Source organism: Pollicipes pollicipes, unplaced genomic scaffold (assembly GCF_011947565.3).
Source record: "Pollicipes pollicipes isolate AB1234 unplaced genomic scaffold, Ppol_2.1 Scaffold_5724;HRSCAF=6776_pilon_pilon_pilon, whole genome shotgun sequence".
Classification (NCBI taxonomy): Eukaryota; Metazoa; Arthropoda; class Thecostraca; order Pollicipedomorpha; family Pollicipedidae; genus Pollicipes; species Pollicipes pollicipes.
In genome coordinates, this window is record NW_023596746.1 from 3,302,627 (window position 1) to 3,363,731 (window position 61,105).

At 47.5% G+C, this 61,105-nt stretch overlaps 1 protein-coding gene across 1 annotated transcript; it reads left to right on the forward strand.

Moving 5' to 3' along the window:
• Positions 1 to 643: 643 nt before the first annotated feature.
• On the forward strand, positions 644 to 17,566 carry LOC119103585 (uncharacterized). The gene is made up of 3 exons (XM_037227172.1): positions 644 to 717; positions 14,415 to 14,711; positions 15,144 to 17,566. Exons 1-3 carry the CDS (start codon positions 703 to 705, stop codon positions 15,495 to 15,497), a joined length of 666 nt encoding a protein of 221 aa, XP_037083067.1. The 5' UTR covers positions 644 to 702; the 3' UTR covers positions 15,498 to 17,566.
• Positions 17,567 to 61,105: the final 43,539 nt, after the last annotated feature.

Below are 61,105 nucleotides of genomic sequence, written 5' to 3' on the forward strand. Positions count from 1 at the left end.
TGGTTAGTCGGTGTTACTGTTAACAAACCTCAGCCGCTGCTGCAACGCTGACGGTCATCGGTTGACTTCCTCCAGCCCCTGCATGGAGTTCGACGCTTCGGCTCCCCTGGCTGCCCGGCCATCAGTTCAGCAGCTGCCGGCCCAACAAGCGGACAGCTCGGCAGCTCGATCCCACTGGCTGCTCGGTCATCAGTTCACCAGTTACCGGCACACGAAGCAGGCGGTCGTTCACCAGCTCCAGTGTTTGCACATCAGCCACTAGTTCCACCGACCGACCACTGGCTCACCAGCTCCGCTGACTGAGAGTGGCTCACCAGCTGCGCCGACCGTTCTGGTCCGCCTGGCGCTAGCTGACCATCTCCAACGGCCTGTCGCCGGTTCACCGGCTCCACCAGCCGGTTCACGATTCACGAGCTCCAGTTTGCAGTGTCCAACTCCCCCCTTTGTCTGACCCGTCACCGACTGCCCAGGTTGGTCACCGGTCCGCTGGATTCGCTCTGCTGTTCACCGGTTCACCATGTTCACCGACCGGCCGCCGGTTCACCAGCTCCAGCCGCCGGTGAGCAGCGCGCGCCAGCCCCGCCCCACTTCGTAGTAGCGCGCGAGGTTATAACAGGGAGCGCAAGGCCGGCCGGCCGACACTCCGCGGCGTGTGGTTCCCGGGGCTAGGTCGGCCGGTGATCTGGGCAGCGAAGCAGCGCGATGGCAGGAATCAAGGTGAGATGTCACACACGACACAGAGCTCACACCGGCCCCGCTGCGAATGAAGGCCCCGCACAGCTGAATAAGTGCCTCTCATTTTTCGTGAGTTTGAGAACAGTTCAAACTGAAAATTTTGGTCGGCAATAAAAACCTCGCACAAATGTATTGTTGATCTAATGTGAATCACTTTTAAGGCAGGAATTGATATCATTTGAGTCTGACGAGATGCCTTCTGCATATTATGTAGGAATATTATTCGGGTCGTTGACCACTAAAAGTAAGATGGGAACACTTATTTGGATGCCGCGACTTATCCGTGGATCCTCGGCATCCTTTGATTCCCGTTGACTTAACAAATTTGCAATATTTCACGTCCGTAATGAATGGCTAAACTCTAAGGATGTGTGCGTTGAAGTAGCCTTGGTGGCCATACCGCACTTTGAGATATTGTAATTTTTATTTATTTATTAAATATTTATTATATTATATGATATATTTATTTTATTTACTTTTATTATATTATTATATTCGATATATTGTATTAGGTGTGGGGTACGCCAGCCGTTGGATCCCAGCCAGGCTCTTAGGTTCTTAACTTTCCGTCTCTAAAGGAAGTCTTTCACTCCTCCGAGAACGGCATGCAGCTGGTCCATAAGCATCCAGCTGCAATAAAGTCGCAGGAGCAATCCGCCCTCAAGGCTACAGGATTATGCGCAAGGTCCACGAATGGGCTGATACGGTGACCCCTGCCACTGCCGACGAGGACGCATCTCCAGCGCCGGACCTGCACCCTGGCTGAGAAGTTCCTTCACAAGCTGCGTCTAGGCCACACTGGTCCTTCACAAGCTGCGTCTAGGCCACACTGGTCCTTCACAAGCTGCGTCTAGGCCACACTGGTCCCTCACAAGCTGCGTCTAGGCCACACTGGTCCTTCACAAGCTGCGTCTAGGCCACACTGGTCCTTTGCAAGCTGCGCCTAGGCCACACTGGTCCTTCACAAGCTGCGTCTAGGCCACACTGGTCCTTTGCAAGCGGCGTGTCCAGTGCTTGTAGACTCGACTATCTTGGGGTCATGACCGGTCAAACCAGTTCTGTAGTGCACGAACTGACGGAGAAAGTGTTGGCGCTAAGAAGGCCAGCTTTATCTCATGGGTGAGCCGTGACATCGGAGGCCCAGCATGATATTGCTCATCCTTATGCGCCGACAGGTAACTTACGCGCAGATCCTTGGAAAGCCAGCGACGCCTAGCCGTAAGCTGTGCCGCATTTCGACTCTTATGATGTGAAGATCGGCCCTATATAGCTACCCAAGCATAGATCTGTTTGAATGCAATTGGCTCCGGCATGTTCCCCGAAATAGTGACTTGAACAAATTGTAAGTAGTTTTTGTTCACGCTGTGCTAATTTTTCAACGTTGGTCTTCATAGAAAACAAATAGAAATGAGCGCCACGTGATCGTAATGCTATCATGGCGGTGGTTTAATCAAAAACGTTATACGGAAGGCGAGTAGCTCATGTGGCAACGTTCAAGCGGACTTTGTGGAGGCGACTGACGGGAGTTTAAAAGTTGTGTTTGATTTGAAAATTTAAAGCTCATCCTGGGAAAAATTTGCAAAGCCTTATGGCAAACCAACTCTTTTTAATTCAAAGTATTCAATACCGCATCATCTTTCGGAGTTCGACGAATGTTGCTAGTTTAAGAAAATCGGCATCTACTTCAACGAAATATCAAATCATGAGTGTCACTTTTGTTCTTGAGTTGTCTGCAAAAAGAACCTAACACATATTGCTCCAAACTACGTCTGCTTGCCATAGATACGAAAAAGTATGCGCAAGCAGACGAAAAAGCATGCCTGGGGTGGCTGGGAGGCTGATGAGGTTGTGGTTCATGTCATAAGTTGATGAGCGGTCAGATTATCGCGGGGAAAAAAACTGGTTAGCATTGCGGGCGCGGCTGGCATCGCAAGCCGTCGTTACAACAGCCTGCTGTCACTGCGCGTGTTCCACTTGCGAAAAGACAGCACGTTGTCATACGCCGCTGCGGTGCCTTCTCTCGGTAACACTGCGTCGCTCCGCTACAAATGTGATCCCATTTACTACCTTTTCTGGAATTGGGCTCACAAGACTAGCCTGCATATGACGCTCCTTTACTAGGCGGCACTGCCGATGACATAAACCGAGTGGCTGACTTCTCAGTTCACACTGTTGCCGCCTGTTTTTACTACAACACAATGGCACTGACGGCCGATTCAGCATTCGCTTCCGTGTCGCTACCAACGGCTCTGAGTGCGGTGCAGCTGGGCCAAACTCCCACTGTTCCAGCTCAGTTCCTTGCTATGGCAATGACAGGTGGTCCTCAGCACGTAGCCTGCTTCTGCATCGCGTGCTGTACCGGACAGTGTTGATTCTACTGGCCCAGTTCGATGATCGCTGCTACATTCCGGCTCTCAGCTGCCGCAAACAGTCCGCTGATCCGTGCAGCCGCTCTGCCCGCCCTCTGCCGCCGCGCCTCGGTCCTGGACCATTACTCCAGAGGTCGGGTCCGGCTCCGGACCGTCGGCTTCTCGCCGGCCCGGGCTAGAGAACTGCTGAGATCGCCGATTACAAATAACTATCACTACAGCGCCCCATGATGCTTCGATTTCACTGCGGTAGAATGCGCGGTTGGAGGAAGATTATTCTACCGGCGGAGCAAGAGTCGAAATGGGACGTACAATCAGGACATGCCACCAGACTGCGGATTGAAAGGAGTGGATTTCCGAGTCGTTGTTACGTTGGCGTCGCTTACCACCGTGCCAGTGAAGAGGGTCCTGTTTCGAAGCCGGAGTGGTGTTCTTCATTCATGCAGGCGAGCGGCTCCTTCCAAAACGGCGGACCGAGGCTCGATGCCTTTTCGTGCGCAGTTCTCCAAGCATTGCTCCTGGTTCGACTAAATAAGCACAGGAAGTTAGACTAAACCTACTTGGATCTGTTCATCTTTGTAGGTTCCTTGCGGTAATGTTGCTCAAGACGCTTAAAATGCTGACTTGTTTTTATAGGAAACACGATATTTGTATTACGAAGTGGACCGACTTTTGCGTCCTATTAACTTTTTCCGGGAGAGATGACAATTCTGAAGTTTTTAAAGCATTGGAACGAACCGTTATTAAGTGAGTTCAGATAATGAGGCTCTTCTTGGGACCTGGGACCGAAAACCATGACACCGCATTCATCCGCTGGTATATTTGACGGGGAAGGTGAGGCTCGTGTTTCTCGGAAGCAGTTTCTCCTTGTGGAATGCCGTCCAAAGCTGGGCACTGCCACTTCTCCGGAACATCCGCACGGCTGGGAAGGCTATATGTGCCCCGTGGATACAGTCTCTCACGCACGGCAACCAGCTAGGGCTGCATGGTGACTCAAGACTGAAACGCGAAGTAGAAACTCAGAGCCCCTCGCGCCTTCACAGTCTGGGCACCTCTACCAAACTCAGAGCCCCTCGCTCCTTCACAGTCTGGGCACCTCTCCCAAACTCAGGGCCCCTCGCTCCTTCACAGTCTGGGCACCTCTCCCAAACTCAGAGCCCCTCGCTCCTTCACGGTCTGGGCACCTCTACCAAACTCAGAGCCCCTCGCTCCTTCACAGTCTGGGCACCTCTCCCAAATGCGTTTACACATATCACCTAATTGTCGTGCCTCTAAACCGCATCCCTGGCCAAATTTAGGGGGTTAGCGAAGTCACTGCCACAGCTACCACACTGTAAACCCGTGTGAGCAGTTCTATAACATGCAGCTAACGAGGTACGTAATATCAGGCTGTACCTCTGTGAGTACCGGTACCACCGCCGGGTCACGCGCTACCTGGCAGTCTCCGCTCCCCGCACCGCGTCCAGCAAACCGGCCGGCACGCTCGCGTGCTGGGGGAGGTTACGCGGTGTTCGGCGGCCCCGGAGCCGGTCCGGGGCAGACGACCAGATTCCAGCGGTTCGAACGCGGACCAGATTCGGCTGATTGACGCGGCTCGTGATGAGGCGGATGGCCAGACATCAGCCACGGTCGGGCGGATGTAACGGCGTAGGGAAATGCCTTACCTGGACGTAGGAATAAGACGCTGCCGCTGGTGATGAAGGGACGCTGCACTGAACGATGTTTGCCGATTGTAAATGGCAAGTTTTGGCATACTAGGCAGATATGGCGAAAGCTTTGAATGGTTCAGCTGAGAAAAAATGACGCCCATTATTCAATGATATAGCTATAGACAGGACTGACTTAAATCACTCAGCTTGACTACGATAGGCCAGTTTCATCTGCCGAACCTGTTCTGGGCTGATAATGGCCCCGTGAAATAACGAGAAGTGTCGGGTTTCCCGATTGATACAATACATGGTTGCTGTCCGACCGCACTGGACACCCCAATAATCTTTGGAAACCACAGTAAAAAGACTAGATCACAAAGCCAGACTGAGGATTTCCGCGCTGTCGTTTAGCCGCTATAATGGGGAGGGAAGAGGAGACCCCCTCCCTCTCTCTCCCCGCTGGTGACGTAGGGCGCGGAGATCCCTCTGTAGGCAGGTGGCAACGGTGCGGTCCAGGCGACCCGACCGGAATGCCACCTTTAAACATTCGTGGAAGTTACAGTGTAGACCAGCGCATTAAGATTACACGGGCCGGTGTTGGACATTCTATAATGGAAGGCCACACTTTGCTTGGATTAAAGTGTGATTAGGACACGCGTAGGAGAGATGTCAAATGAGCAGCGTAGTGTTAACCCCGCTCACTAAATTCACACGCAAAATAGGCTTTCCGAAGGATTTGTGTCGGTGCCGAACGTGTCTTTGCGCCCACTTGTTCCTGGATAATTTGATGGCTCACTAGCCTAGTTTTGCTTTTGCCATCATCTGCTTAACATTTGACAGCTCTCGCATGCTTCATCTCTTCGCTCATAACACGCTGTGCAAAGCGCCGCACTGGTCTTGTGGAATTCATTGTACTTGAATCCTGCTGCCCGGTCTTAGAATAATGACGTGCACTACCATTTTTCGTGCGAGATAATTTAGATTTTAAGACATTCAATAACGACAGCGGTGTGTCGGAATAGTCAGCATATCAATGAGAAACAGCAAACTGCCAAAACATCTTAGCCGTTTTAATCCGAACAGGCCAATCCAGCGACGCAATTGACGCGGCGAACGTGCTTGCAGCCTGGCGTGGGTGACTTTAGCTGGACGTAATTCACTAATTCATGGCTAAAGCATCTCCACAGCCAGGAGGCTACCAACTGACGCAAGCATTAAAAGCTTAGAAAAACTATCGAGCATAAACTTTGCATCACTGAAATGCAAATCAATGTTATATGGCTGGTGACTATGCTAAACGAGCACCAACGGTGCCGGCAGAAACGGACAGAAACAGGTGGGAACCAAAACCAAATGATATTGATTCGATGCCCTGAGTGCGTGGAACAGCGGCGCGCGGCCAGCGTGTTCGAATGAGCCATGAAAGGTAGACATTAACCAATGTTTACTGAGATCCACTTGATGTCGTTGCGACGCGACTGACTGTCTCGTCGTTTGCGTCGGCATTACCAGCACCGACGGCGATGTCTCTTCGCGCAGGGAAGTGAGCAGGAACGGCTTGTGCTAGGTATACCAATGGAACGCATTAGCATTTAACCGACCCGGTATAGCAACGGAAAATGACGTCACCTCAAGCCGCGAGCGTCGCTTGCTAAATGCACTTCTGTGCGCCTTTGCACATATTTTATGCCGTGCGTTGAGAAACAACGACAAGTGCGTATACTCCATAATAAGTCTTCACATGTTAACAGTAAAATCTCCTCTTAGCACCAGTCATAAATAAATACACCGACGTAAAACTTCGCCGCGATTACTCATTTAGCGATAAAAAGCACGTCACGGTTGCATGCTGCAAAATCTAAGCCGTCTAATTTCAGAACTTACAACAGTCGCACGACGACAAAGTTTTCATTGACGTGAGCCCTATCAAGTCAAATGTCAATCTAAAAGAAAATCTTCAATTCATGCTGTCGTTAAGCCATATTGATTCAACCTGAGTCAGAGAGTTGATCGAAGCTTCATGATCAACAGCTTAGATGCTTCGTGTCGGATGGGCACCAGAGCTCTTCGCACCGCTATACGTTACTGAGTTCGTAAGCTTTGGCAGATTATGCTCCAATACGCATCGTGCGCTATGGATAAAAGGCTTCGTGGGCCGGGCGAGCCACAGAAAAAGGTGACTTTTCCCAATGTATGTGACATCAGAATACCTTTGACATTAACAATGGCATGCATCCCACATCAGCTTCCGCGGGCAGTGGTCTTGAAAGGACCAAACACGCGCCGGTATGCTAAAGGGATTACGCAGCTGTCGTCATTTATGCAGATTCGCCCTCATCGCTGAGGGCATATCCAATCGTTTTTATCGTGCAGGAATGCAGTCGGTTAAGGATTCGTGCAGACGAAGAGGAGGGTACCGGAAAAACAGCCATCTGCATTCTTAAAGGAAAGTGATTTTCCATTACAAATGGGATAAAATGCATCCAACGAGTCTGCATGCTGCCGACATAAGCCTTGCTAAGTGTTTGTTTTGCCCACTTACGGTGTCATTTGATCCAGACTTTTGAACAGAAGGTATGCTGACTTTGGGTGAGATTAACATCCTTCTCCTGAGATTAATGTCACGGCGTTGCAAGCAGGTGAGAAACAACGAGATTCCACATTCTTTACCTTACGTGTCTAACATCAAATGCATTGTGTTTGCTTTTCATTTCGCAGCTCATTCGCTGCGTTCTCCCGCTCATTCTGTAAGAAAACGTTCCTGTTTTCTCCTAAAATGTCTCTGGTAGGTTATACCACAGGGACAGACAATTCCTAGAAACTTGAACAAAAAGGTGAGACGCTTCTGCCTCATGGATACCGTGCTCCGCTAATTCTCCTCCACCCGCTTAAAGCGCTTTGTCCGCAGCATAAATGATTTGATGGATAAGGTCTGGCCTCCTTGCTCATGTCTGGGATCTGTCAGTTTAAGAAACTCTGTCGTCGGTGTATCCATATGACGCAAATGATCGTCCAGAGGCATGAACTGCGTGGAGGTGGGGGTTCATGGACGGTCCTATAGCATAGGACTGGGAGTACCAGGCTTAAAATGCCTTTTCTGCTATGCCTCAGGCACATATCCGCTGTTTGGAATGTGGCGCCATCGTTGATGATCGACGCATGGTTTTTTTCTGTTACTTTGGTAACGCCTCATAGCTGGTCGCATAAGTTAGTCGCTAAATATAACGGTTAGAGTTGACCGCGATAGCTAGGAATGATATTTCGCACAAGTAAACTGGGGGGAGGGGGGGAGGGGCGAGTATGAAACATATCTAAATCTATCCGCAAAGAAAGTCATAAAGCGGATTTCTCTCGCATTAGGTCCACCTTCTTTTCAAAGTTTCGAGGCGGGAGAAGGGGCTGAAGTCCCCGCCCCAACTGACTAGCAGGCCACATCCCTGGTGATAGCCCTTATGCTTTCGTCTCCAAAGAAGGAATATCCACTGGTGTAGTCACTTTCGATGACTCCCCATACGACAGCTGCAGCACTGATGCGTTTCAAGTTGAATTCATGAGGCAGTTCTGTTCCTCACAATCACATGCCCTGTTTGATTTAGTGACCGGATATAAGGAAATGCGCTCCCTTCAAAAACATGCTCTGTCCAGGACCTACCGTTTACACTCGCATCGAAGATACTGCATCAGTCAGTTCTCCTTGTATGTTTTCTTAAGCTCTGCCGTGCAGATTAAGGCTTTTAAGTTATATCGGCTTGTCCATGACACACAAGCTGTCGGATGCCATGGACTGTCAGCAGTCGTCAAGCGGCCCCGTTCATTGGCCTATACAGCATCCACAAATTCTCCTGCATGCTGCATATGTGAGTGACAAGACAGAAACCGGTGACCGCATTCCACTCGCGTATATAAAGCCTCCGGGAATCTTTCCCCTAAACTTGGCACAGGCCTGGTGGCGTGTGTTCACTCCCGCTGACAGAAAGTCCCCCCCCCCCAATGCCATCCCTCTACCTGCTTCTCAACGCCGAGGCCAATCGTGGTCAACCATGGGCGCAAACCCCGCAAGCCCGGTGGCGGGGCGGGGAGGGGAAGGGGGCACAGAGATGACGTCCTTGCGCGCACGTCAGACGGCCAGTGGCGGCTCGAGGTACGGCCTCTCTCCGGAGCCTGATAGCCATCAGCGGCGCGAGCGGCGCGCCTGCTCGGAGAGGAGGGCGCCGGCGGCCGGCGCGAGCCCCTCCGCGGCGGCCCGGCCCACCCGTTCACCTTGGCGCCGCCGCCGCCCGCCATCGCCGGCCTTGCATGCCAACAACGGTTTCTTGTCATGAGGGTGCCAGGCGAGAGAAGCGGTGGGACCGCCCGGATTCTCCAGTCGGAATGAGGAGGAGGAGCGCTGCTGGAAGCGCGTGGGCAGATCAGGGCCAGCCGACCGGCGTATGGTGCGGGCTGGCACTTGCAAGACTGGCACCTGCTCGGGAACGGAAAACGCCGAAACGAGACTGAGCTTGCTGGTAATCGCAAGCGAATTTGGTGCTGCTGGCGGACTCACTATGAAAGGAAAGATAGGGACGCATTTTTTTTCGTAAACCTCAGCATTTCGTACGCACCTCGGATAATATCCCACCTTGGAGCTCGATTGCGCGCCATGATTTCTTGTGACGAATCCATCGACGGACTTGCAACTGAAAACGCATCAAATGCATCTCAAACAATACGAAAACATCCAGACGCTTCGATATCTAAACGCATGTAACAAAGCCAACTGAACAACTGAATAAGGAGCATGTCTGCCTGTGTCAGCTGTCTTCACCAGACGCAGAGGTGGATCTGTGGATCGACATGGAATTCGCAATTGTCACAAATTCCAGCTCGCGTGACGGAATTCATGCCCGTCCATAACCGGTGTCGGTTACAGCGTCCGTACGACTGGTAGGGTCGGGACTTTTCATGTCATATATTCTATGTATATATATATATATATATATATATATATATATATATATACATAGAAGAGTCAAGTTGTGTCAAGGCCAAGCCACTGAAAGCCTGTTGTATGCTATGAATATGGCGCCCTAACACACAAGGGACCGCCAGTTCAGACAGGCATTGAAAACTATGGCATGGTGATGTGAGCGTGTTTGCTTCGTACGTTGCACGCGCTTGCCAAACAGGTGACGTCATGGGAACATTGTGTCACTTAATACATATCCAAGGGCACTCAAATTTGGATTCAAGATAGCCTGTTTGTTGCAGTATTAGTCGTGCTCATCATTCACTTAAAACACCTTACATCTTTGGGTATTCAAGAAAGCTGCAACTGATCAGCCACCGCCAATGTAGCTGTCGAAAAGTACGACGCATTCAAGAAAGGAATGGCGGAGGTAAATGTATGGCTTATAGCCTCATTATGTACGCGCGTCCAGTGCGCGTAAAAAAAACACCCGTATCAAAAGACGAGAAAAGAAATCAAGACCTGCTATAAACCTTTCAGATGTGAATGAATGTTATGTGGCTGGAGGTGGTGCTATGTAGTTGTAAACCATTGAGATGTAAATGAATGTTATGTGGCTGGGGGTGGTGCTATACAGTTGTAAACCATTGAGATGTGAATGAGTGTTATGTGGCTGGAGGTGGTGCTATACCGCTGGGCCGCTTGTTGTTACCCATTCTCCGTCTAGTTTTCAAGCCAGCGCCATCCACCATGCATCCACACGCAGGGGATGCCGCAAAACCACGGCTCAAACTAGGAGACGTAAGCCTTCTAACCTAAAATCGCACCGTCCTCCAGGTCATGGAAAATTAATAGCATTGCCAGCAGGCTGAATGAAAAGATTAGGAGATCAGGCCACACTGTGTGCGTTTGAATGTTTGCATGCAGTGTTACTTGCAGCTGATGTGTGTTTATTTACCAAGGATAGACGGTAAGCAATCGTGACACCATAGGCGTTGGAAGGATGTCCTCTTTATTTCACACTACGTTTAGCCGTGCACGTGCACTGGGAATCAATCAGCCGAGACTAAGCATGATGCGACTAATGTTTGAATTCAAGTCTATAAGAACACTGAAGCGCACCTTACATGGGCGGCCTCCGTCGATCAACTCAGGAAATCCCTCGCGTGAAGTGCGGGTGTCTAAGATTTGAGCGTTTTTTCCACGCAAACTTCCCCGACGGGTACCAGCTGACCCGTCACAGCTGAAGCTCAACCCCAACAGCCAGTCATTACGTCCAGGCAGCATCTACCGAGACGTCCCTCCGGACTGACCGCTCGCCTGCCTGCTCGGCGCGGTGCCCCGCCGGCGCCTCCGAACCGACGCACTCCTCCACCCCGCCCGGCGGGCGGCCGGTCCAGCACGTGGGCCGGGCGGCCGCCCCAGGGCGTCAAGGCCGGCTTCAGGCCCCATCAGCTCACGCACGAGCCACTGGCGGGCAGCCATCAGCGCGCTGTGGAGACATCGCCGGCCCGTCGTCTGAGGCTGGCGGACAGCAGTCGCCGGCTTCGTGCGTGGTCGTATGAGGTCCTCGGTTCTCACGTGCTCCCACAGTAGGTGCAGTCGTACCGACCGCGCCCCGGCCGTCGCCAAGGTCGCGCGGAAGGTCACGGCCATTGAACTCATTCGCCGAGTTCCGGACACGAGGCCAGGTCAGACAGCGCTGGCGACTGAGATGGGGGGGGGGGGGTGGGGGGGGGGGGGGGGGAGAACGGGTGCTGCAGGAAAGACGAGTGGAAGCCTCCAGAGGACAGCGGTTTCCGCCTCGGTTTGATTCGGATTAGAGTCCTTTCGGCTAGTAATGAACATTTAGGGCAATGGGATGACGGAGAGTGGATAGTGATGGGACAAAACTACAAGTACCTGGAGGTCCTCCGCCGGCAGTAAGCCCTTTGGTAACTCCTTTACGGGGTATGCGCTCAGCGCTCGGATGAGGCCGCTACCAGGAGGCACTCCAGGGCCCGCGTATGGCTGACGCATGGCAGCGTAGTTTCACAAAATGAGTTGGGGAGGGGGCCTGGACAGTGAAAAATATCCCGATCTACCCAAAATTTGCCAACCAATAGGTTTATTCTCAGTTTTGGTCACCTGTCTTCTCAAAGTTGGGGGCTGGAGCCCGAGTGTGGCGGGGAGGGGGGGCTGAAGGTCCCCCTACTCAGCTGAATAGGAAACTACACCCGTGCTGACGCGTGCTGCCTGTTTCCACTTTTTTGCTTCATGTATTCGCCGATGCCAAAATTTCCGAGTCCCGATTTTACAGGCACGTAGTCCGCAACGCTAGCAATCAAACGTGGTTTTCCGCGAGGGAATCGATCGAGTAGCCCTTGCCATACGAAAAGGGGCCGATTCAACTTGTCCATAACAATTCGCTTCTTTTTCGTGGTTACAGAAATACGGTTATTTCAGTCTGTATTTGTGTGTGTACCTGGAACAAGGTCCGACACTTACAACCTTTGGATAGCTGCAACACTCCAATGCTGTAAATTTGTCAGGAGCCGTCAATTTCCGGCACAACAGTCAGAGGTTCAGCTCATCTTTAACACCAGCGAGAACGGCGAAGCTTCATTATAAGCTGCAACGTCCGTATTACAGTGAAGGATTCTATGCGTTCGATCTTGCGCACGCATCAGAGGAACAACATTTCGAATTCCTCCCCTCCCTTCTTCACACGTGGCGAAGTCATTGATTCGAACTGATGCTTGCTGACTGACTGACTGACAATAGCACAACGGAAAAGGCAAAGGAAGGTAGCATCCTCTGCTTGTACAGGAAGTTTGCATCTCTACTGATTTGACCAGCCCTCTCATATTTGGTTATGCGCTCGGGGATGGCAGACCACAACTGGTGACTAACGCAGAATCATGCTTTCTCTGAGCACCAGCCTGTATGTAATTATAAAAATGAAATACTTAGCACGAAATTGATGAAAGGGTGGCTTAGTGATGTATGGTGCGTGAGGAGTGAAATTCCGTCCTAAACCACGCATCCGTATACGTTGGAGTTGCTCGCGTTTAGCATATGTGCGTGTAGAATTAAGAAAGTTGCGGTCCCATCATGACCTGCACCAACTCTACCTGCCCGGACTTGGGATTATGGACCCTGGAGCTGGTGCCACGCATAAACAGCCGTACCGGGAAAGGTGGATCTGGTTTGTGCTACAACGCCGCTACAGTTTACGGAGGTGGATAAAGACGCGAATGTCTGGGGATAGATCATGTAGTGCCAGTTTCATTCAGGTCATAACGGTAATGCCGCGGGACTTAAAATGTACGTAGTTTTGGGTGCTGCAGGAGCGTAGTTATCCGGGAGATTGGAGGTCAAGAAAGTACGCGGTATTCATCATCCTACCCGAATTATTTATCGCAAAGGACAAGGCTGGAATTGGTAGTGACGTGGCAAACTCACACTTATCTATGTTTTTCCACCCGTTTCTCCCAAAGCTGTACATTTGCGAAGGTGATCCCTTTGATTGACAGACAGACCCAGATGAGATGCTCATTTTTTGTGTGTTTGTTTACTTCATTTTAAATCATGACCGATAAGAACACATGACGAAAAATCGATGCATAAGTCTCCGGACTTCATTAGGTCACCTGCCCTGAAAACGATAAAATAGGACAGAGGATGGCCGCCGGAAGAAACAAGTAATTATGGAGCTTCCGTCGCTGCGCCAGCCGCCACCACCACCGCCGCCTCGCTAGCTCATCACGCCGCGTTTGAAGCCTTTCATGGTGTAGTCCTGGAAGAACAGCGCGAGCATGCCGTCATCATTGCTGATGTCTGTGTTGCACATTAGTGCGTGCATGACGTCAGTTTTTGAAAGATTATTGAAATTTGGGCCTTTTATTCGTGTTACATGCTAAAAGACATTACACCTGAGATTTTGAAACATTGGGCAAAAAAGGGTGCAATGATCACTATCTCAGACCAGTGACCGCGTATGCGGTGAACAACGGAAGACTTCTGAGCTGGTACGGATATGCACTAAATGAAAAGCTGACCGTCTGCGTGCGTGTGAAGAATGCTTTCTAATGTTCAGCCGGCAGAGACGTATCCCGTATGAGAGGGCGTTAAGCGATGCCGATCAGATGTGCACCAGGCATTTAAAGCATTTTTTGCGTGATGTCTGTGCGCAGACTGTGCCTGATAGCTGGTTTCATGTGCAGTAGTCTTCGGTAGAAGTGATCGTTGGAAAGACGTTTTTCTGCTCTCTGGTATTGTTGATGTTCTTAATTTTTATCGCTCCGCCAGTCATTGTTATGGGTGATTGATAAAGTATCTATCTGATGTAGTGAATTCGTCACTCTATGGTGATCAGCGTGTGGAAGAGCGCCAGTTTGTGCAACATTTGCCGGGCCTTCAGTGTATCCTATAACAATCATTATGTGAACGGACAAGAGTATCCATATAGCATTGGTACAAACCGCGTGCCTAACACAGCACCAGCAGAACGGCACATATCACTCGCCACGCAAAAGAACGACTAATTCCCATTCCATACCGCAGTGCATATCGGTTTCACCAGGCCATGCTTGGTATGCATTAGCGCAGCTTGTCGGTAATCAGCTGTTGGCAAACATCACGCGCTATTCATGACGGATTCACCGGCCGACAGCTGTGCGAACGGCAGACCACGAACAGTCCCACCAGTCCTGACGCCTGCACTGCACACCGCAGGTGCTGTTGTTGCTGGCCAGCTTGCTAGCCGCGGTCCGGGCACGACCGCAGGACGTCCAGTCTCTCTTCAGCGTCGGACCGTCGCCCGTCTACAGCTACCGCTTTGAGGGGCCGGAGCAGAGCAAGGAGGAATCGCGCGACGTGCTCGGCAACATCCAGGGCTCGTACAGCGTCAAGTATCCGAACAACGGCGGCACCCTGGTCTACAGCTATGCCCACCCAGCGCGCCAGCCCGTGTTCCGCACCACGGCCGAAGGTCCGCTCGGCCCGGCCGGCACCATCATCGCCTTCGGGAAGGTACGTCACGGGGGTTGCAGACGGAACTCAGTCCGGAAGGGACAGCTTCAGAAAGGGCTGCAGCGGTTGAGGGCAGACCTTGACGCGTGACATTGAGCATTGACACATTCCCCTCTTACCCAGTACATTGTATTCAGCCTTCGAAACAATGCCTTCAGCCCGAACCATTTGGGTCACTTCACCGGTAATGCTCGCGCTATTTCAGACATAATATTTCGATCGTGACTCTAAAGACCCTTGCTCCCAGAATAATCCACTGAAGCGATCGTCGGGCGTTGCACGCGAACAAGGAAAGGCTGATCAACAGCAACACCTGTTGATAAAAGCCAGTCTTTTAGTTTTTAACGTCCAGTTTATTGTTCCACGCTGCGGTGCACTTATAGTCCAGCTCTTGCAGTTATGCTGTCATGACACGCGCTCATCCACCCGTAGAACTCAAAAGACAACGCCTTCCTGATCGAGATGCTGGAACAGCGGCTCGACTCGCGCGAGCCGCCGGTCGTCACCAAGACAGAGGCGGTCCTGATCGAGGCGCTTCCCGAGGGCGACATTTCGAAGCCCTCGACGTCGGTTGAGTTTCGCCCAGGGGGAGGTGACACCGGCAACAAGATCGACGAGAACCAGCCGTCGGACGTCACGCGCCAAGAGGGGCCGTTCGTCAACAGCAAGGAGTCAACTTTGCTGCCGGTCATTCGAAAGGAGAGCCTACTGAATGAACCGCTGGGCGCCCGTAACCCTCCCATCATCGGCGTTGAGGAGATCATAGTGGAGGCGAGCGATGTGTAGGCGGCCAAGCTCGCGCCGCGGCGGGCGCCCCAGCCGGGGACCGATCGGCAGTGAAGTGTCCTGCACGGAACGCTCCTGCGGTGAAGGCTCTTGAAGTGGAATTTCGAGCAGTGAGTCCCGTGCAGTGGACACTCCCACCGTCGGCGCTTCTTCAGTGGCTGGCACCGCCTTGAGAGCTCCCGGTGTGGGTCGAACTAGTCGAGCAGTTGTGCTCCGGGCCAGTTACCATCCCGTGCAGTGCCCAGGTCTGTGGCCTGAATGCTCACCAGTGCGTCATAAACCAGCACGCTTGTGCTTTCACGCTCTCTCGCGCACGGACATCAAGGAACGAACAGACATATTTCGCGAGAGATATATCGCACTTCGATCATACACTGTGGCATAACCTAAGCTGAAAGACCATAATGACCGAACTGTCATCTTGCGGCATTCCGACATCTATCCTGTATATACATGACGTGCACATAGGTGTCTGCAGCGATAAAGACGTAAATATAGACGTGTTTTGGCCACAGCCAAAACAAAAGGAATTTTGTCCAAATTGATTGCCACATTTTAACAAGGTTGATAAGATAACTACTCGGAGATTTTGACATGGTTTGAACTGCGATCAGCGGCCGTTGAATGTTCAACTGTTGAAATCTCCGCCTAAAATCATCCTCACTCAATTCCTGACTGCACCTTATTAATCTAACCCACGCCATCAACAAGCATATGTGATTTCGGAGACATAGATAAAAGAAAACAGCCCTACATTACACACATTCAGCACAAATATTCGCAGTCCCACGCGCTCGCTCCTTCCTTCGATCTGGGCGTTTCAGTTTGACGCCATAGCTTATCCCGAAATAGTGCCTTCCTATTTTACACGCAACTGAGTTACCATCTTTGACAGTACAATGTCAAATGAGTTACCACCGACATTCCTGAACGGCTCTAATTCGCCAAATTATCTCGCTCCGTTGAAAATTTCTATGTCACGCTCTGACTATTGCGTTTACGTTAATGTACAAACGCTTCGCATTTTTGCACACGCACCAAATTTCTTTGTTTGTTTCTTTCTTGCAAGCGTTCGGTACTATTCAGTCATTAAACAACTGTAGACGTGTTCTTCTGGCAGACATCCAGAGGCAGTGGAAACGCCACCGCTTCGCGAGTGTGCTAGAGGGTGATGCACGTTATGTAAGAATGTAATGCGAGTGTGTCTGATATCAGGCCTGATTCTGAATCGTACCCGTGCAAAATAAACGGAGACGTTTGCGAAGGTGTTACACGGCTCTGCTTCACAGTCCGAGCGATATTTTTTGTTTACGTGTTTAAGTGTTGAGGCGCTGTGGGGTTTGGCGTATGGAGAGCTTTTAGAATTACGATGGAAAGCCGCAATTAGCTGCAAATGTTCTGGGGTCAGGATAACTTTGTTTTGCCAGCGGTTCTCGGCAAAAGAAGATGGTCTTCGGTCGAAACCGCAGTGTTAACATATAATTATTCAGTGCCAATCAGACCTGTGATTGTTGCGAGGCTTATCGCCAACTAGCCTCAGTTTAGAGTAAGTCTTTCTCAAGCCAATCATTTAAGAATACGAAGGGCAAAACCAGGTTAGCAAAGATGCAGATTTCCCTACAGGCAGGGCAGACTGCTTACGTTTGTTTTTAGTGTCAAAATTATTGTCTTCAATGACCTGGGCTAGTGGCTAGCACAGGTCATAGAAGTGCATAGTGGCTAGCCTAGATCCTCACGTCCCCTCTCCCGGCCCGAAGAATGCTAATACATCCACGATGGGACGAAGACGAGATCATTACATCACTGAGCACAAAACTAATACCAGCGGCGGTATTATAAGGAATGCTTCAACAAAACGCATTGCAATCAAGATATCTGGTCCCCACAGCAGCACAGAAATTTCCTTGTGGGTATGTGCCAGTCCAGTGAATTGAGACAGTACAGTCATAGATCACCCGTGTGGAAAAACAAACATGTGCTCTTCATCCTGTAACACACTGGTGTGTGTATGTTATGCTATCATCTACCATTCCATGGAGCCTTTCAATAAATGTGGTCCATACCAGGCGTCTATGTTTTTTTCTTCTTCTAGCAAATGTACCGAAATACGCCATGTGAAGGCGATGTGAAGCAACATCGCTGTTCTGCCAACAACGCTTACAAGACCCAACATTCTAAAGCACTTTCGAAGGTGCCCACAAATCCACGCACCCCCCCCCTTCAGGCCCACGTTTGCACGCCCACACGTCCACACTCACGCTACCCGCCCCCGCACGCACGCGCGCCTGCCTGCCTGCCTGCATGCCCGCCCACAAGCACGCACGCACGCACGCATGCACACCCCCCACGCACGCACAAAATTCAAATCAAAGTCCCTCTCTCTTCTCTCTCTCTCTCTCTCTCTCTCTCTCCTCTCTCTCTCTCTCTCTCTCTCTCTCTCTCTCTCTCTCTCTCTCTCTCTCTCTCTCTCTCTCTCTCTCTCTCTCTCTCTCTCTCTCTCTCGCTCTCTTTCTGTCTCTCTCTGCAAACGCTAGCGCGTTGCATAGTTTGGCCACAGCAGACACATTGCAACGCAGGCGTACCTAACAGTGGAATTTTTGAAAAGGTGGAGAATGAAATCATGGAATGTGGTTTCACGACACTCACGATATTTCGCGCGACTGTTGCTTTGAGTTGTGATACACCCTATTGTGAAATTCTGCATGTGCCCCTGAGAGCGTTGGTTCGAATTACGTTAAATATGTGAGTTTTGTGGGCACCTATACTGTCTTCGTGGAATGTGACGACTTAAAACACAATTAACAGTTACTTCGAATTACGAGTGCGGTGTCGCGGTCTCAGCGTTCTCATCCATGGCGATGTAACCTTGGATCTCAGCCTTGCGCGGGGTGTCGAAGGTGAGGTTGGCGGGCGAGGGACGACGCGAATGTTGCGTTTCTGGGAATAAGACGAACAGGGGTTCGAAGCTGTGGACCGATATCTGCAAACCACATGAGTGCAGAGGAAAACTCGAAATAGATGTCTGCAAAGCAAGGCAACAAAGTGGGGCGCGGGAACAATGTTCAAGTTGGGGGCGAACTAAACAGCTTCCCAAATGGGCCCAGTTAGATTAGATGTGGGCCCCTCTACAAGCCCCAATGGGCACTTTAAGTCAATAATTGTCTTGTACAGGTCAGAATGCGTCACATACTGGTAAGAATGGACCCTCTAGAGGACAAAATAGGCTCTCAAAAGTCAATAATGGGCCCTCTGAAGGTAAGAATGAACCATTTACAGTTCAAAATGGAGTTCTAGGTCAATTAAGGGCCTCTACAAGCCTGCATGGACCCCGTGCTTGCCAGAATGAATCAACCGCAGTTGGTAATAGGCCATTCACGGGTCAAAATGGGCACTCTGCAGGCCAAACTTGGCCTTCCACAGTCAATAGTTGTCCCTCTTTAGACCACAATGGTAAAAACCCCAGTCAATAGTGTTCTCTCTACAAGCCGGTATGGACCATTCTACAGATAACGAACAACTAGCAGCTTATAACGGACCCTTTACAGCTCATAAAGGGCTACGTATAATAATGGCCTCTACAGACCGTAATGGGCCCTGCACAATTAATGCTGAGCCTTCTACAGGTCAGAATGGGCCTTCTTCACAAGCGTCCTTTCTTGGTCAGAGTAGATCTTAGATAGGCCAGAATGAGCCCTCGACAGACCAGAATGGACTTTTAAACGCTGACCCCAATGCTCCCCATCCCCAGTTCCCGCGTCCTTGGCAACAGATACATTTGCAGGCTTTTGGCAGTCGGGACAAGATAAGCGGCGAGAAATGTGAAAACCTGGTGGGGCATGTGGCATCCCGAAACAATGTGTGATAAACAAATATGTAAGTCGTTTTAAAAGGATCACATATGCAATGTATGGGGCTACAACAAAGGCACATACGCAAAAGCCATGATCAGTATGTGTCCTAATGCCTTTCACGGCCTGGATAAAACTGAGGGGCACGAACTTATTTGCAGATTGGATTGGACTGGACCAGAGAACTGTCAGTAATGTGGAGTAGAACTGGACAAGATTTAAAACCTATGAGCACTCTGGATCTAGATGAATTGGAAACTACTAATGGTATACTCTATATGAGTATGGCAAAAACGTTCCAGGTCATCACTTTAAAGGAGCTTTATTAACGAAAAACTTGTGATTTGAAGAGTATAGCATACAACTTTTGTACATGGACGCAGCTACACTTCCGCGAGAGAATGTTTTAGCCTTACGTTTTATTGTACCACTGCTGGCTGGACACATGAAACGGGAGCTCATAGCAATTAACAAGCCATCCATCAGTCCGCCTGTCAGTCAGTCTGTGCTCGCAAAACGTATGGAAAGGTATAGAATGACAAAACTGACATAATGCATTAATTTACGGATTATTTGCATACTTATTTCCCAAAACATGCCAATCTAAGACATTTCCTTATACTTTCAATAGGGTTTTGAATGGAGCATTCCTTCTTTGGAGCACATTTAGAAACATGCTCTGATGAAACCTCGGAACCCCTCGTCTCATTGTATTATTAAACGCAACTGGTAGTATTATGGCGTCTAACACTGCTGTTTTTTTCATTAATAAAGCGGCTTGGCTCAGGACTTGATCTGACTTCTATACCTCATCCAAAGTCCATAGAACTAGTCGTAATCCTAATTTTAGAAGTGTAATGGTCTAAGAAACTATCTCAAAGTGTTGCAATTTAGTCTAACACTACGCTACCGCATCATGTTGAGCAATTTCTTAAGAATTGATTTTGCTTGAGTCATGGCATGGCTTGATTTTGATGTGCCATAGGTCAGTGGCCTCAAAGGCAATACCGATTTTTTAAACCAAATTCTTGGTTTTTCAATTGCTCGCAGCTATACTAAGTTTGACACGGCTGCGCGGCGCCGTTCCAAGGCCATTTGGAAAGCCCTTTTGGAAGCATCAAATTAATCCTCACCCGAGCCCGTGTTGAAGGATGATTTGGCCCTCTTCGGACCTTCTACTGGTCCTTCCAAAAACGGCTAGAGCAGGTTGCTAGAAGGGCGCTTGACCTGCGTTGAAATTTGAGGTAATGCTAACATGATAACGGCTAAGGGCTCTTAATGGCTCTGCTGCTAAGTTCTTGCCGTGTTTAGAGAAATTAATTTTTCGATGAGCCGCCATTTTTTCTTTTTAATTTATTTTTAGATTTAGTCTTAACATCTCGATTGGATGGATTTCAGGGATCAGAGCGAACACTAAGCATGGGGGCTGTTATGTGAGCGCTGACCGCTCCAACCGATCATGAGCCTTGACTCCACTCAAACGCAATGCATTCAACCGGCGAGCGACCCAGGTGCGTTTTAAGGGAGGTTTATGCAGATGTTTGGCAGGAGGAAGATAAGCGATTTGTTTGTTTGTTTTTTTTTTGCTCAGAGGCACCTCCAGGGATGAGAGCAAGGGGATCATATCGGTGTGAATGTGAAGAACTAATACGGTATGCTTTATCTTATCTCTTAATTTTGCCAGAAGTACCATTTTGGAGATATGTACCCAGTAAAGGCGAGTCCAGGAACGACAAACGAGGACGGGAACTGCGGTAGTCATGGACCTGGTCCTACTGGACCTACTGCAGTACTCAGACAACCTGGTCGCGAACAAGGGGACGACGTTGGACGGAGGCATCCACAACAGGGCGCGCTGAAATCACCTTCTCTACTCCTCCATGTATGCACATATATGTCTTATAAACGTCATAATTAATTTAAATCGCAAACCAGGATTTTGGCCGACAAGTAATATCTGCTTCTTACTTAGCCTCCCCATTTCACTTCACTATCACCACCAATGACGATGTTTTGGGGCCAGAGGCGCAGGCAGAGGACACAGGGAGCATGAGAGCATTCCCAAACTAATTCGCGAGGGCCCTGTCAGGCCCCGTCGGGACAAACAATCAACGACCTGATTGAAGAGCATGAAGGGCCCGCAGACCTGGCTGGAGGCCTCAGACCTCTACATGCAATCACCTCTAAGCTAGATACGTCTCCCAAACAAGAAGTCAAAGGCGTTCATTTCAGTTTTATGGCCTTTTTTGACCTTCAGAAAGTCAGGTGACCAAAAACCTGCAAGATTGTTTTGTTTTTTGTATTTAAATTAACGTCGCGGATTACGAAAAGCCGTATGCTCATAGAAGCCAACGGTTGATAGGGTTTGTGCAGGGTCATTAAAACATTCTTACCGCTGTGAACCCAAATCAGGTGTCTGTTGACACCCCTGCGATCAACAAAGTTGAAACAGCCGTCAGAAGCTGTCCCATAAACACTTTCTCCATTGAAAGATCAGCCTATTTTTGACATCTGTCCGACCTTCATACCTAATCAAAGGTCGATGATATTAACCATTACCTCACATTCGGTTCTATAATTGTTTAAGGAACCATCCAAGCACTGTGACATCCAACACTCCATTTCTGCATCAGATTGAACAGTTCTCTAAAGTTGCCTTCGCTGAAAGCAATAATCCGACTTTGAGCTGTCATATGCCAGCGATAGGTAAGACAAGGTTAACAATCTTACACTTTTATACCAAAGGGTCGGCCTTTCAACTGCCTACAGCTATTAAACCTCTGTCCAGCTACGCCGCGCCGTTCAGAAGTTATCGTGGAAAAGTTTGAGGGGATCTGCTCGTCTCCCAAAAGCATAATACAAAATTATGATCTCGTTTGACCCAATGCATCTCATTTATGCGGCTTCCAAATCATAGTCATCTGAAACAGTTCGTCGTATTGGGCCAAATGTCGCTTATGGAGTCGAGACATAGATGGTCACCGTATGACCTACAGAGTAATTTGCGTCATAAGAAAGTATGACCTACAGGGGTCCATGCATGTCATCCCAATTACTGGTGATGGAAATAATCTAAAAACGAACTTACATCTATCCATCATCGTAATACGAACGTCTGTATTATGAAACAAGATAAAGCATGCGTGACCTCGAGAACCTAGCATGATCACAAAGCGCGCACATCGACCCACAAAGAAGTGAAGTTCATTCATACAGCTTAAACGGTACCATTGTGTAACAAAATTACTATTTGTTGTCTTTCAGGAACGAAACAGTTGTGCAGCCGTCAACTGATGTCGCTGGTTAAGAATCTGCTTTCGAATTAGGATTTTCTGCATCGCGTCTAGATTTTCGTAAATTGACGATTTCAACTTAGCGACAATGATGCGAAGTGTACCAATCGAAGTATAGTGAATGATGCGACAATGATGCAAAGTGTACCAACCCGCTTGTGTATCAGACATTGATCTGTCCAGATATTCTTTCAATTTCTGGCAATTAGCCACGGTAAAAACCATGTTTCACATCTGTAGTATATTTCATATTAACACACAGACGAGCTTACACATAGAGCGTTGTTTACTTGAACAGCACCTCCAGCTGGAAGCACATTTATCAAATGTGTGAATTTAGCGCACCTACGGCTGGAACGTATGGGTGCATTATGCAAAGCATACTATATGGGCTTATGTATATAGATGGCGTGTTTTGTTCGGAAAACTGAGCCTGATAGAGAAAAGCTGAGGCGATGTTCGGGATCAGCACTATGCGGTGGTCCCGGAACGCCTAACAAAATCTCCGAATAATAACCGCTGTTGCCCAGAGTGCTTGCTAATGCTTCGGTCTGTTCTCCGTGGATGTTCGGTTTGACAGCTTCCGGTTGTGAGGCTATCTGCTGTGCATTCAAGTGGTTATCAAAGTTGATGTAGCATTTCCTTGCCTTGAGAGGTCATCCTGAGAAGTTGTGTGCATGCCACGCTTTCGCAAAGCTTCGCAACAGCTGTCAGTACTTATATAGGCCTGCAATTGTAAGAACCACTAACATCACCTTCCTTGTGAAGGTGTGAAGGGACACCACAGCCGCAGCTTGCCAGGCTGGAGGCAGCCCATTCTTCGTGTTGCAAATTTCCACAACGTGCGGAATGTATAGCAAGTGGCGAAGAAGTCAAGGTTCAAGTTCACTGTCAGCAAACCAATCAATACAACATACATGAAGACGCTTGAGGAAGGAATGTCATTACGATATTACGACAGCTTGTGTTAGCTAGATATGATAGCCGGATGTGATAGATTACATTTTATTTCACAAAATATTAAGAAGACAGCGAAATAAGCATGATTACGACGAGAGAAAGCCAAATGTTGTTATTAGGCTTGTGGGAGGATCGACAGCCGTGACCATCTTACGCCCAAAAGACAAAGACGAAGGACACAAAAAAGGTGTCAGGGGTGCAGATATCTCCAGCCCGTAGAGGAGTTTCATGATGTGTTTTATTATTGAAAACCACCTGTACTTGTCAAAAATTTTCAGATTCAATTGAGAGCATGGTCTGGTAGAGTATAATGAATTTACGGACATAAAGTCAACCAAAAAAAATCGAGTCGAAAATTCAAGCGAAATAAGTCGAACGGCAAAAAACCGAGTGGGGTAGTCGTGTCGTGCAATGCCATTTTGACAGACACAAAAATTGAATCGGAAAAAATCGAAAGGAGTTAAAGTCAACATGGGCAAAAACTAATCGGACGAAAGTAAAAAGACAAAAAGTCGGAGTGGCTTACACTCAACATAAATAAAAGTAGAATCGCAAAAATGAAGGAACAAAAAGTCCAAAGAGATAAACAATAAAAGCCGAACCGGGAAAAGCTCAAAAGATTAACAAAAGAACATGGATAGAAGACGACAGGAACACAATTTGAAACGAAATAAATCGAAAGATACGATACCAACAGGGTTAACAAAGTAAACTCGTGTATCAGATTTTCGTCACTCACTCCTGCTTATGTTCCGGGCTGCCTTTGGCCGTTCTACGTGACACTGGCATTATGTTTGCAGTGGACGACATCTCATTAGCAGTACGCATACTAGTTTAAGCAATTAAAGGGATAGTTGCTATTGCATGGTTATTTCTGAGCTATAGATAACGGGTTACATTATGATAGCCAATGTATACACTTTCATGTCGCACGAAGCACTTTATGTGGATAAAATTCGTCATCATGGGGTGCAGTGAACGCTTAACTACCCGATCTGCTTCAGGATTAAGATAACAATCAATTCGCTTTTTTTCAATTACCGCCTAAACGCGCAATTCTGGAGCAATGCCCGCTAAAAACTTAGCGGTTATCCTGCGGTTTACACGCCAAATGGCTGAGATAAGACGTCGCCTCATTTATGCAGAACCGCATGCATATTTTTACAACAAAGTTCTTCCATTTCAAGGTGTTCCAGCTTGTGCAATAACTTGTACAGGTTGAATTCCAAAAGCAGGGCAGAGTTCAGCACAACGCCCCGCACGTGGATCTGGGCGGACGGCAAAACCTACTCAGCACAGCAGTGGCTGGCTTGCGCCTGTGCCGAGGCTGATGCGCGGTGGCTCTCTTGGGGGGCCAGTTCGGCGCCAGGCCTTGACGTGAAGGTGAACAGGGCAACCTACCGACGGTCGGCGCGCCAACCCGTCGCCAGCACTGCTGGAAACACCATCTCTTCCCCGCTACATGATGATAACGTAGAGTTGAATCTGAAAAGAGCCCAGTATTCGGTGTGAAGGTGAACAAATACAATCTGGTAGCATTAACCTGTCTATTTCTCTCTCTCTCTCTGCTCGAGTCTTGTATTCGTTCTTATAGTCTGATTCTCAAAGCACGACTATATTCTGAACTCGTCTTCTCTCTCTCTAGCATAAATATCTCTATCTCTCTCTCTCATCTTTCTTCTTACTCGAGATCTGATCGCTTGCGATCTCTCATCTTATCTCTCTCTCTCTCTCTCTCTCTCTCTCTCATCTATCGCTCTCTCTCTCTATCTCCTTCTCTCTCTCTCTCTCTCTCTCTCTCTCTCTCTCTCTCTCTCTCTCTCTCTCTCTCTCTCTCTCTCTCTCTCTCTCTCTCTCTCTCTCTCTCTCTCTCTCGATATATTTATCTCATAGTTGTTCAGTACATTAGCGAGGAATATTATTGACATAGATAACACAGTAGTGTTAGCCTTATTCCTCGGAAAATAAGGCTAATGTTGCTGTAATAGGCCCATACTATTGTCTGTCTTCTTCTCCGAATAATAAGGCTAACACTACTTTATATCAGCTATTCAATTATATACGTATCACGGATCTGAATCGCCAAAATATTTGAAGAATCGAACGAAATGGTGCGACGATGTCTTTGGGGTGCAACATTTTGTACTTCGAAGTTGGGGATTCGCAGAGTTCACATCTAAGGGTCCTCTGAGAACCGGCTTGCGAGATACGCAAACATCTTGAGCTCGTCATTTGAACATTACACCTGTGCCATTTTTACGACGTCATCTCGCTCGGTTCAGACGCCAGCATGTTGCACACGAAATCGGCGTGAAAAAACATAACATTGGCCGTTTCTCGACTGATCGCTAGCATAGCTTGGTTTGGACCAAGCTTGAGTTGCATGTGTTACTTGTAGACAGTACATGCGTGTACATCATGCAGCTGGTTGCATGAAGTCACCTGTCCGGACTGCTGAGATCGAACATCAGTCCGGAAAACGCCACAAAGCCGCCGGATTAGTGGTTTTGCACGAGCGCTTGTGCGGTACCGTAGGCATTGAGCTCTGTGTCCAGTCTTTTCCTAGTCGAAATATGCTTACTTCTTTTTGCTGTGATACTTAGTTACCAATCGAGTCTGTCGGTTTCCTCTCGTCCCTTTCGCAGTTTTTTGGCCAGGTGCGAATTTCGCGTGTCCTATGTTGAGCCAACAGGGCACGTCCGCAGGTGACGTGCGCGACTCGTTACCGTAAGCAGCACTACATTTCACCATGAGACGTTGTGCCACCAGACCTACTACGTCAATGATTTTTCGGAACACAATCACACAAAGCTTCACTTAAAGCTTTAGAAACTGTCACTGTCAGCGAACATCTTAGAACTTGTAACGTAGACACACATACACAAGATATGCACACATATAAAAAGTGAATTAAAGATATGACCGAATGTGCAAGGATAAACACGCCTATATGTATTCACCCTCAGCTATGCATATATCTACACCTGAGCGAGGAGCGTAGGGGATGATCGCACCGAGACGGTAAGCAGCTTAGCCAGTGCGTTGAACTGAACACTCGCGGCTAAAATAGGGAGTCTGAAGGTGAAGTATTCCACTGACTTATGGAAAGTGGTAACGTTTCGCAAGAAGCCGTCATGTTCCGCTTTGATTTCCTTGTAGCGGAATGTAGATGTCCATGTCAATGTACAGGTACGGGCTCGTAGGTATCGGATTTCGGCTAAATTCAGATTGTCACCACACTTACGCTCTGTTTCTAACATACCTAAGCCGCAGATAAATGAATGTCTCACAAAAAGTGTGCCAGCGGGCACTTTTCATTACATCTTAATCTGTTTCCTGTTTAGATGTAATCGTCATTGAGGCACAGCTGGACTGAACAATGACAAGAACGTGTCAGTGTCACACCTTTCGTTGTGATTCGGCGGGATGAACGGTGTGGTATGTGCGTATCGAAGCGATCGGCGCATTCTAAGCCAATGCAGCGAGCGGCAACTTTGAGAGACAAGCCTCATCAATTGGCAGATATGTTGGATGCCACGAGCGGCGCCGGTTTATCGGGAGCGGAGCAGCGGAGCGAGCGAAACTAAAACGTCAATTAACCGGGCATTGCGCAGCTTTAGCGGCCAGCCGGCCTGCCTGGCCAGTCACAGGAGATCAGCCCGGCGAACCCCCTCCTCGAAGACCTGCGCAAAAAATTACCTGTGCTTGAATCACCTACGCTCGGAAGACCACTTCCGGAATACCTGTTCTTGAGAGAACTACGCTCGAAAGATCCACCTGTACTCTTGCTCATGCTCGGGCAGGAGTACACGTGGTTTTTTCACTTAAATATGTGATGGGAATTCGGGAGCGGGGCAGCGGAGCGAAAGATACAATATCGACAGGGCGTAAAGCAAACTCGGGTATCACATTTTCGTCACTCACTCCTGCTTGTGTTCTAGGCTAACTTGTAACCTACATGTGCCAATAGTTACGCTCGGAAGAAATGCGTCCGTAACGCGTATGCTCGAAATACCTACTTTTCGAAAAAAACTACTGCAGTGAACATCTACTCTGGAAAGCACTATGCCCGGAAGACCTACGCTCGAAAGAGCTACGTAGAGCTACGTCTGAACGCCCAGAACGACTTCGTTGAAAGCTACGTGTAATCATGCTTTTATGCTCAGTTGTTTGCTTGGAATTCTAGGGAGGCCAATCACCTGGATATGTGATAAGAATGAGGACCTCTGGGCCGATGTTACCCTTCTAAGCTGATATTGTCAGCGCTCTGCTACAATCAACGTGTAGCACCAACATCGATTTCAACTAACCCTGTAAACAGACATGTCCCTGGTTTCGAGCTTTAGTTCCTGGTTCTCACTGGTTCCTTCGACCTAAAAATACTGGATTCTGGATTCTGCTGGTTCTCTCGACAAATGTAAGAGCCTGGATATTGATTCTCACTGGTTCTTTTGATAAAATCCGGTTTCCAACAGTGCTTTTCACAAAACCAACCCTGAATCCGGATTCCCACTGGTTCCTTCGAAAAACCAAAGCCTGGAATCCCCGTTCCCTGTGGTTCCTTACCAGACTGTGGGCCCGGGTCCTGGAATTTTTTTTAAAATTCTTAACCTTGAATGCTGGTAGTCATTTATTTCCTTATAACCTCAGTGCTCTGGCTCATGGTTCTCGGACAAAAGAGCACAGGACAACCCACATATATTTACTCAAACAGTTATTAAAATCGGACTCCGCAGGTAAGCTAGGCAGTCAGCATGTCCTGATACCACCAATGAAACTAACAAAGCGTAACTGCTTTATGCAAACTGCTTAAGGCCTGTAAGCCACATACAAATTATGTTACATGTACATAATTTGCATGTAGCTTGAAAGTGAACGTCTGCCAGCTAAAACTATTGCACAGGATGGCCCTCATTTCACTGCTCCCACACCGCATAAAACTCCCACACCACACATACGTAAAAAGACCAGCATCCCCGATGCCACCACTCCAACCAGCAGAGTTCAACTGCTAGGCGAATATTATTGCCTGTAGCTGAGAAGTGAGTGTCTGACTGCTGACAATAGCACACAGGATAACTTAAATATGCCTGCTTCCACATCACATGATAGTCTTGTACCGTAAGCAAGTCAAATAGCACGCCTCCATATCCCCATCACAACCAATAAAGGTTTACTGTTAGTTGAGGATCACTGACAGCAACTAAGAGGCGAGCGCCTGAAGCTGAAACTGTGACCGGAATGATCCACTCATTGGCAATAGAAAACAATTAAAAGTCACGCACCACAGACATGTCAAATCGTCAGCATGTCCTGATTCTACCGCTTCAACTGATCCAGCTCTGCTGTTAGTTGGAGATGGTTGCCTAACATTTACAAATTGCGGCCTGGCAACTAAAACCATACGTTCATCATTGAAAAGATTTCAAAGTAGAAGATACGCTTAGAATTCCAACTATCCAACAATCAGGGCCTCCCTGAAATGATGTCCGGGTTGCATCTGCCAGATTTGCAATAATTTTTTGTTTGTTAACACTTGCAATTTTCCTCTGACAGGGGTGCAGCCAATGGGGACCAGAAGGCGCTGAGACCCATGACTTTTGAACAATTATAAAAAGAGCTCTGTGTAATCTGTCTATGTTTGGTTCAAGTCCATCTTGCTTGCCAAACCTGTAAATTCCTATCAAGTGGTGCACTTCCTGTTAACATCAAAACAGGATCTAGTAAGCAACCATTGTCGTATCACAGATGATAGGCTGAGATCATAAATGAGATGGGCTAGGCCAGATATAAACTACTAGCATAACCGGAGTGGCAGGGGTGATAAGACTGCATTTTCCTCTGTCACCGAGCGAAATTATGCGAGGAAAATTGTCGCCAGCACTGTAACGTGATACCATATGACATAATACGGTAATGAAGTCCATGTCCGGTAGCGCCATCAGGAATCAGCGCATCACCGAAAGCCTCTTTCATCACCGCAAATTTAAATATCTTGCACGCAGCCAAAACTCTCATTTACACAACGTCCTTCAATTAATGTCAGCATAACTGCTGCTGCTAAGAATGCACGCCAACCGGCCTTAGACTGTGGGATAGCTCTATCACGAAAACAGTCTTCTTATACCATCGGGACTTGCCGGGGCCTCACTTTTAAACTTAATGTACGGCTGGATTTGCTTTTCTCGACCGCGAAAACAAATAACGAAGGACCTCGATAGCCAGGGCAGCTGGATACATGGCAAAATTCAAACCAGTGGCAGGTACCACTGGAGGATGATGTCCAATATGTGCGCCTCTTCGAGGCATGTCCCGTTAGGAAAACCACGTGTTCACTTCGAGCCCACCGCAACGGTCATCAAGTTCTTTGCCATATCTTAGACATGCTTGAAACTTGGCGCGACATGTGTTGACTGGTGGGCGCTTTTCGTCGCGCACCATAATTTTTTACATGCAGTTTTAAACTGAATTCGTTTACACTCCCTAGAAAGAAAGAAGCAATGCATTAGGCTCCGGGTTGGGCTTGGATTGAGGTGAAGGCGTCTGCGTAAATGCTGGGCGAAAGGTAATGGGGGTGTGCTGAAGGATGGGTGCGTCGGAATCACGGAAAGGTGTGATCACAGGACTGTTTGGGGGAAAATGCCAGTTATTTCTTATTCTTGTTACGCTTAGAAAACAAAACAACAATAACAACAATAATTTTCGACTACAGCCCAACATTAGAATACTGTTCGTGTTTTGACAAACCAAAGGTACCAGAAATTCCAGATTTACGATTTCTTGCCGCTTGAACAATGAAGTGAAATGTTTTTCCACCAACTTATCACAAACCATTTATTACCGATCCTAATCGTCCCTATTGACCTTCATATACGGAAGCTCAACAGCTGGTTCGTTGATTTGAAGGCACCGAAGGCTCGAAATGGTTAGCTTTTTTGAGCTCCTGAGTCTGACGTTTTTTGAACCATAGCCTAACGTTATTTTTCAATATTACGCACATCAAGCTGCCTGCAAGTTTTTGCTTGTACAATGGCATGCACTACCCTTTTAGGCAGCATTCCAACATCTTTCCGCACAGAACGTGTGTGGAGGGCTCTTTACACGTATGCCATGGAGGGCATACGTGATTATCAGTCGCAGCACCATTTTGAACAGCAACATTCTATCCAATATTTTCAGAATAACATCTGACCGTCAACGGGCATCATTCACCTTTATAATAGTCTATAGCAATAGCCTATTTGACCGCACTCGGATTTTAGTGACCGATTTAGGTCTCCAGCCTTTTCACATCTTTCTCACAGGGTCTTCTTAACACGTCGGTAGAGCATAAGATAGTCACAGTCAAGTATAAGACTGAACCGCTTTTGAAAACAACTGAGATGCCGATTGGTAAACAAGTGGCCTTTGAGCGAAGAAATGGACCCCGCGATTAAAAAGACCACAAGTGAGGATTTATATAGCTCTGAGCGCTCTAAAAAATTGCTGAGCGCACCGTGGGTCGCTGAAAACACAGAGATCATCTCAGTTGTCAGATGGCTTTTCAGTGGCTTGGACAGCCCCACAATAGCCTGGCAAGCCCCTCAACAGCTGAATCGGGCAGTCGGAGAGGCCGCCGACCAGCCATAAAGGCTTTTAAGTGATGGAATTGGCCTCTCAATGCCCCACAAAACGATGCTCTAGTGGTCTTGCAGAATATATAAATGTATATGCACATATATATATATATATATATATATATATATATATATATATATATATATATATATATATATGTGTGTGTGTGTGTGTGTGTGTGTGTGTGTGTGTGTGTGTGTGTGTGTGTGTGGTGTGTGTGTGTGTGTGTGTGTGTGTGTGTGTGTGTGTGCGCGTGCGTGTGCATGTGTGTGTGTGTGTGCCTAGCGAATAATATAGCGAATAATAATATAATGTATAAAATAAATAAATATATAAATAAAATAATAAATATAGAAAAATGATATATAAAAATAATATAGAAATAAAATAGCGAATAAATGGGTCGCTGATCAGCCCGTGGGTCATCAGCAACCAAACGAATACCTGGGGCAGAATGGCCCACGAGCGATCGAGGTTCCCTTTCGTGACCAGGGGGTCTGAGAGACCAGTTAAGTCTCTGGGCGGTCAGAGAGGGACTCCCACCAACCACAGGCTTCTCTTTTTTGAGGTCTCAGTCAACAGGATCTTGCACTAAACCATACGATATTGATATCAGCTGGTGCACAACACATTTTTGAACACCTCCAGCACCTTTATTTACCTCGTTCTACAATGTGATGGCAAAAAGTGTTTTATCTCAAGCCTGTCAACTGGCCAGTTTGCCACATCTGAGTTGCGGCGGGTAGTCTGCAAGGCCGACACCGGCGAAACTCCGCCTCTCGCCCGAAAGCCGCTGTTCCCCAGCAGGAAGCTCTGGATGAATTCTTGACATGTGTTGCTCCAACGTCCTCCGTTGACCTCTGAAGGTACAGTTCGAGTATCCACTAACAACAAGCTTTCTAGATCGGCAGGGTCTCTAACGCTGCTACCAGAGACGCCCTACATGGTAGATTCTTGGAAGAGCGGCACAGCGCCTTAAAGGGAATGTTCCATGTCTAAGGATGTTGAAATAAGCATCATACCTAATGAAATAAGCTCACTTTTAACTACCAATATACTTGTAAGTAGAAAATACAGCTCTAGACGACGAAATTTTCCTATTGTAAATATGTTCATCAATGCGTCCTCGTGTCATGGGACATTTGCATGGCGTTAGAGATGCTGCCAAACTGGCCTTGCAAAGTTACCACCCTTTCACTCACTTGTAGCACTTTGACTGGCCAAGATGTAGCAATGGTGTTACTAGACGTGTTTACTAAAGAAAGTGTCGTTATCGGCTCGTGTTTTGGCCCTTTCTAGGAGTGTTCTTAAATGTTTGTCTGTGCGTTTAAGCTGCTTGCATGTATTCACATGCTCTGTTATGTTACTGTTCTTAAGTGATTTGATTACAACGCCTTCTTCCAAAATAGCTAATACCCATGACAAATTTCTTGCGTTGTGTAGCACAAAAACCGGGATTCGCGTCTAAAACCTGCACTGCCTGCACAGCATTGATTAATCGTCACTGGAGTCCGTTATGTCCGGCAGCCGTGACCACGAGCGCCAGACGTAAACGACTCAACAAATATATTCTTCTCGGCTTTGAACGTCACATGGCCAAAGGGATGGCAGTGTCTGAATGACGTTTCTGTGGAAGCATGCATGCCCCAGTGACCTTGAAATGGTCTGCACGAAATAGTCTGCACTTCTTTGCGGGCGTGTAGCTCAGAAACTAGATTGGCCCTTGAGAAGAGCAGGCTGTGGATTGCACCGAGTGATCTGCAAGATATTTTTTTAGTTCAAAATCCCATACAAATATGTGACACTCCCTTTACAGAAACTCGCGATGAGCTACGCCCTTCAAGCCGGCGAGCTTTTTGCGACACGAACGTAGGCAACGGCAGCTGCAGCCTTGCACTGCACCCAATGCACTGCCGCATAACAAGTGTTCGAGACTCGTTCTGTCGTTCTGTCGGAGCGTTCAGTCTCAAATAGCACAACGATGTCAAACGCCGCGAAGCATGCTGATCACGTCCGTCGCAAGACGCTGAGGCAGGCGCGGTTCTTGCAACTAGTAAGAAACCTAAGTATTTCTTATGCTATTATGTTTAGTGTGTTAAGCAAATCCTTGCTTGCAAAATCTGTGAAAAGCTCTCATTTGAAGGACATTGGAACAATATGTGTCACCACTGATCTGTGACATCAGCTCTGGTATCGCATGGGTAATTGGATATTTTTCTCATCTGTGGAAATTTTCCCTGATTAAAGCCGCTGTCTTAACAACCGTTTGGTGTCTCATCTTGCTCATACAGCGAAACGCTAACATTTCCAGATATGCTCTATCCAATCTTATGCTGCTGGGTGCCCAGAGTGTGGTGGTTAACAACCACTGCTCGTCTGGGGAGCCAGAGGTACGGGGTTTGATTCCCCGCGGTGCGTACTCTTCCTGTCAGGTTGAGGGACGTGTGACAACATATACCCCCAGCGTCGTTAACTCCCAAGGACAAGCTTTGCTGTAAGCGTTAGTGAGTGCGACTACAAAACAAAACTAAGCTTTGAGTTTGATCTGACTGTGATGGTTTGTTGCAAGTTGCTTCAGTTTCAGCAACTTTGCCACACAAAATTAGCAAAAGTTTTTTATATATTTTACCGACCATATGCAGGAAATCGGAAGGGTTTCGTAATCTCGTTGCTGGAAGCGCAATGCGTTAACCTACCGGGGTCTCCTCGACTGCTCAAGGGTCTTTCACGCTGGTCCCGGGTTTTTTATTTCTCAAAAGTCGATAGAATGGAACAATATTGCTGGGCTTATTGCTACCGAAGGCTGGGAAGGCTGGGTTATTGTTACCGAAGCACTTGATTATCAGGGGCACGCCACATCGTTCTAGAACACTTTCCATTTGATCTCCTTTGCGGAAGACCGTACACTCTTGTCGCTGTCTTTTCCGTCAAAGAACACGGACACTCTTGATCGCGCTGGGGCCCGCCTTAACGGTCTTGGGCACTTTACATTTGCTCGAAGGGCCCTACGCTGTTGTCAGAGGCGTTATGTGTCTATCTGCCCAGGCACTCTTGATCGGCCAAGGGCATCAGTTCACTTACATTGATCTCAGGTTGTTTCCGTTCGCTTCGCGGACCCTGCGCTCTCGTCGGGGCCTACATGCATACCCGCCGGGGCACTCCTGATCTTGAGGGCCTGATAACATTGACCTTGGGTTTTACTGCTTTGCTCGGAGAACCATACAGTGTTGACGTGAGGCTCTTTATTGACCTGCTGCGGAACTCTCGATGGTGCGGTCTATCAGATGCCGTCCCTTTTTGTTTTGGCTTTTCCATGTTATCGCAGGGCTTACGTTATTGATGGAGACCTAAATTGTAGTCAGCCAAGGCACTGTGGATCGCCCCGTGGCCATGCACATTGGTCGTGGGCTCTTCAATGAACGGGCTTCATGTAGGCGCTTTGTGCTTTGTACATATATACCACGCCTAGCTTTCTAGAGCTGCGCAAAGGGAGATGGTTGGTGTCATACGAATATTATGCATCGGCATATTCAAGATTATTGGCGAAATCAGTACATTTTGTTGGAAGTGCCCCAAACTCCAGGAGTGGCATACCATGCTGGGTGACCCGTTCGACGGAATCCTAGACCGACAACTGCCGCTGGTGTAAGTGTGAAAATAAACGTTTCTGTGTTTGAGTTATGCTCGTGTGACCGCAGAGTGCTAACAAACTGCGCTTAAACTTCGAGGATAAAGTATTTCTGGCACAGGCTCATGTCATACGATGCAACGTGACTCCTCGAAATGGACCACTTGTACGAGGGATGACGTCACTGCTCAATCCATATATATATATATATATATAAATATATATATATATATATATATATATATATATATATATATATATATATATATATATATATGTGTGTGTGTGTGTGTGTGTGTGTGTGTGTATGTGTGTGTGTGTGTGTGTGTGTGTGTGTGTGTGTGTGTGTGTGTGTGTGTGTGTGTGTGTGTGTGTGTGTGTGTGTGTGTGTGTGTGTGTGTGTGTGTGTGTGTGTGTGTGTGTGTGTGTGTGTGTGTGTGTGTGTGTGTGTGTGTGTGTGTGTGTGTGTGTGTGTGTGTATGTGTGTGTGTGTGTGGGGGGGGGGGGTTAAACAACATTAAAAGTAGGAACTGTAAGTAATTAAACAAGATTAAAAACAAACATCGGCACTGCAAATCTGACAAAACTGACATGAGTAGACATGGACAAAATAGCATTGAAATGTGTACACTACATGTTTCGAACTCACTGAATGTGATATACTTTCCTCTGATGCGGCTGTCCGTTAGGGCCATTTCGGGTGATCGGCACGATTTCTAGCAATGCAGCGATTACGTTCGATTTGGCACCTCGAGATCGCCTGAATCGCTGCAATTTGCACAGATTGATTCTAGCCCAAAGATGCGCTGAACAGCATGAAAAAAGGACAGTCAAGACGACCGTGAAGCTTAAAAAATGTAGGTTTGGACGCAAAGATTTGATATTGCTGCTTTAGCTTATATTTGTATCATTCTGAGCGTTTATTTATATGAATGTCATTGTTCTGTTACTTACATTTAGCCTTATTTTTGTACCCAAATTTAGCTCATTTTTATAAGTATAGTGATATCTATTTTGGCTTATATTTGGCTTAGACGCAAAACAAAATTAATCGGAGGAAAAACTGCGTAAAATTTTACAGGACCATGTCTCACCACATCGTAGCAGATTAAGATCTAATTACAAGCGATGGTTAAACGCTGTGGCGTGCACCGCGGTCTCCGTGTGTTCGCAAGCATATGCGACATGGTTTAAACTATGTGTTTTCGTAATGCAATGGTCTGTCACAGCATGGATGACGTGCGCGTATCACCGTACGTGGCTCTCGTCCTATTTATATACGCGATCTATGTGTTCTGGCTCTATATATCAGGTCTATAGCGACCATAGCGTTTGGGAATGTTACACCTCTGTTTAGAATCCATTAGTGAAAACACAACCTAACAGTTTTGACCATCCGGTCTCACAAGTCTTCACACAAAAACCCGACGTCCGGTGTTGCAGTTTCCGCATGCCGTGCGCCGTTAGCCCGCGGCTAGCACTAACAAGCCCGCCACTGTGTAACACTAGCCCGCGGCTAACAAAAATGTATTTCGTTTTGCTGTCACTGCTTATGTGTTCAGACGACAGTACCGAAATTATGGAGACGGAGGCCGGAAATTTCCAGTCTTCTTCCCAGCGTAGACGGCCAATAACTTGGTCACGTTTTTGGGTACCAATATTCGACCGCTTGTTTTCAATATCTGATAAAACGTCGTGGCGTAATGATGTGGCTTGCTGCGGTCTGTAGAGACTGGAGCATTGCTGAGTAATGCCAAAACACTGGGAATGGCACAAGGCTGGGCCAGAGTCAACAAAATAGAATAATCGGGTATTTGAAAGCATGCGGCTTGTTGAAACATCAGAGGATACCCATGTAAACAGAGTAAGAAAGTGGAGCTTTAAAGGTGTGATTAGCTCATTCACCGATACTGAACTAAACATGAAATCACAAACTGCAATCTCTTTGTTTCTCCTACCTGCGAAACAATTAGTTTAATCTTTCTTAATTTACAAACCCTTCTGAAATGTTGAGATCATTCTTAGTTACCATTTCTTATGTCCTCCTTGTGCTTAATCTCCAGAAGATATGCTGGCTAAACTCACCATGGCGGGGGGGGGGGGGCAGATTGGACATCAAGTATGGGGGGGGGGGGCGGCAGTGGCCCACCAAAACAATACCAATCGATACCCGCAGTTTAGTCGAATATAGCTGGGATACACCACATAAATTGCCGTGATGCCTAAACATGCAGCAGATGTAGGTCACTTAGTGCATACGGCGTGAGCCTGGTATGGTACGTTAGAGCCCCAGACATCGATTTTCTGCCATCCATTATCATTGCATTGTTCATCCATGCTTGGCGTAAGCAAGCCGCGCCAAGGGGTGTCTCGGCTGAATAGCCTAAATAACACCTTGGGAGCGCACGTGTTGGACAAATTATTTCCGTCATACCTGCTACGGCCTGAGACACTCTTGTTCTGCCATACATTAGCGTCACATAATCTATGGTTTAGATACGAATATGCGAATAAATAAAGTTCCGAACTGATTGCAAATTTACGCTGAAAGCTCATTGCGTGGGCAGAGCTAACCATACCTGGACTTTGGCGGTCTCAAGCATCACACGTTTTTTATTTATCATCACAGCTTACTTAATCATGAACAGCAGCAGAGTAATGAAGCCGATAAGCGTTAGCATCATCTCGGGCACGGCGCTACGCCGCCAGACTACGTAGAATAGCCCCAACATTCCGGGGCGCTGTTGCTGCAGCCACGCGGCTGGCACCGGCCCCAGTGGGAGCTGTGGAACGCAAACTCGAGGCGCCGGTGCCTCCAAGGACACCGAGAAGAAACAGGTCAGGGGTCGAAGCCCCTGTCGATGGCACCGAAACTTTTCACCAGGGAACTCCGACGCAAGTTTGCCAGTCTTCCCTGTCGACGAGGCGGCGAGTTTATCCTCATTTACGTCGAGCTTCGCATGAGATGACGAAGCTACTTTTCTCCTGTCACTGAGCCGCTGCAGCCTCCGCCCGCGCTTGGTACCGCCAGCTGGGCTGGAGATGTAGCTGATCAACAGGTTGCGGGTATAATCCTTCTGGCTGATCTCCCGCCTGATCCACTCACACGGTAAGGCCAAGCGTTGCTCGGGATCATCTGATTTGTAGGAGCCTTGGGCTGAAGTTTCACTGTTAAGGGTGTAGTTTCCTATTCGGTCGGTGGGGCTTCACCCTCCCCCCCTCACCCCCCACCCCCACCCCAACTTGGGCTCCAGCCTCCGCCAACTGTGAGAGGTGGGCGAGAGCCGGTGAGCAATCTGTTTCTTGACGTAGTTTTGGGGTAAGGCCGTGTCATTTTGTGCCGTTCGCCCCCCTCCCCTCCCCCACTTACCCGTTTACGAAACAGCGCGACTGGGAACTGGTTGGGCTCGGGTGGGTTGCTGGGTCTTGTTCAAATTTCGGCGCAGCATACGCCAGCGGCCGCACCACAGTCACCTGCTCACGAGCGGCGGTGTGAGCATTGTGGGTGTTGTGAGCGGCTTGCCTGTTGCGTGAGCTAGGAAATCAGACGTGTGCGTTGAGCCACAGTCATCTAGGCAGGCTGACTGAATGCCTGTGAGGACACTCGTTGGCAGCATGTAGCAAGGCCAGGTGAGTTCAGATATCATATTCGAACCGTGGATGCAAAAACATTTGGCTTACCATTTAGCTCCACAACAAATTCTAGACTAGGAGTTGTAAACCTGCATTAACTACACCATGTAATAGTGTTGTTCAGGAATCAAAAGGCCAGTTGGTTTATGCGTCCCGGTCTTTTCCATACCCCACTTAGTTAACGGAGCAGCCTAATTTTAATGTGGTCACTGGGGCTGTCGTACATGGTGCCATTCCAGCGATAATCGAGTCCGGTTTTAAACCACTCAGCTGCCGATTACTATAATATTGCCGATGGAAGAGTGTTCTAATCATTAACGATCCAGGGGCGGAATGAGTTCCGACGGACGAAGGTCCTGGCCGGGAAGTCTCTCAGCTTAGATTGGTGACGTTTGTTACTTCCAACTTATGTCTTGTCAGGGACTCGCCCGCCGGCAAAGACACACCTACGTGAAACATCTGGAACACTGCAGCCATATATCTTGCGACGTCGGTAGTACGACGAAGGCAGATGGAAGAGTCTGAGCCTCTCATGGCATAGCCAGTGCCTCTCTACTTGGACAAAACACGTATTTCGTCATCGAACCGGTTGCAGCCACTCCTGATCCAGCGTGCCGTACGGACCCAGGTGGGGATGCCGTACCCTTGAATAGTTGGGCCAAAACGGGAATACCGTGGTCTTGACAACGGCTCACGATCAATGTTGGCGAAAAATGTCTCACAACGGCCAGCCTCTGGTTGGACTTAAAATGGAAACCACCTCTGTCTGAGCGTGGAGCATGAGCCTGCATTAGTCTCCACGAAAATTCCAGGATCCTTTTTGGTGGCACGGCTGGGATTTCGGAGCCGTTCGGGAAGTAGCCCAGTCGCGGGTTGCAAGTGCTAATGTGTATTTCTTTACACATGGATGCGTTGAATGGGAGTAATCGCACTGCTCGGACCACTTAACCTGGCCGTCGAGGTCAACATGGAGAGAAAAAGCGGTCGGGGCCTCGGAACACGACATCACACTTATGTATAATCTGTAAACATCTTGACCGCACCTCGAACTTCTAGTAAATAAAATGAAATGAAGAGGATTGGTCCCAGCAACAATCCTTGAGGGTGCCGCTGGTGGCGTCGGTCCAGCCAGATTCCAAGTCATGGACCCGCTCTTTCTGCTGTTGGGTGAAAGCGGGTCTTAACTGTACAACTCTGTCTACAACGTTAGAAAGGTGCGGGATGTTGCGGTTGATTTGCTGTCTAGATTCAAGTGTTATGCTTTGAAGGGTTTCCCAGCACCCACAAACTGACATAGGATATTACCGAGTTGGAATGACAAAGACAGATAAGCCCTTTCTACACTGCCATCATTAGACAGAGGTCTAATTTGGTACCAAATCTTAAATGCATGAAAACCGGTTTAGACAGGAGCAAAACCCATCGTTCGTCGTCAGCTCAATAAAATAGGCTGGAGATGTTACCCTGAAAGCCATGCGGGAGTTGCATTTAATGTTATCAACAGCGAGGACCCCCGCTGCAATGCTGCATTACTGGATGCTATCCATAAGCGGTCTGCGGGCAAAACCAGGTCATGCGCCCTCCCCCCCCCCCCTCACACGACCGGGGCAGTCTCAGGGGTGACATGCCCGGTGACGAGGCGCCGGTCGGAAACTTATTAATCATGTGTCGCCAGTTGGGATTGCCCCTGTGGTGGCATTATATTCGGCTGAGCGTCGATGTTGCAGCAGCGGCGGTCAAAGCCAAGCAACAACGGCAGCGGTTGTTGGTCTCATGGTGTATGTCGTGCATTATGGCGAGCTGCTTCAATTTTGCAAGTGTTCGCTTACCCCCGTCATTCACTTTTCGTGAATACGATGTGCACTTTTTCAATGCGGTAATCCGCAGTTATACATGGCCAAGCAGACTATTATCACGTCTAATCAGCCAAACATTCCGACCAAAAAACATCTGCTCCCTGGCATTCAAAATGTGCCTGACGTAGCATTGACGGCTTTACGGCGAGTAACATTCTTTTCGTCCGTGACCGATGGTTCGGGGTATGCCTCTCAAAAGTACCAGAATTCATATCATAGCCGTTTTTACAACGGATTGTGGTGGAAAGCTTTTTGAAAACTTTTAGAGATTTCAGCTTTTTTGCACTAGTGAAACACTTTTTATCAGCAATTTTAGTCTCAAGATGTTTCGCGGATATTTTTAAGACCATGTTGGCAAAACGCATAGTATGATAAAGTTGCGGTTTGCTCGTTATAAGCAATGTCATGGTTTCAAAGACAGGTATGCCAGATCTCTTCCTACTGAGACTTTCTAAAAAAATTTCAAAAGCATTCGTTGGCATTTGCGACGCAGACGCGTTGTAGCGTCCCTGTTCATAGGCATACGGCACTTACAGAGGCTGCTTACAATACTTAGAAAGCTTGCTTACAATACTTACAAAGCCTGCTTACAGAGCTTGTACTTACAGAGCTTACAGTGCCTCATACCATAACATGATCCAAGATGAGCGATCCTTGTATGGAATGATCTGTAAGGTCCTCCTTGTTACACACAGCACCGACGTAAACGATAATGGCGTAGCCAGCGATGACGCTGCCGTCGCGCGACACTCGCGCCGCGGCGGGCGGCGTGCTGTGGCTCCCAGGGTGTCGACTGAGCGAAACTCAGCGCAGGTTTGCATACAGAGCTGCATCATTCCGAAACGCCAGGTGTACGGGGCCGACCGCCGGGGACAGCAGCGCGTGATGCTGCTGTGCTGCGCTTGGGCCGGCTGTTGTGTGTGTGTTCAGGGAGAGTTTTTTGGGTGGCACCTGCGTTTTACTTTTCATGTTTCATTTTGTGGTGTTTTATCTTGTGTTTTACAACGTTGTGCGAGCACTTAAACCGAATTCCTAATAACCCAAGCGTTGAAAAATTATACCAATTTGCTATGACTATGATTGATTTTTAAACTTTTGACAATAGCCATCTGCGGTGCTATTTTTTTACAACATGCTGGTCGAAGCGGACAACCCCCTCCCCGCTTCCCATGGCTGTACTGGCCTGGACCGCTCTCGATCTCCGAAAATTCGTGAAGGGTATGTGACATGATGATCTCCGATCTCCGAGTGTGTCAAGAGCACAGACACTGTGGCCAGAGGCACAGCCACAGTCACAGTAAGAGAGGGGCACCGCGGTTGACAAAGGGCCTGCCGGTGGAAATGCGGCAGATAATCCGTTCCCCTAGTCACCCCAAAATGGTTTGCCGGACTAAGTCCGCTTTATTTTTAAAAATGAATTCGTATCTTTCAGCTGTTTTATCTTAAAGTACTTTGGCTGAAAGAGATTCTACCACATTTTTTTCAGTGTTTTACCAAGAGAATGCGGGCATCGTGGATTTGCACCGGCATGTCCAGCCCTTACTCGCCTTGAAAAGTTTATCCTTTCAGTAGAAGCTATCGGCGAAGAATCACATAAAAGTTTTAAGCACGTGCGCTCACAGTCTGGGGAGAAAGAACGACGACACCCGACGTTGCAATCTGCTCAAGCTACGCAGGGTCGGCCTCGCAGCTAACATCTGACGACGGTCAAAAGGGCGAGCCAAAACAGCCGCGCACCAGAAAGTGATGCCTTTGAGCGCTTTACAAAATCAACTCGTGTGCATAACGTGCAACCCGGATATATGATTTCACCAGTATGACTTTCAGCTCAATGCTCATGACGGATTAGCCGTACAGCAACACAAACTCATGACGCAATGGCATAATCTCTGTTGCACGAATTACTGAAACTGCTAATTTCGTTCAGAGCATCAGCCTCGAAAGACCACGGCCGAAATTACTTAGTCAGGACCTGAGTGACTTTTCCAGCCCAGCTCGGGGTACCCATCAGCTGCTATTCAGGCGATACGGGGCCGCCCACCGTGGTCAATCCGGAGGCCCTCGGAAGGAATATATCATGCACTGCACGGGTCCCGTCACTGATGCAACGGGTCCTCCGACCGGACACCTGTCACTGGATCGACATGGCGGCCCTCACCGGCGCAAAGGACCCATTACTGGCGTAGGAAGTTCCACAGTTGGCTCGCGAGACCAATTCGGCTTATCGGCCCCTGGTTGAAACAGTTCAAGGGGAGCCTCGTTCGGTGCCGTGACCTCTGACTGACACACGACACCTCTACTACGTCCATGTGAAATTGTAACCTTGCATAGTCATTGCTCATATATCTTCACTGTGATACGGTCCCGAACCACCGCCAGAGGCCTTTTGGCAGTTGGGGTCCCGAACCATCGCCAGAGGCCTTTTGGAAGTTGGGGTCCCGAACCATCGCCAGCGGTCTTTTGGCAGTTGAGGTGCCTTAGCTGTTCCTTCTCAGCAAATGTGGCCCTGGTCAATTTTGGGACCGTTGCCGACACGGGGTCCCCTGTTAGGCAATGTGATGCCCTGACCAGCACAAGCGGTCCTTCACCGTTTCAGGGGACCGACTAATCCAAGATGCCTTCTGAGGGGCATTTGGAGGCGTGCCCTTGCCCCTGTTTGGGAGAGAGCCGCCTGGGGCCCAGACCGGCAGGGAATCGATTGTTCGGTATTGGTGGTCTCAGTCGGCTGATATAGGACTCTCACCGTCTCAGAGACTGGTGATCGGTGCAACAAGCCTTCCTATTAACATTTTAGGGTCAGGGCTGGGCTCTTTGGACATGACCTCCGGCCTGCCCATTCGGCCCTCCGATCTGACCCTTCGTCGTGGGCCCCCGAGAGCGTTGGTATGAGGTTTGTGCTGACAAAGTAAGGACCTTAGGCGGTTTGAGGCGCCCTGGAATTTGCTGTCCACGAAACTGAAGGTTTTTTTGTCCTTTGTGGTGCCCTCTGGAACTGGGTGTTTCTTGCAAAACAATATTATGATGCCCCATGAGAAAAGCTTTTGGTGCCCTGCGCCGAGGGGGGCTGATCCAGGATTCTTCAGGGTGTAAGGCAAAGAAATTGTGGTGTCCTATTTTTGGTGCCACCTGAGATCAAGACTTCTCGGCACTTTGAATGGCCGCCTTGAATTTTTTGTCTTTAGGCACAAATATTATGGTGCTCCGAAACAAGTGTACTGGTGCTTTTTTTGTCGAATGGCCGTCCAAGGATTTAGTCAATGGAAGACACGAGCGTTGTGGTGTCCCCTCAAATTTGTTGCCTCTTGAAAATGAAGGGCTACTTGTGGCCCGTGACCCGTTTTCGTGCTACCTGGAGTTAGACGAGTCTAAAATATAAAGCTTTTGATGCCCCGAAACGAAAGTTTAGTGGGCCCTCCAACAAACAGACAAATCCAGCATTTTGTCAAGGTGAACGGGAAAGCAACTGTGGTGACCCTGAATTTCAATATCCTTAAAAAAGGCATTGGGCCCTTTAAATGGCCCGCTTTGACTTGGTGTATCAGGAAAATATATCCTGTGGTGCCTAGAAATAGTTCATTAAGAAATGAAAAAGGAAAAAAGCTTTGTTGCCCGCTCTCCCAAGCGGCCGACCCCGTAATTCGTTGGGGTGGGAGACGCGGGACAACCGTCTCGGGACGTCGTCTCGCGCGAGACGCGGGAGACGGGACATTGTTGTGCCGCTGGAGTCTGGTGCCTCTTGAGAATAAAGGTGGAGGGTCTTTGTGATGCCATCTGAAAATGAATATCCTCAAAACATAAATGTGAGTGCTCCGAACTGAAGGTTTTGGTACCCCGTTAACCTGTGATTTTGGTGTTTCCTCGAGGCCCAAAAATCTCATTCGGCTCCAAGAGGCAGGGCATGACCCTTTGCCCCCTTCCATGCAGATCATTATATCGCCGTCATTGTGCAGAAAATTCAATGGCTCAAAATAATTATTAACACAGGGAGATAACAAAATTGAAATAACTGAGCAAACGATGGAATATTCGCCGCTCAGGTATTGGTTCCCGTCGTAGGACTCCTCAGTTTGGCGGGAACCCGAGGGCTGCTCCGTGTCCGCTGTCGCTGATACTCGAGCCGTGAACTCTTCAGAAATCTTGAGCATGAAATAACAAGCCTAAGCTGTCGAAACCATGGCCAAGAGGCTAGTCTCAATCTGAATCAACCTCAAACTGAATTTTGGGACAAAGCAAGATCGAAGATGCGATTTGACAACCCGCCTGTAAGAGAGCGGGATTACAAAGCACGAAACTGTTAGTGGGTATCCTAATGTAAATGACTTTATACATTTGGCTTGAGCCTGTTTGTGGTGATGTTGGGTATTGTAAATGTATTCTGAAAAATTACCTGAAATGCAAAACATGAGCCATGTCGCAAATTCAGTGTGCTCCTGGCCCTTCCCAAGTACGGACACAACCAGGGGGGCCGAGTCTCTGTTTCTGGCCCTGATTTTTCATTTTTGAACACAAATGACAGAAGGCCCCGGAAAAAGGGAAAAAAGGATCGGCGGGATACGTACTCGCCGAGCTCTTGACAAAATAATGGCTGCGGCTCTGCCTCCAAACACGGTGATATGGGTACTTGGGCGTAAATTGGCTCACCAGTCAGTTTGTGGAGACCGACCACCAACCATCAGATCAACCCTTGTCTCGAACAAAGAAGCTGCCTCCCCAACTCGAGTCATGATCGGTGCATCTGCGCGCATCCCCTCATCCGGTCTGACACGTCTTGCGAACTGGGTCAGCCATATCAGCTGACCTCCATCCGATTTTAGAGCAACACCCCGGCCATCGACCGACCAGTCCGCTGCGTCACATTTGTAAAATATTAGCAAAAGTGCACAGCTTAGCTTAAACACGGGAAACGTTGACTTCCCATTAAGTTCCTCCCATACCTCCACCTGCCTGAGAAGGCCACCGCAAACGGTACACGTAGGCGGAAATGCAGAGCGTTCGAGAATGTTCAAATGCGACAAAAAGAAATGCAGTTACCAAAGCTCGAGTCGCGCTGTTTTCATGAAATAAAAATGTTCAAAAGTGTGGTACTAAACACGCGCTCGGGTGACGGTCAAATTGGCCGCCCCCCCCCCCCCCCCCACCCCGAAGGTTTCTCCAGAATGATTCCGAACGGCACGGCACATCCGCGCCAAATTTTGCATAGCTGTAGACAATTGAATAGCGGATTGTTTGGTATCAACAATTTAGATGCACTTTGTAAGGTCTCTGACCTATGGCAGATCAATGTCAGGCCATGGTTTCAGCGAAGTCAATTTCTAGTTAATCGTTCAATCTGATGCAACAACGGAGTGTTAAACGAAGGCATACATCTCTGAGATGCTGTTTTAGGCAACACTACTACTGAACGAGCAAATAACGTTGACCCTAAGTCAGATATGAAGGTCAGACCAAGGTCAAAACCAACCTGTTTTATTACCTTAGGGCTTGCTGTATGGGGTTGTTTCTATTGCTCATTTCAAACTAAGTGATAGTAGCAAACGCATTATGCATCTTCCATGGGCTTCTTATAAGTCAGAATAGGTCGTTGACCTGAGATGACCCTATTCAACATCTTGCTTTTAGAGACATATTATCTAGCGTAATCTGTGTCGCTTATTCAAGCGCAAAACTCACTGCAGTCTTGTATGATTTTGGTCACCATGACCTTCAAAAGGTCAAAAAAAGGTCGCTGACCTTAAATTAGCATGACATTTTGCTTGAAACAGTTATTTGGGTTTGTGTTTATATATATATATATATATATATATATATATATGACTACATGACTATGTATATATATATATATGACTACATATATATGACTATGACTACATATACATATATATATATATATATATATATATATATATATATGACTTTATTTAACCCGAAGGTCATAATCTAGGAATCTGAAGCTTTGACCTAAGTGAGTTCACGTACAGATCAACACACCCTGTAAATGTGGTGTCACTAACTCTCTTAGTTCTTGAGATCTCGGGGGGGGGGGGTCAAATTGACCCCCACCCGAGCGAAAGGTATCTAGCCGGCCACCGGGGCGCGTGTTAACGCTAAAAACGTTGTTGTCTGACGTCTGCAAAGTGCAAGAACACATTATCGTTCTTATCATCAGCTTACTAAAAAATATAATTATTTTGCAGGCTGCTTTAGGAACACCGCGCAATCCTCGGTATTGGTTATGAAAAATGTTGTTATAATAGCTTCATGTGGAGAATGGCTTCTCAAAAATTTTCAAAACGTCACATGAGCTTCAACAACACTAAACTATAAACTGCATGTGATTGAGTTTATGTTAACGCCAAACAAACTCAATGGAATTCGATTACATCGTGACATTTTAATCAAAAACATATCGTTAAGTGCGGATATTTTTGTGTAGATATTGCTGGTGGCGGTACGATAAGAACTGTTAAAATCGTAAATATTTTTAAAGTGTTAACGGCGGCGCGCTGATGAGTTTGTAAAATTAGCAGAGTCTCAAAGCCACAGCAAGAGGGCCGTCCTTCCTCATGGTCTCCTGAAGTGACTAACTGGTCTCAGGATGAGATCATGTAGCAAGAGGTCTCATCGTGGAGACCATGCAGCATACTTCCAAGAGCACTTGCAATATAAGTCCTCAAAAGCAGTTTTCAGTGCTGTTTTTTTAATGAGACTGGAAAGTTTGGCCAAACTCTGCTCTCATCTTCGCCTTCCGGGTTTCTTTGGGAATGCCGGTCCGTAGTGTGCCGCAGGAAGAATGTGCACTCTGATGAAGTGTTAAACGTAAGTCTGGAGTAAGGCAGAATCGTTGCCATCTCATGTTTTGATGTTTTCCATGATGCCAGTTTTAGTAACTGGAAGCGCGCTATCTTCTATGTTACTCACCGTATAAGTTTCAAGTGAAAGATGCGCGGGTAAAGTTTTTAGATGTTAAGTGTGGTTAAGTTACGTTGAGAGAAGTCTTTCCATCTTTTACCGCAAGCCACACTCCACCCCTGCTTCTGGTTCTTGTAAAGTGACATTTTTAATGGTGTTTGTCATGACAAGTTTACGGTCCTTTGAAAGTAAGCTGACACTGGGTGACAGGGACGTAGCTGATAGACTGGTGGCACGTTTGGTTGCTCTCAGACCTATATAATCACTATCAGCCAGGTGGCATTTTTGGACAAGACAATGGCTGATGTGTGGATGCTGACGTATATTTAGCCTAATCACTGTTTGCGTGTGTGCGGTGGTCGTTGTGAAAGTTGAATTAGATAATTTGTGGTCGTGCAAATCATGTCATATTTAGAACCTTGTTGCGTTTCTTATGTTCCCGATCTTGGACGTACGAACGTGAGGAGATCGATAGACAAGCTCAGGTTTTGTGGTCTAGCGCTTAATATGCCAAACATACAATGATTCGCAACGATGAAGCGTAACCAAATGGTGCCTGAGAGGAACGCTGACTTGCGATGATCAGCTTTGTTCTTGTCATCGCCTGCGTGCTGCATTAAGCATAATCGGCGCAGGCGTCAAATACGATTATTTCTTCTTGCGAAAATAAAGCGTTTAAATTTGCTACGTTGTTTTTGCTTTCCTCAAATTCCTAACCTAGCTGAGATGAGAGGGCATACCGGGAAAGATGTTCCGTCTTGCCTTGTTCAGTGCCGATTTCAAAATGAACTAAAACACATCACCAAATTTAAATGTCATCAAATGATGGTGCCACGGAAAACCTCAGTATAACTTTGTTTAATAAAAACGTGGAGAAGCATTTCTACGGAATTGTTTCCATCTTTTGCAGAGAGAGAGAGAGAGAGAGAGAGAGAGAGAAAAAAAAAAGAGAGAGAGAGAGAGAGGGGAGAGAGAGAGAGAGAGAGAGAGAGAGAGAGAGAGAGAGAGAGAGAGAGAGAGAGAGAGAGAGAGAGAGAGAGAGAGAGAGAGAGGAGAGAGAGAGAGAGAGAGAGAGAGAGAGAGAGAGAGAGAGAGAGAGAGAGAGAGAGAGAAAAGAGAGAGAGAGAGAGAGAGAGAGAGAGAGAGAGAGAGAGAGAGAGAGAGGGGGGGGGGGAGGAGAGAGATGGTTCATTGAGAAAAGCATGGCTTCGAGTATCAACTCATACAGCACATGTGCCCAGTATACATGTGAAGTAGGATTCTACTTAGTTGATAATAAATCTGTGTTTATGAGAGTGGTTATATGGGGAATACTTGATTTGCGTAGTCGCATACCACAGCAAAACGTTTGGAATGTGCTTGCGCTCCTGGTTATTTTCTGCCGGTGATCGTCACTCGCTGCTTCGGAAGCAGATCTGTATGCATGACAGACGCTTGTATTTGTTTTCCTCGCCTTGGGCATAGCTTTTCTCTTCGCGAGGGTTTCCATGCCCAAGCGTTGCAAGATGTGCGAGTACTTTTCCGAATGCCGAAAACGCAAATCAGCAAATCATACGACAACCTAGTTATATAGTGTGAGGTTGAGCCACCTTTCGTATTTCCGGACTGACTGATCTACGCTTGATTTTATATCCGTCAGAATGTGCGGAACAATAATTTTTTCCAAAACCTTGCTAAAATTCGGTGTGAGGCTTAGCGGTCGCAGATCTCCTGACAACTTGGGCGATGTTTTCTTTGGCACAGGGGTGATTGTTGCTCTCTTCCGCACCGATGGCACGCACCCTTCATGCAATGACCGGTTGAAAATATGAATGTGTTACGGCCAGTTCCACAGAAAATTCCTTTAGTTGCCGCACTGGAAGTTGTCCATAGGGCGATGGCAACTGCGATAGCTGAAAGACAACTTGCCACAGCTGTATCTCGGCAGAAATGTTATCGGTAGGCAGATAGCAGTGGAACTCTTTTGTGCGCAGCGGTCCATACGTTGTGCATATGTCTGCAAAAAAAATGGTTTACTTATCTCGCTTTTGGTTTATCGTCAGTAGCTTCCGCAAGATCAAGGCTCCATGGTTTTGGTTTTCGGTTGGTTAAGCTGGCTACTTGTCTGTACCAACACTCTCTTTGGTCAGAAACAATTCTTTGGATTCGTTTCATGTACCATGCCGTTTTTGCAGCTGTAACTTCTAGGCCTACTTTTACTGTAAGTTTTGTAGTCTGTCCATTTGATGACGACTGTGCGCCCTATTGCGTTTTTATCAGTTCTTTGAGGCGCTTTGTTATCCACCACGCTCACTTACTTTGCATTTGTATTTAAGTTCAGTGAAGTGCTCCTCATAAGCATTTTGAAGTAGCAGTTCTAGTCGGGCAGCAGCTTGATCTATAGCATTTATTGCTAGTATATCTTGCCAACCTGGCAGGAAATCCATCTACCAAAATTCTGGTGAATGAGCCCTTCAAAAGGCCGTACAAAGCAATGCATTGATATTTTTCTACTTGTTTTGCAGCCAACCATATGATAGTTTTGTGGTCTGTCGTACCAATGGCTGATAGGTTTAGTGGTGCGCTTGGAGAGTCAAAATCAGTCAGTACCTTGTCCAGTACGGCTGAACCTCTTGTGCGTTTCGTAACTATTTGCAATAAACCCAGTTGATGCCCGAACAATTCTGCATCAAATGTTCTTTAAAGTCTCCTACCAAGACAGTTTTAGCTCTTGGCCTTGAGGACCGAAGGCGACCAAGTGTTTCCAGAAGGTGGTCAGATAGCATTTTTTGACGACAGACTGATGCATCAGGAGTGAGGTTAACTCTAGCTATTACGACGCAGCCGGGTTGCAAAGATCGAATGATGCTCCAGCAAACTTCCAGCTCGTCCGGGACTTTAATTTCAGGCTCTATGTACGGTAAGTTATTTTTCATGTATATGGCGACTTCTCCACCCTTACTTTTTGAACGCCAATAAGTTTCTGTCTCGTCGTAGCACTTCATATCCGGCTTAGAGAATTTGATTATCATGGACGGTTTTGCCTAAATGGGTTTCGGTGAATATTTCTGCGCCTTTCTTATACATACTTGTGCAACTTCATGCCAAGTTCAACTTGGTTAGGGTCTGTACAAAGTTCATTCACATTGCCTGTAAGAAACTTAGATTTCCGAGAGGCTTCGAGTCAAAAGAATTGTTCTCATTACATTGATCAGAACCAGAGATCGACCCATTATAAAGTCTAAAAAACCAAGCACTTGGCTGATGATATGCTGCGATACGTTTCTGGTGCCTTCAAAAGTGTATAAGATACCTGTCTTGATCAGGCCTCCAAAAACGCAGGACATCATTCTTGGTCGTAGATCTATGAATCCTACTCCATGGGTGGCACACAGCTGGCTGGGTTCACTGTTGGCGGTTTTTCCTGTTTCATAAACCATAATGCCAGCGTCCCGTCTCTCTTCAAGCGAACATGTGAAGATTTGTTTGATATTTGTCAAGGACTGTGCATGGTTGACGGTGCTATTTATGCCCTCAAGAACATAATCTGTAGTATGATTCAGCACATCGTCGGCCCCAACATGAACCACAACGCTTACTTCCTTTGCTTGATTCTTTGTGACTGCGTTCCTTAAACTCTCATCAAGTTCAGCACTCGTCGTTGTAATAAAAGATACGTTTTGGTAAAAAATAAAGCCTTCCATTGCCGCTGCTTTAAGCCGGCTTGCATTTCTTCCGCCGATTAAAATTGCTCCACATTTTCGTATCTTCGGTTTCTTTTTCTTTCCCTCCACTCTGGTCAATGCATCGCCGCCATTTGCATTTCCTACGGCGTATGCCACCTTTTCTACTGCATTAGCCCTCTTTACGTTTAGTCGATGCCCTTTGCTGTTTTCTTCTTCATAAGTACTTCGAATGAGTTGGCTGCTTGGTTCCGCTTCTTCAGCAACTGGACTACCGCTCTTTGCCTTCTCGCATGTTCTTGTGTCTCCCTCATTTTTTCCACCTACGTTTTCCTTTGATTTGAGTTCTACGGCGGAGATCGCTTCTAGTTTTCCTGCAACGTACACCTCATTGCCGCGCTTTGGGGTACTTGAATTGCCTAAAGTCATCCTTACATGTCTTGCCTGCATTTCAGCATTTAGCTTACTCCCGGCAGCTACCATGGCGGCTCCGCATAAAGCTCCCAGTTCATGAATGGTTTTGTTTGGTCTTCACAATTTCTGTGTTGCCGTTTCGGAAAGTCAAGATCGTCGTCAACTTGTTTTCACAGCAAACGGAGGGTCTTTCAGTCCTGCGCCTTAGCCATCAACCATCTTTTTCTTCTTTTCTGACCGCATGTCTTTAAACACAATGGCCATTTCGGCTATCTGCATTGTCAGCGAATCATTTCTTCTCGGCTGTTTACTTGGTTTTGCAGCAGTTTGAGTTGGCAGCGCATTCCACCGCTTCCATTTTGGTCATTTTTTAAGGGCCTAAAATTAACTAAATTGGCCTATCTTAAAAAACGAAGTGACAACGCCGCGACGGTGCGTTTTCCAAGTAAATTTTGATCAGTCTTCCCTGGCTAAAAAGAAGAAACCTTTTCGTCCGATTTCACAAAACTCACGGTTTTTTTAATTTTCAAAACCAGTCCGAATATTAAACAGCGATGTTGCATCCAGCGGCCACTGAGATAAAATTCATGCTCGCACAATATTAAACGCAAATAACATTACCCGGGTACAAAAGCCACTAACAAAACTGCCTTAAACACGGAGACACCCAAAGCTCAAGCGTTAGCTGAACGCGAGATAAGCTGATTGAGTCCAAATCAGACTTGTGCCTGGTTCCCAAGATTTCTTCTCGGGAACTGGTTCCTGGTTCCTGGTTCCGGCACCAGGAAGAACCCAGGAACCAGTCTGGCAATAAGTCGAAAGATCCAGCAGGAACCAGGATTCAGCTTGACAATAAGTCGAAAGATTCAGCAAGAACCAGGATCCAGCTTGACAATAAGCCAAAAGATCCAACAAGAACCGGGATCCAGCTTGGCATGAAGATGATCCAGCAAGTACCAGGATCCTGTCTGATATCAAACGGAAAGAACCATCAAGAACCAAGATCCAGATTGGATTGGACATAGGGACCCAGCAAGAAACAAAACCCAGCCTGGAATACGCATAGTGATCCAACAAGAACTGTGATCCAGTTCAGGCTTAAGATGGGGATTCAATTTCAGCAAGAACCAAGATCCACTCTGAAATTATGTTCAGGAACCAGCAAGAAACAGAATCTTGCAAGTTCTTCACAGCAGTTAATGCTCACACTCTCCACTTTTGCAGGTCCAGCAACGTGTGCTGTTCTTAATGTAAATTAATAAAACAAAGCCCATGAACATTGCTGGTCATCTGCTCAGGCTGCTTCCCATACACCATGAAAAATTTCCTGTTCTTCAGTGTTAATAACACTACAAATTCAGAAGAACAAAATCAATAACTTGTCACGATACAGGTATGGTGCAGACCTGCTAGGTCTGCAACTGGGTTGTTTGCTGCCTAATGTTATCCTCAAAGGAAAGGCCCCCGCTCTTTCGCGCCTGTATCACAGAAGTAATGAATACCATATATATATATATATATATATATATATATATATATATATCAGTTTGCATAAGAAAGGCACACAATGATTATCAATCACATCACGCAAAAGCCACTCGCAACACCTCGCACACCAATGTGGCGCCACCGCGCGTCACTCATCAAGGACGCAGATAGGGAAGCTAGCATCACACGTTTCGTTTATCTGAAACCCAAAGGGAATATGCCGTCAAGGAACTAAGGCCGCTGGTGGTGAGATTACTCCGAGTGAGAACGCTGGAAAACGGTTCTATTTTATTGACTTTTTATTTCTCGCATAAAAAACACAATATCCGTCGTGTAGCAATCAATTTAAATCATCCACAACTATCAGACACAAGCAAGGATTGTATGTGCTGAAATGCAGCTTCTGATGATTAGAAATGCACTTTGAGCACACGATATGCCGCAAAACTTGAGACGCAGCGCAAAAGAGGGGAATGGAAATTTCAGATGATGTTTTCCAAGAATATATGGCATAATGCACGGTTCTTTTAGATATTCTATTCCTGACATTCTAGAATATTCCACTTTATTATGTTTATTCTTCTAGACATTTCGAAGGTGGCTAGGAGGTAGACAAATTAAGCAACCATATGTATATATATATACATATATATATATACATATATATATATATACATATATATATATATATATATATAGAATCACTTAGTAGTGTTACAGTTACAGTAGTGTTACACAACAAATATTCGTCAGCTGATAAGAATGCGTTTTTCCGAAATAAAGCTCAGCTGGCGTGCTTTCCATGGCAACGTGGAACGACGACGCACTGGTAGTGTGCGGTCGGTGTGAAATGTGAAATCTGCGGTAGGGGGGACGTAACTGTCGAGTCGTAACTGTTCTTCCTGAAAAAAACCGCGATTACCAGGAACCGGGCTGGATGTTACCGGGGTCTGTGTTTGTGTCAAAAATTCTTGGAACGAGCGCCCGGCATTAGCAGGCAAAGGAGCTAAAGAATGTAAGGCAGCTCTGGCTCAGCCATAAGTACTTAAAACATGGATTACTAAGAAGGAAGCAAGCTGCCTGGCTGCTTAAACTGACCATATATAAAAATGTATATATATATATATATATATATATATATACATATATAGATCACCAGAAAACCATCACAATATTACGTGGGTTACCATCAAAACTCAGCAATAATTTTTTACACATGCCCAGTCCACCTGCAAACCAAAGTCAATCACACATTGATGCTGGTTTATTATGCGCATAATGAATCTATATCTGCCTGAGCCTTGTGCTCAGGCTTCTGGAAAAGCTGCATTGTTGTTACAGAATCAGGGCATGCTGTTTATTTCGACCTGTCTCTGATGTACTGATCTGCTTTTTTAGAGTAAAGTATTTGGATTGTGCAGGGTGACCTTTTTAGGCCAATTTTTCCAAGGTCTCAAGACTGTCAGAGTACTCCATAGTCCGACCTCAGGAGTCTAGAGTTGGTAAAACAACTAGTGTGAACTGTGAGGCATGCTGTTTAGTATTCATGACATGTTGTTATTTCTGTCGCCTGCCAAAGAACTTATGGGAACCTAATGCCGGTATTGACAGAAAAACAAGGAAACCAGGAGCTGAAGCCGGTGCTTACAAGATAATTAATGAGAACCAAGATGCAGGTCTTGTGTTGTTGAAAAAACAGTGGGGACCAAGATCCAGGGTTTTGTTTTGTATAAGAACTAGTGGGAACCAGGATGCAGCGTAATGGTTTATCAAAAGATTCATTGGGAACCAGGGTCGAAGGTGCTGTTTTGTCGCAAGAACCAGTGAGAACCATGATTCAGGGTCTCGTTTTGTTGAAAGGGCTAGTGAGAACCAAGATCCAGGGTCTCATTTTGTCAAAAGAACCAATGGGAACCAAAAACCAGGGTTTTACTTTGTCGAAAGATCCAGTGGGAACCAGCATCCAGGGACTTGTTTTATCAAGGGAACCAGTGGAAACCAAGATCCAGCATCTTGTTTTGCTGAAAGAACCGGTGGGAACCAGGATCCAGAGCCTTGTGTTGTCGAAAGAACCAATGGGAACCAGGACCCAGCATCTTGCTTTGTCGAAAGAACCAGTGGGAACCAGGAACCAATAATGGTAACCAGGCACATGTCTGATCCAAATATATTAGGCCTGCAGCTGTAGGTATTTCGTTTTTGAAAGACGCTGCCAGACCTTTGAAATTTAGCGCTTAAGATGACATTTGACGCGTATAGTGCTGCAAATCACCGCGTTTGGTGGATTTTCGCCGCTGCATGGGTTTGCTCGTCAACAAAGTGCGGATACACCTATCAAGTACAGAGGCATTACTATCTTCATCCGGCGGCTAAAAATACAAGCCATCTTACACTACCCTCACATTTCTGGTGAATGGTAGTTCGCTTTTAATTGCTAAATTCCCTCGAAAAGTACACTTTTTCAGTGAGAGAGGGAGATTCCGTGCGTCCGCCTGGCCGTCGCTAGTATACTACAAGGTAGTATACTAGAAATGGCTTATACTGCTTTGGCGTGCTTCATCAGCTTTATCGTATGACTATTGGGAATGAAATCGGTAAGCGCTATGGAAGTGATATTTTCAGGTTCGAAATGATGATTTCCGGAAAAATGAAATATAAAAAGCCGAATAGAAAACAGTAAAATAAAAAAGGCGAACACAAATCTCCAAAGTGATAAAGTTTTTCAGAACTAAGAGCCGAATCGAAAAAACCGAAGGACAAAACAAGAGGGACAAAATTTGACCGGCATAAGAGTCGACTCAAGAAAATGGACAGGAATCAAAGTAGATAGTGTTGAAAGATTGCGAACTTTTACAAGAACGTAACAGAGATAAAACTCGAATCAGAAAGAATGATAAGAAATGCTCAATACAATTCAAATATGGAAGCGATTTAATGCACCAAAAGTCAACATTCGCAATTGCACAATTCCACAATTGGATATTGCGTACGCAATGTCGTCCTCATTTTAATTCTCTTTTGATTTGACGTTTTGTCTGGACACCCCAATTAACACCAAGATGACTTTTTGAAATATATAAAATGAGGCTGTTCGGGTATTCACAGCAACCACCTCTAGGCACACACACGCTTGAGAGGCCGGGAAAGGGGCGAGCAGTTACCGGTCGACTTCCGTCAAGACAGCAAGCAATTCGCTCCATGTTACGGCACAAAAAAGCTGGTCGTGAAACAAAGAGACGAAGTTTGCTTCCCCATGACTCAGATACGTCCCTGGTGATCAGCACATCACCCGTTGCCGTCAGGTTTACCGTTAGCCAGAAGCCGGGCCGGTCATTACACCCTATGAATGCTGCTAATTGCATCCAGAAATAATACAAACACACACCATCCATAGAACGCACAGGCCTGTGTTTCCAGGCAGTCAGCTCCGTCGCCCAGCAAAGCAAGCCTGCAAGCCTCTCTTTTCCTATTTGTTCCTTTTGCCTAGGGCGCGACTGTCTATATGCCCGTCTATCACATTTTGTGATGCGTCGTGCTGGGGCCAAACGGCGGGTCGCTAAATGGTGAAATTTGACACGTAACGCGGGCACACGAGGCGGTTTTTCACAGGCAGCTCGCGAGTAGCTGCCTTCAGGGCTTAGGGTGCGGCGCGTGCCGGAAGGACCGTTCTACTAACATAAGTTTCGCTCAGGCGGACTTAAAATGGGACCCACAAGTCTGGCGAGCAACACTTCGAAGTAGCGGCCACATCTCGGCAAGCAGAGGTCGGAGCGATAAGATATTGGCACATGTCGGTTAAAGAACTGAACGTGGTGCCAAATTTACAGTTGTGTCAAATGTGTTAAGTGCGCAGACATGGTCAACATGAAATAGCCCGGTCTCCACATTTTTTCACAGTGTATCCCATATTTCGGCAGCCATAGCGGATGGAGGAGCGAATCCAATCTCCAAAAGTCGATCAACGTACCGTCTGCAAATCGTAACAGCCAAGTTGCAAAAATGTGGGCACTGCAACATAACTACTGCAAATATTTGCCACTGAAATCTGCTCTTCATAACAAAGAACGGCAAATCAGCGTGGTTGCTCTTTGGGCACCCTCGAACATTTCTCAAAATGCAAGATGATGGCCGCCGCCACCTTGAATGCCAACCAGCTTCTTATCTTGATATCTTATGGGTGTTATCATGGGGACGAGTCCATTTCTTTCTTCGGGGTCACGAGGTATACTTCAACGTCAAATCAGAGGTCAAATTTCCAACTCAAAGCAGACGTTTGACATACAGTGTCACAACGCCTAAAAAGTTATTCAGCGCAATACTACCGGCTAGCACTTATCACATTCCTCCACTTCTTTTCATTAGTCATCGCAGGAGAAGGTGCTTGAGCTGTCTGACATGTCAGTTCAGTTAGTCAGCATACTTTGGTGATGGTGATAATATTTATGCGTGGCAAAACGGAATCGTATGTTATCAAAAACGATCCGTTTGAGTTCCATGGTGCGCCCACATTGGCAGGGATTTCTACGCGACCGGTGAACTGCATTGGCCCGTGTAACATCAATCCCGAGAGTCCTCTCGTCCTTAACTAGTTCACACAGACCTCATTCATTCGACGACCCACCACATTTACTCGAGCGTATATATCCGCTGGCGCCCATGTCATCCAACCCATTCTTGGCTCGCACACGGGTAGCCCCACCGTTGCCCCCCCCCCCCCCCCCTTTCCAGCGCCTTGGTATTGTAATTGTCACGTCTGCGCGAGCCTTCGTTGAACTAAATTTAATTTACTGTGATGCATATCAATGACACAATAAAGTCACGGCTCTTTTCTATTCAAAACATATAAGGTCAGTTTGTAACCAGCCTGGCACCGAAGCGCTGCTCGGCCGGCATTCAGTGTGCCAAAGCTGGACGGCGACTCGTTCCCTCGCATGACCTCCAGGGCAACGACTCCCTAACTGGACGACGCTCCTTTGCGTCTCGTCCCACGATGGGGCGGCCCACGGCTCTCTCGTCCACGACCACCGCTCGCAGCTTCCCACTGCTGCGCAACAGGCCCTCGACCTTCACGTGGAGGTGAGAGGGGGAGGGAGAAGCGGAGTGAACATGCTATGTGAGACCCTGCTCTCAACCCCCGTCCCTAAGCTGCCGGAAAAGCCTCTGAGCCGCTCTCGGGCCCCCTGGACCGCTGTAAACGGATCTTTGCACCACTCTCGGGCCCGTTGCATCGGCGGGCCAGGACCTCTGGAACGTCACCGGTTCCTGGAACGCCGGGCAAAGGCCTTAGGGCACTCCTACACACCGCTCTATCGCCAAAATAAGGATCCTTAGGTCGCTTCCGGGCCTTCCAGAGCGTGTCGTGGGCCCCGGCCGTATTTGGGCCCCATTAACCCCAGACGATGTCACTGTCCTAGGGACATATCCCTCCATATACCAAATGTGGTCTCTACAGCTCTGAATGAGCCCTGTGTAGTTCACAATGGGCCCTCTTCAGCACAGAACGTGCCATCAAAACTTAAAACCAGAAGGGGTCCATACATGCTAGATTAAGCTCTTTGTAGTTCAAAATAGGTATCCTCCATATGCCAAAATTGGTCGTCTTTAGCTAGAAATTAGGCCCCACAGTTCAGAATTAGGCTACCTCAGCTGAAAATGGCCTCAGGTATGCTAAAGTGAACCCTAATCCTCAGAATGAACCCTTCCACAAGCTACAGTGGACCATGCACAGTTCAGGATAAGCATTTTAAAGCTCAGAATAGCCCCATAAAACAACAAAATTGATAACTTTAGTTCAGGATGGGCCTTCTCCGAACGTCACGGTGCCCCCCCCCCCCCAACCCGTGCAAAATGGACCTTGTGTAATCAGAGTGGGTTTGCTGCAGCTCAGAATGGGCCTCCTGTTTGACAGAATGGACCTTTTTAGGTTAGAGTGGGCCCTGGGGATGACAAAATGAATGAATGTGGTGGTGGGGCTAGTGGTGGGACGCAGGGTCCTGGTGGTGGTGGGCCCGGTGAACCACCGGACAGGCTCCGATGGGGCACTTCAGCGTCGATTAGTCCATTTGGGGCCAAAAAAGGGCATGGCAATTGTGCCCCTCTGGATCCGCCATTGCTCGGCTGGCCTAGAAGCCGCTCCACTGGCCTGAGGGCCCAAGCCGGCCTCCAGCCTAAGAGGACCTTTATCAGAAATTAACAGGCTGTCCCCATGATGGATTCCCCATCTGACTGAAAGGGGCCGCACGTAGTCTAGGAAGGCCCCTGCCGGCCTGCCTGAGACGGTCCCGAGACAAGTTAAGAAAACCTTCAGTGTGCCCACCCGCCAGGCTGGCGGAAAAAGGCCCCAGCTGGCTGTTGGGCGCGGGGGTGGGAAGCAGCTACCCACCAAGCTCCCCTCTGCTGCGGCGACGGCCCTGGTTAGTGATGTTTTTTAATTGATTTTTTTCTCTTAGCGAAGGTGTTCTGCTGAAGCCACGCACAGCATCGCGCATGGCGTCGAGCCGATTGAAAGAACCGTGGCCGTGGTCCGCCTGTCGGTGCGGGGCTGGCCGAGGTGGGTGTTGTGCAGATACCGTTCTGCCGTGAGTACGTACAAAGCATCCTCAGCAGCCTCTTGCAGGTTGCTGACCCCAAGTTATTCAGAAGTACACCGAATAAAAATGAATCCAAATGAGTCTGAGCCACGGCTCTGGCGAATGCTGTAGATTTCACGGGCTCGGCTATGAGAGCAGGCTCAATGGGCTTGACCGAATCGGACCGGTTTGGTCAGTGTCCTGCTGTGATAGGTACATGATCTTTGAAAGAACGCCTGCCTTCTTCGTTGAGAGAACGCCTGCCTTCTGATCCACCCACCCTCGCCGGCACGTCAGGTGGCATCAGAGGGCAGGACGGACCATTCTGAGCATTGCGACATGTTAAACTTCCTCCCACAAATCCTGCCGTTAACCTGTATTGGCATAACCCGATGGTAGGAATCGGTACTCACATAACCGCCATTACCTGACATTAGCTGTGAACCCACAAATCCAGCCATTCAAACGTTCTAATTAAATCTTGGAGAAAAGGATAGCTTGCAAACGATGTCATGAAAGGACTCTTGAAAAGCATCAATTGTAAAGCGAAGCCTACGGCAACGACGGCACAGAAAACATTGCAGCAGGCCTTAACAAGCGGAGCGGCGAATGTCAAGGAGATCTGACATTTGCAGTTCAGGCGAGTACAATTTCTTGAAACTTATGAATCGCGTAGGCGAGAGCCCAAGCGCAATGGAAATCTGGAGAACAAAGTTTGAGAGCCGAAACGTGGGCTTATCACAGCGGAATGCCTCAAGTGATGATTGCTGATTATTTCGTTTTCTGGCTTTTGGTGTGCTTTTTTGCAATCAGCTTTCACTCAGGAACTATTTGGCACTACGGTCGGCAAGTGCAATGGCGGCATTTATCTGAGGTTTTAAATTGACGTTATCCCAATCGATGTACGATTAATTCTCAACACAGATAAAACTGAGTTATCAAGGCATTGGCATCAACGACCACCTCCCGCCACTTAAACATGTATGGAGAGGGTGGGAGAAGGGGTTCCCGCACGTAGAATCATGCAAAACACTTCGTTCACTATGTATATATATATATATATATATATATATATATATATATATATATATACGCGCGCGCGCGCGTGTGTGTGTGTGTGTGTGTGTGTGTGTGTGTATTGGTGTGTTTGTGTGTGTGTGTGTGTGTGTGTGTGGTGTGTGTGTATGTGTGTGCGTGTGTGTGTGTGTGTGTGTGCGTGTGTGGTGTGTGTCGTGTGTGTGTGTGTGTGTGTGTATGTGTGTGGTGTGTGGTGTGTGTGTGTGTGTGTGTGTGTGTGTGTGGTGTGTGTGTGTGTGTGTGTGGTGTGTATGTGTGCGTGTGTGTGTGTGTGTGTGTGTGTGCGTGTGTGTGTGTGTGTGTGTATGTGTGTGTGTTATGTGGGGTGTGTGTGTGTGTGTGGTGTGTGTGTGGTGTGTGTGTGTGTGTGTGTGTGTATGTGTGTGTGTATGTGTGTGCGTGTGTGTGTGTGTGTGTGTGTGTGTGTGTGTGTGTGTGTGTGTGTGTGTGTGTGTGTGTATGTGTGTGTGTGTGTGTGTGTGTATGTGTGTGTGTGTGTGTGTGTGTGTGTGTATGTGTGTGTGTGTGTGTGTGTGTGTTGTGTGTGTGTGTGTGTGTGTGTGTGTGTGTGGGTGTGTTGTGGTGTGTGTGTGTGTGTGTGTGTGTGTGTGTGTGTGTGTCTGCATGTATACTAGGCCAGATCTGTCGGCGTCG

Excerpts from the sequence above, each read along its gene's own strand:
- LOC119103585 (XM_037227172.1), top strand. Across the intron at positions 14,712-15,143 it reads CCATCATCGCCTTCGGGAAG|AACTCAAAAGACAACGCCTT; the intron begins GTACGTCACGGG and ends ATCCACCCGTAG.